This window comes from Colobus angolensis, unplaced genomic scaffold (assembly GCF_000951035.1).
Source record: "Colobus angolensis palliatus isolate OR3802 unplaced genomic scaffold, Cang.pa_1.0 Scaffold410, whole genome shotgun sequence".
NCBI classification, from domain to species: domain Eukaryota; kingdom Metazoa; phylum Chordata; class Mammalia; order Primates; family Cercopithecidae; genus Colobus; species Colobus angolensis.
Genome location: NW_012117489.1, coordinates 2,606,965 through 2,679,053, shown reverse-complemented (window position 1 = coordinate 2,679,053; position 72,089 = coordinate 2,606,965).

The following is a 72,089-nucleotide window of genomic DNA, read 5'->3' as shown; positions in this document are numbered from 1 at the left end:
CTCACATCTTGCTGTTTATTTCTTGGTTGATGGATTGATTGTTCCTTTATAAAAGTCTGGTCATACAATCATGGAACAAAAATCCTGATCCTTTCCCCCTTTTTAAGATTTCTAACCCCTAAGGTTCCTTCCTTTCTGGTGGGACATGTCATGTGCACATTAAGATGTTTGACAGAATTCCTATTCTCCACCCAACAGGTGCCTATAGCAAACTGGAGGCTTCTTTGTAATTATCTCTCATCCTCCCTGAATGTTGGTGGTAAATATTCTTAACTTCAGTGAAAGGTGGTCACATCAGAAGTACCAGAAGCAGAATTCAATTGTCTGGTGGACACCCATGCTGATTACCTGTTCCCTGCATCACACTAGCTTCACTTAAGAGTCATCCAGAAAGGCAAGAATCAGGCTGGGCACAGATTTTCATGATTGTCTCCAGAACAGAATTAAGGAGAAGGCTAGAAGAAAAATTGCCTGGGGTGTCAGGCCACAAAAGCCACTAAAATATCACTGGAAACAGCTTAGAGGAAAAAAATGACTAGAATTTCTCTCAGGGAAGGTACTGTTTGTGGTCAGAAGAAATACTTCCATGAGCTGCCTGTCAAGAGAAAGAACCCTCTGATAGGAGCTTGCCAGAGCAGCTGCCCTCTAGATCATGTGAGCAAGTAAAGTGTAGAGCATGTGTTTGGATGAATGAGGCCTGCACTGTGAGCTAGAAATAAATCATTCAGTGGTATTGCCACTGGCTGCCTTTCTTCTCAGCCCTGAAGGCAGCCTGCTGGTGCCAGCATTGAGCTTTCTTCTTACACATAGTGGAACAAATGGATTGATTGGAGTCCCATGTTACCAGCTGGGTCAAAGTAATCCTCACCCTTCCTCTCAGCCCATAGGACTTCTGCAGGGATGCATCATATGTGTTTGTTTTTCTTTTTGTATTCTGGTGATGCAATAAAGCTTAGGCTTCAGGACCCCTCACCAGTATGGGACCCCTTTAAAACACTGAAAGGGGCCAAGTAATTTATACACATGTTTATTAATTAGTCTTTTCTTACTGCTGTAACAAATTCCTACAAACACAGTGTGTTAAAACATCAATTTATTCCCTTATAGATCTAGAGGTCAAAAGTCTAAAACCAAGGTGTTAGAAGCCTGTGTTTCTTCTAAAGGCTTCTGGTGGGATTGGGGAGGGGTTTTGCTTCCTTGCTTTTTCTAGCTTCTAGAGGCTGACTGCCTGCATTCCCTGGGTTGTGACTCTTTCACATCATCTCAACCTTTTACTTCTATCCTCAGATCCTCTTTTGTCCCTCTGATCCCCTGCCTCCTTTTATAAAGACTCTTACCCTTTCATTATGTCCATCTCCTGATAACCCAGGATAATCTTCCCATTTCAAAGTGCTTAATTTAATCACATCTGCAGTCTTCTGTTGTAGATAGTGACTTGTACATTTTGAGGATTAGAAAGTAAACATCTTGGGGAGCCATTATTCTGCCCACTACAACACAATCATATATTTAAGTACAATTTGTGGAAAATATTGCATGCACACTCAGTTAAAATGGCCATCTCTAATAACTTCTGATGTCACACTTTACCTAAGGTTTGGTGGCGTTGGATAGTTTCCAGCATTTAGGGTTCTAAGGGGAATTTGGTTTGAGAACACATTTGGTTTGTTTTCGTGGGACATACTGATCACAGTTATAGCGTATATTTTTAAGGTGTTGCTGGCTAGCTGGTGTGGGAATGACTTCCCAGGAGTAGTCCTACTGCCTGTTATGCTAACTCATTCAACATTGTGCCCTGAAGGTCCTGGACCAAGGATCAAACTGCAATAAAATCATGTCCTGTGGTGCCTGGAACTCTTAAGTATATAGGCAGTGGAGGGGAATCAGTGCTCAAAATACCTGGGAGCCTGAAAACAAGTCTGTAGAAAATGATGGGAACCATTAGCAGGTTAAAAATGTAAGTGAAGAATTTGTTTTTCATTGATGGCTGGCAAAAATTATCCTTAATTAAAAACCAGTTTTAATCAAACATGCTAGAAGACAGACTGGACTTTCTTTAAAAAAATTGTCTTTATATAAAATGATATTACCAAATATTTGTCATCTGGGGTAACAATTAATGAGTATGCAGCCAAAAATTATAGAGAAAAAATTATTTTTAAGCTATGTCAGGCAGTTCATAATAAAAACATTACATTCTTTTGCTTGTTTGTTTTGTTTTGATTTTTTGAGATGGAGTTTCACGCTTGTTGCCCAGGGTGGAGTGCAATGGCATGATCCCAGCTCACTGCAACCTCCGCCTCCTGGGTTCAAACAATTCTCCTGCCTCAGCCTCCTGAGTGTTCTTATTCTGGTTTATGTGATGTTTGTGGTATTTGTCAATTTCTAAATACATATATATATATATATATATATGTATTTCTTATGGTTATTTTATCATCCTAAATATTTAATACCTAGATATCTAAATATTTTTTCTATATCAAACTGTATAAGCTTCACATCTCACAAAATTGAGATCCAACACTGGTTACCCTTGTATCAGTCAGGGTTCAATCAGAGAAGCTGATAAGCTACCAATCAATCTATCTATCTTCCAACCTACCAACCTATAAATAAACAAGTATTATAAGGACTTGGCTTGTATAATTGTGTGCAGCTGCTGATTAAGCAAGTCTGAAATGAACAGGGCAGGTAGTTATGAAGAGAAGATCCAGGAAAGGGGAGGCAATTGTAGACCAAGTTGTTGATTGGAATCTCTATCACCAGCAGGAGCCCAGGCCTTCGTAGGGCTTACTTGGTTGAGTTAGGCCCATCCAGGATAATATCCTTCATTTAGTGGCAGATACACAGAGACTTTCATTATGTATGTACAAATTTCTTGGCAGCATCTCAATTTGTGTCTGATTGAGTAACTGGCAGAAGGTGTATGCATGCTACCAAATGGTTGCTGTCTTCCCTTTCATAAGCCTAGCCTAGTCCAGCTGACACAGCAAACACCCATGGCAACACTCCTAGTGTTATTGGCCAAAGTTGTCTCTTCCTGGAACACTGAGAGTTGGAAGACTTTCATTCTCTTGGGATTCATTCTCATTACCTTATTAGCTGCATGTGTATTTTAGCTGGTAAAATTTTATAAAGGGAAGTAGGTCAATACCAGTAGTTAGCCACAGGGGCTGTGAAGTCAGACAACTTGAATTCAGAGTCAGGCTTCATCATATTCTATCTGTGTGACTTTAGGCACATGTCCAAACTATGATATCTTTTTTTTTTTTTTTTTTGAGACAGAGTCTCACTCTGTCACCCAGGTTAGAGTGCAATGGCACAATCTCGGCTCACTGCAAGCTCCGCCTCCTGGGTTCATGCCATTCTCCTGCCCCAGTCTCCCAAGTAGCTGGGACTACAGGTGCCCGCCACCACACCCAAACTATGCTATCTTTTTTTAGAGAGTGTTTATGTTAAAATATTTTTTAAAAGTTTAAACAAGATAATCCATGAAAAATGCTTAAACCAGTATGGATGACAGTGCACTCAAATGTTAGTAGTTAAGAGTTAAATAGCAACTATTTTCAACCAGAGAGCATACTAGATGCTTTTATTTATGCTAGTTCATTTGGTCTTTATAATTAATGTTGGGAAGTTTTTAAGACAGAATTGGATAAATAAGAAAAATACTGTGAGCTTTTTCCTCTTAAAGTTGTAGCAATATATTCCCATTTTGTTGCTTTCTAAAATAAGGGTACATATGTCTAGAATATTTTATATACTACTGAAGCCTGATATCATTTTTAGTATATTCTTAAGATGTTTTATTATATGAATGTTTTATGAAATAGAAACAATGTCTCTTATAACCAAACATCTGCATTAAGTTATTACCTATTTATGAATATTTTTATTCACTGATTTTTCTGTAAGGAGAGTAAATGTGATCACAGTGTTTAATGTATTACTAAAAAGAAACACATGATGTTTAAAAAGTTACCCTGACATTTTCCAAAATGCTCTCTTATGCAAGGCATTGGCTGCATTCTATATTGGGAATATAGAGCAAACTACTGGAAGAGCAAGAGATAACATTATAAACGGGAGATGCTATAGTACTGGCGTGTAATAGGGCTACCTGGAATGTTTTAAAATTTTTAATTTGCCCTTTATAAATCTACATAGTGAATGAGACTCTGTTAAGCACTATATGAATAGATTAATTCAAAAGTTATCAGAATGTATCATTGAGAAAAGAGCCAATGTTTTGTTAGCCTAGTCTAGGAAATTTGGACTGTGAGGGACCAGACACTAGAGACACTTAGAAGACTACAGATGGGTCTCCATGAGCCTGTTTAGAAACAGTCTTCAAGGCTAGAACTGAGATGAGTTTGTGCCCCAGGGGAAGGGGCCAGTGCCTCTGAAATATCAGTACTATGCTCAGGAATGGTGACTTGGAATCATTGAGCATGGCTTGTGATTGGACAACAAAAAGCATGAGCAGGTACTCTTTTATGTCAATAAAATCAGTTGTGACCCCCATACCCTGTAAGTAAGAGACAAAAGAGGGTGATTCTCCAGGACTGACTTACTTATTCGTAATGTGACTGTGCTTTATGAAAGAAGAAAACTTGTAAGGCCTGCCTGCCATAATTACTGTGGCCAAGATGACAAGAGAAATCTGTTACGCACCTTTACCTAGAGAGCTTCAGTTAAATGGAGTTTGATGGGGCACAAAGTGTTAAAGGGCAAGGCCCTTCCCACAGAAGGAAAACTCATGTACCATTAAAGTCTAAATGTCTCAAATGAGACTATGCATGTCAAATTAAAATTACACCATTACAGAACTAATATGAGCTTATTAAGGATAATTAGGGAATTTTTAACCAGAAAAAAGAAATATCATGCATAATTTAGTCATCCAAATACAATCACTATTTGATTCATTCCTTTAAATTTTTTTAATGTAGAATCTGTTTATTTCAATTTTGGAATTATATCACATATAAATTTTTGTACTTTTAAAAGTATGATATACAATAAGCATTTTGAATGTTATTCTATGATATTTTATGAACATTATCTTAATGACTGCACGATGTTCCATTTTGTGATTGTGTTATGTTTGGAACTGTATATACCATGGTCTATATTTACACTTTTGGAAATAGTCTGCTATATATCTTTTCAGTAGAATTTTTCCCCAGTATTTAGCACTATACTTAAAAGCCTAGATGCTAGAATTGAGTAAACTCAATTTTAAGACACTTAATATTTGAATGACTCTGAAAGATTATTTCTTTTTAAAATGTTTCAGTATCATCATCTGAAAATTAAGATAATAATACCTGCTGGCAGAATTAGAGTGGGGTTAAATGAGATATGCATGAAAACAAGATGCCTGCTACAAATTTAGTGCTTGATAAGTGGTACCTTATTATTAAGTTTATTTCCCTAGGGAAAGGCAAAATTATTGTGTCTAGGGGGTGTAAAGGTTTTATTTAATATGTTTCTTGTTACCTACTGCCAAAGTGTGTTTTCAAACATCCAGACAATTAACAGCAAACAAATCAGTAGACAAGCTTTTTAGACTCTGTTCTGTGTTATGAAGTAAAGTGGCAAGGCACTTTAAAAGGTAACCTTACTTGCAGGAGTAGATGGCAGATAGAAATTCCAAATACTATGGTCCCAAATATCAAGATTCTTATTTTTTATTTTTGAGAGAATAGCAAATGCAAAAAGCACTGGCTTGAGAATAAGCTTAGCAAGTCTGAGAAACAGAAAATTGATTCAGGTGAAGAAGCACATTCAGAGTGAGCTGCAGTGTGACAGCAGGGGTCTAGGCTAGACCTTGAGGTGCCCCCAGGTCATGATAACAGCTTCAGGTCTGGCTCCCAGAATGATGTAATAACACTGGAGGGTTTATGCAAGATGAGGTGAATGTTAGAATCAGGCTGCTGTCTGCTGATACCATCTCAGTTACTTTTTAGCTGTGTGAGCTGAGAGCAAGTTAAGTTCTCTGAGGCATGGTTTCTTCGTCTGTAAATTGATGGTAATAATAGGATCTATGTCTTTGGTTTGTTGTGAAGACAAAAATGAGATGCAGCATGTCACAATTCAAACCACTGTGCCTGGCCTACAGTAAGAATTTAGTAAGATTTAACCTCAGGCTCAGTGGCAACTTTTATAAGGTCAGTAGACCATTGACTTTTTTTCTTGAACTCAAGGAGCTCGCTGCCCCTTAATGGGCATTCAAGTCTTCATTTGTAGGGAAAGAGAAAAACTGTGTACTATCTTATAATGGTATTTCTCCATTCCTAGTTATCAAGATTTCAAAATATAGTCATCCCCCAGTATCCACAGAGGAGTGGGGGATTGGTTCCAGGACCCCTGTGAATACCAAAATTCGTAGATGCTCAAGTCTCTCATATAAAATGGTGTAATATTTGCATATAACCTATGCACATCCTCTTGTATAATTTAAATCATCCCTAAATTACTTATCATACTAATACTATGTACATATTTGTTATACTGTGTTGTTTAGGGAGTACTGACAAGAAAAACTATGTATATGTTCAATATAGACACAGCTGTCCTTTTTCTGAATGTTTTTGATCTGAGGTTGCTTCAACCCATACATGTGGAACCCATTCAATTCAAGGGTTGTCTGTATTGTATTGTGAAGACCAACTCAATCAGGAAATTTCAGTACCTAAATAATGCTTTGACAAAAATATTAATTTGAAAATGTATGTGTCTGACTTAAATGTGTTTTTATTTATTTTTATTTTTAAAAAATTTCACTCAAGTATAGAAAATGTGTTTTTAATTAATTAAGAAAGTCTTTACAGGGTCATTTCACGTGATTGAGAGGTAACGGCACTCACTCAAAGGCATAGTTATAAAAAGAATATAAATGAAACTGTGATATCAGAAAGCAGTAATGCCCACAGAACAAACAATCCCAGGAATAATCAGTAAATGGCCAATTCCATCACTAACTTCTAGCCTGTTTTCTGACTCATTCAATTACAACGTTCTCATTCTCAAATTTAGTTCAATTTTGCTATTATTCCAATTTAAAATGCCAATTTTAACAAAAGGAAATATGCTTCTCTATGAGCAGAAGTATTTGAAATTTTTTTAAGTAGAGATTGTTCAAGTATGTAGTAGATATTGTGCACACACACGTGTACACACACACCCGCGCCACCCGCCCCCCCCCACATTTAATTTATCTTCCAAAAACGTAACATGGCATCCTACTAAGAAATACTTACTTTTCCTACCCTAATTGTGAGATCCTTACTGTTACTTCTATAAGTTTTCTTACAAATCCTTCTTGTTCTGGCCAATTTTTCAGAGTGGTGACCTATCTCAAGCTGAGTCAAAGACCATAATCCTTGCTGCAGGAGATGAAAATGGGAAAGAGAAGCTAATAGAGGCTAGGCTGATAGAGGTCATTCTTCAGAGTTATCACCTTGAAAGAAAGGGTCTGACTTTTAGCTCTTTTCTGTAGGTACAGATGTGAGGCTTTAGAGAAATGGTTTCCATGATCTTACCTTTGGAATAATTCAATCTGCAATAGGGAGAATGAGATCACTTGGCAAAGGAGAAAAGCCCACACAAATGATACAAGGAGAACACATGTCTTTCACAGTCCCAATTCCAGTTTGCTCTGAGGCCTTGGTAACATTTCTTTCTCATAGTTAGAATGATTTGACTCACTGCCACTTTAAACTTTAGGAGTCAAGACTATTTGAAATTACTATGCCTTATTTTCCTTTTGTGGTTTCTACTTGCCATAAGATTGCATAACTATTCAACAAATGCCTTTTAAATTAAAGAATGAACTCTGAACTACATTTCAACTATTCTTTGAATAACTCTTAAACATTTGGATATCTGATATAGTATGGACTTGCACTATCTCATCCAATCTGAGCTTTACTTGAAATTTGGGGCTCCTGCCTCAGAGGGACCAGATCATGTACTCTCTTTTGGAGTATATGAATAAGTTATATAAAAATAACAGTATGAATAAATATTCTATACAAAATAAATAAGCGCCTCCAAATAAAGGGTGAAATTCAGGAGAGTGACATGAGACTACATAAATATAACCAGGAAGGCAACACAGAATAATATGTTGTTTAAGAAGAATTATAAAGGTTATTTTTGCCCTTATTTCACCTCTATTTAGATAATTAAAGAAACACAATGAAGAAATAAGGCTACTGCTTGGGAATTGCAAATGTGAGCTCTTTTTATTTTATCTTCTCTGGAACTATATATCATAAAGAGGAAACAGAGCTCAGAAATGCACCTGGGCAATAAGCTATTAGGTTTCTGAAATAAGTTCAAGCCAGGGTATCAAAGAGCTTATTCAATTAGGACATAGTTACTAGCCCTCAATCAGAGATTATGGAGAATCTAGTTTGAAATAAAGACTATTGACCCCTTATTAACAACTGATAAAATAATAAATTTCAGAAATATTTCTAGTAATTTCTGTCAAAACATGTCATGGAAATTTTTAAAAGATTAGTTATCACTACCTGAAATAAATTATTGAGCACTAGAAGTCAGCATAAGCAACCCAAGAACCCATTCAATTGAGTTTCTAATTAATTGGTAGGAATTGTTTCTTATATTCTCCACAATAGCCTTTTATTAATACAGATTGGAAAATAAATTTTCACCTTGTATTTAATTTAGAAAGTGAGTCATGTCCTACCATGGGGAAGAGTTTTCAAGTGCATTGAGTGAACAAAAATATGCTCACTCTGATAGATTTTCAGCAGAAAGAAATTATTCTATTTTTATTCTACTTAAAGTTTTTATTAGAAAAGGCTGCTTATTTTTATCTAATAGGTTTTCTGAATATATTGACATAATTATCTGATCATCCTATTTATTTTGCTAGATTTCCTATATCAGATAATTCTTGAAATTTTGCATTTGATATGTTGATATATTCTTATTTTTTAAGAACTTTCTCTATATTCATAAGTAAAATTCATCTATTATTTTGTTTTATACCACCTTCAATTTTGTGGTATTGGTGTCACTAGATTTATAATCAAATGTGATATTTGTAGCATCAGAATTACTTTTTCTTAGAAATTATGTAGAACTCATCTGTGAAATAATCTGTGTAGATCTTCAAATACTTTTGATCTGTGTTTAATTTCGGGTCATTTAATTGTAATTAGAAAATCCTCTTTTTATTCTAAATTTTTAACTTTGTTAATAGGGGTTCAGGTAATATTCAAAATGATATCAATCTCAGAAGTTCCTCTGATTTTGAGATGATCACATAATACAAGACAGGCATTTAGCATCAGCCCAGAGCTTGTCATAGTATTAAAAGAATTTTTCAATTTGTAGGACTGCCAAAGCCCACCACAAGGGAAGTATCAATTTATAGAGCGTGGGGTGGGAGGAATATTGAGGAAAGTAAAGATGAGAAATGAGGAAGGTAGAGTACTAATGATATTTGTTAAGTGTCTGGATACAGCCATTCCTGAAGCAAAAACTGCCTCCTAGAGTGTTCATTTCTGTGAGCCAATAAATTCTAATTGTTTTATGCCAACTTGAGTTGAATTTCTTGTAAAGTCAAAGGAGTTTGATTAAAATATTCTTCCATCTCTTTCTAGGAGAAAATAAATACATATTCCAGGCAAATGAAAAAATCAATAATATAGTTTGGCTGTGCCTCCACCCAAATCTCATCTTGAATTGTAACTCCCACAATTCCCATGTTTCATGAGAGGAACCCAGTGGGAGGTGATTGAATTAAGGCGCAGGTCTTTCCTGTGCTGTTCTTGTGATAGTGAATGAGTCTCATGAGATCTGATGCTCTTAAAAAGAAGAGTTTCCTTGCACAAGCTCACTCTTTGCCTGCCTTCATCCACGTAATATGTGAATTGTTCCTCCTTGCCTTCCACCATAATTGTGAGGCCTCCCATGCCATGTGGAACTATAAGTCCATTAAACCTCTTTTTCTTCCCAGTCTCTTGTTTGTCTTTATCAGCAGCACAAAAATGGACTAATACAGTAAAATTGATGCCAGTAGAGTGGGGTGCTGCTGAAAAGATACCTGAACGTATGGAAGTGACTTTGGAACTGTGTAACAGGCAGAGGTTGGAACAGTTTGGAGGGCACAGAAGAAGACAGGAAAATGTGGACAAGTTTGGAACTTCCCAGAGACTTGTTGAATGGCTTTGACATTCAACAATCAAAATGATGATAGTGATATGAACAATAACTTCCAGGCTGAGGTGATCTCAGATGGAGATGAGGAACTTTTTGGGAACTGAAGCAAAGGTGACTCTTCTTACATTTTTGCAAAGAGACTGGCAGCATTTTGTCATTGCCCTAGATATTTGTGAACTTTGAACTTGAGAAAGATAATTTAGGGTATCTGGCAGAAAAAATTTCTAAGCAGCAAAGCATTCAATAGGTGACTTGGGTACTGTTAAAGGCGTTCAGTTTTATAAAGGAAGCAGAGCCTAAAAGTTTAGAAAATTTGCAGCCTGACAATGCAATAGAGAAGAAAATACCATTTTCTAAGGACAAATTCAAGCTAACTCCAGAAATTTGCATAAGTAATGAGGAGCCAAATGTTAATCCCCAAGATAATGAGGAAAATGTCTCCAGGGCATGTCAGATATCTTTATAGCAGCCCCTCCCATCACAGACCCAGAGGCCTAGGAGGAAAAAATGGTTTTGTAGGCCAGGCCCTGGGTCCCTGTACTGTGTGCCATCTAGGGACTTGGTGCCCTTCATGCCAGCTACTCCAGCCATGACTTAAAGGGGCCAAGGTACAGCTCAGGCTGTGGCTTCATAGGGTGCAGGCCTCAAGCCTTGGCAGCTTCCATGTGGTGTTGAGCCTGCAGGTACACAGAAGCCAAGAATTGAGCTTCGGGAACCTCTACCTAGATTTCAGAGGATGTGTGGAAATGCCTGGATGACCAGACAGAAGTTTGCTGCAGGGGTGGAGCTCTCATAGAGAACCTCTGCTAGGGCAGTGCGGAAAGGAAATGTGGAATCAGAGCCCTCACACAGAGTCCCTACTGGGGCACTGTCTAGTGGAATGTGAGAAGAAGGACACAATCCTCCAGAGCCCAGGATGGTAGATAACACTGACGGTTTGCACCGTGTGCCTGGAAAAGCCACAGATACTCAACACCAGTCTGTGAAAGCAGCCAGGAGGGAGGCTGTACCCTTAAGAGCCACAGGGGCAAAGCTGTCCAAGACCATGGGAATCCACCTCTTGGATCAGCATGACCTGATGTCAAAGGAGATCATTTTGAAGCTTTAAGATTTGACTGCCCTGCGAGACTTAAGATTTGCGTGGGATCTGTAGCCCTTTTGTTTTGGCCAATTTCTTCCATTTGGAACACCTGTATTTACCCAGTGCCTGTATCCCCATTGTATCTAGGAAGAAACTAACTTGCTTTTGATTTTACAGGCTCCTAGGTGGAGGGGGCTTACCTTGTCTCTGATGAGATGTTGCATTGTGGACTTTCGAGTTAATGCTGAAATGAGTTAAGACTTTGGGAAACTGTTGCGAAGGCCTGATTGATTTTGAAATGTGAAGACATGGGATTTGGGAGGGGCCGGGGTGGAATTATATGGTTTGGCTGTGTCCCCACCCAAATCTCATCTTGAATTGTAACTTCCACAATCCTCCTGTGTCATAGGAGGAACCCAGTGGGAGGCAATTGAATTATGCAGGCAGATCTTTCCTGTGCTGTTCTCATGAGAGTGAATGAGTCTCATGAGATCTGATGTTTTAAAAAAGGGTAGTTTCCCTACACAAGCTCTCTCTTTGCCTACCTCCATCCACGTAAGACATGACTGGCTCCTCCTTGCCTTCTGCCATGATTCTCAGTCCTCCCCAGCCATGTGGAAGTATAAGTCCATTAAACCTCTTTTTCTTCTCAGTCTCAGGTATGTCTTTATCAGCAGCATGAAAACGGACTAATACAGTCAGTTATAAAGAACCTCTCTTATGTACAAAAGAAAAATATTGTCAAGTAATACAACCAGTTAGATCCAAATAACTTCTGATAATATGACTGTGACACTTACAGAAATTCTTATTCAAAGATTAAGAGAAATTTTCATATAAAATAAAATATTGTAGCTAGTAGAGTGATGTTACACCAGAACTATTGTTAAAAAATAGTAAAGGCTTAATTAAGGATACATGCAAACTGAAAGGGTGGATAAAATTCAGTATTAGTGGGTGGACATACAGGAGATAGGAGGATGCTGAGAAGGTCCCTGGAAATAGGAGAGATTGACAATTAAAGCACTGCTGTGGGAATAAGCCTCAGGGCAATGGGGAGAAGAACACAGGGGTGACCCACATAGCAAGCATATGGTGTCATATGCCAATGGGAATGGCCCTGTCTAATGGCTTCAATATTAGGTGACATAACCTGCAGAGTCGGAGCATATATGTGGAGACTGAAGTTGAGGGAGAATGGAGGATATCTGAAATGGTGATGATGAAAAGCTATCTACACAGCCAATGTGGAATGTTCCCTTGATGTTGCTTTCCCTGTCATCATGGTCAGTAATCAATCCTATTGTGTAATGTTCTTCAATAAACTTAACTGCTACAAGGAAGGTACAGGGAAAGCAGGTTCTTGCGATCATCTAAAGCTGGAGTTCAGAAGTGAAGGGGAAGAGTAAGAGCATAGAGGTAAGGAATTCTAGATTTTTGGCAGAAGGGTGATTGGCTGAATAATGGGTCATGGTATGTTAGTAAATGAGGAAAGTGAAGAAAGAAGGTTGACTTTTTTCAAATGTGGACGTTTCTGATAGCTATAAGATATAAAATCACTTACAAAAATTACACATTTTTTAACAACCTTAATTGCAATCTTAATTAGAGCAACCTGTGTTTTGATTAGGTATTGTTTAGAGAAAGATAATTTAATGAGATGGTTTATTCTTGAGTAAGATTTCTGAAATAATTGAAAGAAACAGGAAGATAAACTTTGTGGTGCCTGGTGCTGTAACACTTTATGTTCTGCTCAAGTTCAAAAGATAACTTTTTAAAAGTACTGAATTTGAAAATATGATTTCAAGATACTTAAAAAAATTCTGCCTTTACAATTACGTTTAAAATGTTGCTTCTTCCTAACTTTATATTTTTGAATAAAAAATACTGTATTAGCTTCTCCAAGGTTCTCTCTTTCTTAAGCTAATCAGTGGGATTCAAGTGAAATTAGGTGAATAAACAATTAAAACCACTTAACTATGTCAATATAAATATAAATACCTAAAGTGCTATTCACCTTAAAAATATTTCCAGAAAAACCACAGGGGTTTTTATCATATGATCTCTAATTGAATTATCGTACTCACTCTTATTCAGGTTAACCAGTTGAAAGTTTTCTTAGCACCTCTTTGTATTAAAATATTTCTGTAATATATAAATAAGGTTAATAAGAGCAATACTCTAAAGGCATTACTGTAAAATATTCTATGGCTATTGAGAGTTAAGACATAATTTTATCAATTAACATTAAATGTTTATGAACTTACTAATGGGATAGTGAGCTCGATTTGGAATTTCTTCATGTCTAAACATTTCACATTATTAAGGTGAATCTCAGTGTGAAGACTAACTTTTTCAGACTTGCTCAGTACTTTACAATGTATTATTGCATCACTGATTTGAGCACTGAGGGAAATCAAGTTTAATCAGTACATTCTGTGCTAGGAAAAACAAATCCTAAGCTTTATCTCCCTTTAGCCTAGCATGTGCTTACTAGAAATGCTCAATTAACAATTTTGAAAATTGTTGGTCATGCTTCTAATTTGATGCAGCCTCTAAAGATCAGTATGCAAGAGTCTTTGAAATTAATATATTGCTGAGAAAATAAAATTCTTCTTCATTTGGGCTAGGAAAATGTGTTGGATTTGTTTTCCTACCATTCTTTTACCAGGGGGAGGGTTTTCCTTTCCCTGCAATATTACCTAAATATTTTGCAATCAGATAAATAAAATGATAAAATGAGGTGTTAGGACAATATATATAAAAAAAACATGCAATATTGCAATTTGTCTAACACGATGTTTTTTCAGTTTGTTACCTCTCTTCCATATTTTCTTTCTAACTAAAATTTTTCAATTGCCTCCAAAAGTATGTACAGTATTATTTTCTTCTCTGAAAGGGAGTAAAATGACAACTTAAGAAGAAGGAATTAGGGAGTCTGAGAAATGTCATTGATCTTTCTATACTCCCTTCTTCTTTCTTCCACCATTTACTCCTTAAAATATTTTAAACTTTCAAAAATTTTCACTGGATTCAGACCATGATATTATAAGATATAGCAAGGCCCACTTTATTTATTCAGGAGGTTAAAGGAGATGGAGTATGGGGCCAATTGTTTATTATGGCAATTCTGACATAGTAGTTGTAGTTCTTGTCACTCTTCTTCCATGCTTTTATACCTCTAATTTTTAAAATCCATGACTCTTTCAGCTTTGAATGGCTCAAAATGTACCTGCCACTTTTACTTTTAAGTATATCAAATTCCCAGTGATTTATCAAAATATATGTATCTATTTAGCAAAAAATAAATTTCATAGAGGCCACAAAATATAGAGTCACCATTTGTGAATGAGAGATAAGATAAAATGAAGTTCTTGCAGTAGTTCTAGAACATGGCTATTAGATATTCTAACTGCAGCTGAAGCATTAAATATTACCTGGTCATATTTTTTTCTACCCAGGGACAGCCTCTAGGCTAAATGTTTTATATTTTGACATTCCCTTTGCAGTTCTATGTTTAGCAGGTAAAAAGTAAAACATAAGATAGTTTGGAAGTGTCACAAATTAATAAGCAGAATACCATTAGATAAAGACCTGATTTGAATACAGAGTCCTTCACTCTTAGCCATATAGCCCTTTGGTAAATTTTTCAGTATCTGGGAGCTTGACTTATTTACCCAACACATGTTAAACACTTACTCTCTCCAAAATTCTCTTATGGGTGATATAGATACTTCAGTGAATAAAACTGATAAATATCTGCCTTTACGAGGCTCACATTCCAGTTGGGGCAGACAGGCATTAAAAAGGGTGAAAAATATATGAAATTTAGATAATAAGTGTAAGTCAAGAAACAAAAACAACATAGGGGACAAGAACTAATATAAGAGGACTAATATTTTAGATAGTGTGTGCAAGAGAAGTCCTTCTCAGAGGTGACTTTTGTGTAAACATGACTTGCAGATATCCAGGGGAAAAGCTTTCCAGATAAAGGAGATAGATGTCCAACAACTCTGAGATGAGATCAATACTGGCATATCCAGGGATCAGCAAGAGGCCTGTGTGGCCATTACACTGTGAAGAGTATTAGGAGATAAAAAGATGAAAATAGAGAGTCATCAGAGAACTAGCTTATGGAGCGCCTTGGCTGTTATGAGACACCATGAAGGCTTTGAGCATTGGCGTGACAGGATAACTTACATTTTTTATTTTTTTTTTTAGAATCACACAACCTACTAGAATGAAAATAGTGTGAAGGTAGGATAGTCTTAAAGTAAGGAGTCTGATTAAAAGACATTGCAATAATCAAGGATAAAGATGGTGGCTTGGACCAGGGCAGTGGTGGTGGTGACACGTAATCAAAGATTGGGTCTATTTTGAAGAAACCTCATTCAAATCCTGTTGAAGTTAATTAGATTTGCAAGAAGACTATTATGTTTTTGAGAGAATGAGAAAAATCATGTAGCTTCAGTCTCTTCACCTGAAACAAAATAGTATATCATTTGCTCATTTGCTTTGTGGATTGTTGTAGAAAACATATTATAAAAATTAAATAAATGGTAGTTACTATTGGGCTATTTGCACTAGTTATGTTTAGACTATGCCAAACACTGAACATGCCACTTTATAACATACCTTTTAGGAAGTAATACTTCCTTTCTGAGTGTAGGAGAACCTCTAATTAGCTCTTTATGTTCAAGAAACATTTATTCTTCTGTATTTATATGATTTTGATTAGTAAAGGTTATGATCCCTAAAGATCCAAGTGACTCTTCATAACTGAGCCTTTTATCCATGGAAGTCGTCTCATCCAGTCACTTTCCATTTGGTTGCATGTCTTGAGGAAGGGTCCCTTTCACTAGTGAACACAGTGAACTATTCATTTCTGCCTCAGCATACTCAATCTAGAAATCCCAAAGAACAGGAGGTGACATCTCCCATGACGAGCTGCCTTATTCCTATAAATTTTAAGTGCATTTTGTAGCAAGTAAAAGCAGGGCATTTTGATGCTTTTTTGTCATAATAATGAATTTCCTACACATTCCTACATTTTTAGGGAAAAAAGTCTAAATCCTAAATATGTGCTAAAATCCATCTACAGAAATCTATCAACAGATAATGAATAGATAATTTTCTCCACACTGAAATGTGAAAAATTTGATGCATTCTGAATATTTTTGCTTGATATATACAATTTGATGAGGAGAATATACAGTTACAAAACTAGGCTTTCAGAGATAAAGAAGAGTTAACCGAGGGATGTTGGAACAACAGAGATGAATTGGGCTTTGCTATCCTGTATCTAATAGACCCAAGTTGCTCCGTATGAGTGAGAAAAAAAAAAAAAAAATCAGCCTTCTTCAGGGACACTAGTCAGCTCAGGGCTAGAAATTTGAAACGTATTCAGTGCCAGGAATATAGAAAATAATAATTAGAATTGAAGGGAGAACTGAGTCTAATTAGATATTAGGCAGGGCAGGAACTGAACAGGGTCAGGTGTTCTTCAGAAATACCTCTGGACCCCTCCAATTAGATATACTACCCCGCACCCCCAACTGGGTGTTCTCATAACTTGATGTACTTGTCCTTTTTAGAGTAAGAGATTTATATTGATTTTGTTATCTGATCAATATTGCTTACTTTCAATCCATTCTAGGTCTATAAGTTCCCCTAAGGCTGGTTTACATCCCCATTATGAACTAAGAATAAGCACAATACATGGTATATATAACTCAATCACTCATGGAAGAAAGTGAGGAAGAGATAAAAAGAAAAACAAGTCATCAAAATTTAAGCAGATTAAATGAAGACCATTCTGAGATATAGCTGGGGATTCACATAATCTCTAACATAGACATCTTTGGAAACTGGACTTTTCTTATACCCCTTCACTATTTTAAAATCTAACTACTCTCATTCTTTACCCTTTCCCATGTCTATTGACCAAATTGTTCATCTTGTTGTATTTGGGTGTTATAGATCATGTTGTCAATGACCTCTGAAAAGCAAATGACCTTATTTTCAACTTTCTATACTTTAGTTTCTTCTCTGAAACTATTCCTTTCTTCAAATCCAAGGGAACATCTTCACTTCCTTTCAATTTCATGAATTTACCTAAATTATTTCCAGGTTTCCTGGAAAAAATTCACCCATTCTAGTAGTTATTTTTGATAGGATATGAAGTAAATGTCAGTTTATTTTTCTGCTTATAAATTTTGCAACTGAAGTTATATCAATAGTTTAAGAATTATACAACACTTATCTACCAAAATATTACCCAACTTTGTGTGAAGAACATTGATAAAAGCTTCCTATAGATTATTGATAAATACCAACTAATAATATTAAGCTGATGAAAGGGAACAAATGCCAAATGACAGCTGAACAGTCATCCTAAATTATATTAAAGTTTGAATATAAATAGATGTTCAAATGCAAAATAGATAATTTTTATCCACATATATTTCCTAGTTAGGCTTTTTAGAAATCAAAATTATAAAGTAGGCAAACTTGGTTATAAGCATTTCTTATCTGATATATTAGTGTTTTTTATTATTACTTTTTCCCACAAGCACCTATTATAGTAATGTTCTCTATTTTCCATTCAAATTTGAATTTTGGATTCAAATTCAAAGCAAAATTCAAAATTCAAGCAAAACAAAATTCAAAGCAAAACAAAATACCTTTAATACAAATTACACTAAGGAGTAGAAAATTATATTACACAGTTTGTTGCATGACTCACATATAGTAAAAATAATAAAACTAATAACTCTTTTTCTTTTGAAATGCCATCTATCACCAGGTTGCAGATGAAGTAGAGGTGGACTTATTCCTGATTTCAAAATCTTACCATTATTCTCCTTCTTATTAAACTAACTTTTATGACTGATCTAAGTAGCTAAACACAAAATAAATCACCAACTCATATGTAACTCTCATTTGCATGGTACCCAGGGAATACCCAGTGTGGGATGTTACACAATACACAATACACTACATGTGTAGTGATCTAAATAAGTGTAAAATGGTAATTCTTCTGGGAGGCAAAGGAAATGAATGACCTAAAGATTATTTTTGTTTTTCTACTATATTACTTGTAGTTGAAAATTCTTTTAATGTTTGATATATAGATAATTACATATTATAGGCACTTTGAAGATTGATATTTACTATTAACAGAAAAAGTATTTTAATAATAATCTGTGTTTTGTTCATGTGATATTATTTTGAGAAAAGGATTTCCAAGGGCATTTTATTTTTGGAAATTCCCTTTGAAATTTTGTAAATGCCTTTTGTAAGTGCCCCTTGAAATAAAGATCCCCTTCACAGCAAAGAAGACTTTAAAGAGGAAACTATGATTGACTGCCACAAAATTTGAAATTCTGCTAATTAACCTAGAAACTGAAAATGTGGTTTACTGTTATGCAATCTATCTTTACACACACACACACACACACACAGTATAATATTACAAGGATTTTTGGAATGACTATGTGCAATTATTTGAACTTTCTAAAACATCATGAGCTCTACAAGAAATAATGCATGTTTATAATCATATCTGTTAATAATTTCTGTTCCTTGACTGCCTTTATTTTCTCCAAATGCAGTCTCTTGGTTCTAGGTTTCTAATCGTTTGGGGGAATGTCTATAATGTTAGTGGCTCAGCAGGAACATAAATAAATGACTAAGGCAAGAATAAATGGCATTGATTATTACTGTACATTCCTAATAATCTTATAATATATATTCAGAAACACATGTATTTGAGGATGTACCTAACTGTATATGTCTGAGTAATACTCATACTCAAGCAATATTCCAAGTGTACCAAAACTATTACACTTTGGAAAGAACTGAAACCAATATAAAAACCAAATTTCCTATAACTTAAGTATAATAATAAAAGCGAAACATTTTGAGACAGTTAAACTTTGAAGATATTTTTGTTTTCAGAAATTAAAAGCTATAACCTATGGATTAAGTTTATACCTGAAAAATAGCTTATTTCTTCTATTTGTCTTTGTGTTGCATCCTAAAGGATTGGAAGATATGACCAAATGGCTCCAAATGCACTTCAGATATGAGTAGGACCCATTTAATGATGCCTGAGGCCTGGAGTCAATATAACACTGTGATTTTAGCCACATTATTGTTTCTTCATTGGGTTCATTTACAAAGCCTCATCAGGGCAGTCGAAGAAATGGTAGAAGCCAGCGATAGATGGAATAGGACAAAGATATCTAGACAGGATGTAGGTCTGGCAAGTCTTGCTGAGCGGTCAAGCTGTCTAAATCACTGTGATCAAAATCTGGGTGGACACACAAAGAAGCTTGATCTATAGGCAGAGCACAGCAAATGGATTTTCTCAACTGTAGCAATGCCCTGAGTTATGTGAGGAGTACGGTTCCAGGAGATTTGCACAGCCAGTGAGAACCTGTTGCCAGTCTCAGGGAGTGGGAGTGGGAAGCAGAATCTTAGAATCCTTAGAATCTTAGAATCAGCAAGCTGATTGAATTTCAAGAGAAAGCTCAAATCCCAGGAGGACCAACCATAGTGAAGTCAAGATATTGAAAGAGAGGTTAAATGATACAGTATAAACCGTGCTATAGGTTTAAGCAGAAGTCTACAGATCATAGCTCTCATCCCAGGCACATTCGATACCAGGTTATACCAGGTTTTTCAGGTATTGGCTGCTAATAATATTTCCCACTGTGGCAAGTGTTTACAGTAGTAAGCATGGAAAATTGGTTTCAATGACACCAGCAAATCAGCTTATTCCATTAGTATTAGAACTCCAGATTAATACTTCCACATCTGACTTAGATTTTTGTATCAACAAGGTCAGGTACACAGGATACGTTGCAGAAACTGATTTCTTAATGTCTACAAATGTCTTCAAATGTTTAGATAACAATAGTTATATACACACACATATATTTAACTACCTACATAGATATAAACCATCTTCTTTAAAACAAATGAGTTCTCTAAAATAATTACTATTTATATGATTTCTATTTTTCACATTTTTATTCTATTCAGACTGGATTTTTACTTCTTCAATAAAATGTTATTTATTATTGATTTCTACTAAGTAAAAATACTATGGTGAAAAACTGCAGCATGACAATTTCTATAAATAATCATTTATACAATGATATTACTGAAAGAAAAAGACAAATATGGACTTTGAAAAATTGCCCTGAAGCTCTTTTTATTTCAAGGGGACAGACTGTTTCTGTACACAATTTCATTTTCCTTGAACTTTCTTTAGGTTAATCTTTCCAAATCAAGTAACCCTGTTCAGCATTCATTCTGTAAGTTTAGAATATGCTCGTCAAAATCAAAGCTCTTTTGAAAAATCGAAGCTGCCTTTGTTGGTGAACATTCATAAATTGACATGTTTTCTATGTTTGAGAATTTCTACTTTCTTTCCTTTCATCTGCACACTTCAAGATTTATTATAGATTGTCAAAAGAAATGATTGCCTTCCTAGTTTTATAGAACTCCAAATAAGAAATCTAATTTGTTGTTTCTCTCGGATCCCTGGTTAAAGTTTCTGAATGGTTTGGGGCAGAACTCTTTTTCCTCCATAAGTAAGCCTGTTTCAGTAGTTGAAAAATGCTCTTGGAGTTGATGAATTGAAGTACAATTATTTTTTGGCTTTTAATTGCTCCCCAAGTCTGCTATGTTTACTCTGCAAGAGTGAGTATTAATCCATGGAACCATGGTTAATTGTGAGGTTGGTAAATTCAATGATGTTTGGTTATTTCACTTGGATGCATGAACACTCTATATGCCACTCAAATGACCTCATTCCAGATGCCTTACAAGTGTATCTATGACACTTTGCAGGATATTTTTGTCTATGTGCGAAGGAGGCACACAGCTGTTAATTGACAAGGTAAGTAATTGTCTTCTGATTACAGTAGTTAAAGGCTGTTCTCTAATGGATTTTACTTGTCACTTTTAATTCTTTTTAATCTTTGTCTTCATTTCATTAGAATGACTTTATCATTTGGATTGCCCTCCTGTTGATTGGTTATTCTGATAAGATTTAATGGGCTATCTTCCAGCTATGGCAATCCCTCAAAAATAGAGTGATACTTAGATTCTTCCGGAATTTTTAAAACATGATTGCTTTTCCAACCCATTTTTTCTTTTTTACACTTCACATTTTTGCAAACCAAGTACTTTGCATTTTCTACATGCCCTGAGCAAGTTTCTGCTTTAATCTTCCATGACTTAATCTATTGACTAAATATGAGATAGTTGGTGAGGTAGTTAGGAAAGAGTCTGTTATCATTTTCTATTCTGCTTACCTGCTGTGACTTTATTCATTTATTTATTTAATTTATAAGCAATAGGCTTTCACTGCAGTTTTCTAAGAGATGATTCAGGTACTGACAAAAATATTTGTAAACCTTTTAGGATCTAGGGATAACAGAAGAGTAAATTTGTAAAAATGGTTTATTATGCATTTCTGAGGCAGAAATATATGTTAAGTCATCATTTATTCTATAATAAAGCATTCTTAGGTCTTGCATATGTTCCCCTACATATGAAAATGACAATTTACATACAAATGCATATCTCTGATCATATCTCACTCCTCTATCGCTAGTGCATTTACCAAACAGCTCTTTATAAGGTATACTGTAATAACTGAATTATGCAGTCAAAGTGTCCGGTTAGTGGAAATAATTTATTGATGTAATATCAACTATTGAAAATAAAAAAACGCAAACATTTGTGGGAAAGAGATAAGATAGAATATCTGGTCTTTTTAATGTTTAATAAATTGGGATAAATTGTCCTACCTTGGTTTCAAATACAGTTGAGTCATTTAGCAATCATATCTGGCAAAGGTTATATGATGCTGAACCGTGCAGCAGATGGTAGAATTACAGGATGCAAAATTTTATGGAATGCTTTTTTGAAGTTTGCTAAAGCAAGATCTAGTACATGGTTTTTATAACAAGCTAATTCTTCCTAGAAGCTTGTATGTAAGTAATTTGACAAAACAGTTATAATAAAAATTCGTCATTGTATACAATTGAATCCATGCCTAATTCTTCTTTTTAGTATTCACAGCATAGACTTTAAAAAAAAATGAAAGGAAGCACAATTTTCAAAGGACTCAGTGCAGTCATTCATTTTTAAGATGTACCGGTGAAGTGGCAAGTCAAAATTGGTGTATGTGTGGAAGCTTAAATGGATTTCATTTTTGGTAATGTAACTAAGAGTTTTAAAGCATAAGTATGAAAATAAGTAAGACAAACAGTGATCATTTTCAATTCTTGATTTGCCCTTGTTTAAATTGTAGCTGACCAAAATGGTTGTGTGACTCTAACCTCAATTATCCTATATTTTCTGATTATAAAAAAAGGGCCCAAATGTTAAGTACTAAATGTGCTTATGAGATATTATAATGCTTCAGAGTCCCAGAAGTGACCTCAAATCATTTAAGTAATTATGTAGAAGAGGAATACATAAATATTAACATGAATAACACATAAACAAATACAACATCAATATACACTAAGTACATATTACAGTTATTCAAATATGCAAGTGCTTTGCAAATTTAACTAGTTTTGATATCTATTTAAATTATTTTCATTCATAGATTCATCAGAAAATCATATATTTGATTCTATATGTTAGTGTCTGTTGAACTTTATATATTAAACTAAAATTTTGTTAAAATGTGGAACCATTGGTAGAAGACATTGACTCTCAAGTATTTCATTTATGTTTGTCTTCTATGTGACACATAAAACTGGTAATTCTACTTTCTACTTTCTTTCTTTTCCCAAATCTTTCATTGCTTTCTTCTACTTTCCTACCATAAGAAATATATGTACTATGTACTGGGCAGAGTCCTCTATTCTTGGCCAAAGCTAAATTACAAGAGGTTATGGAGGAAATATCCATGTTCAATTAGAAAATCTCTGGAAATAAAGATCTTTCAACAAAATCATAGTAGTGATTATATATATATATATAAGCTTACACATATATGTATATAAATATATATTAATTTATTTCATTTCCACCATAACCCTTCAAGAGATCATATTTGATTTTACAGACAAGAAAATTAATTTGCCCAGGATCACACAGTTTCTAAGAGGAAGTACCACAAATCCAATCCAGTCTGGCTGACTCAAGAATTGTTTCTCTCAGTGTTCTGTTCTGATTCTCTATTAAGTTTATAGTTTCTATTGCGAATAGTGCCGCAATAAACATACGTGTGCATGTGTCTTTATAGCAGCATGATTTATAATCCTTTGGGTATATACCCAGTAATGGCATGGCTGGGTCATATGGTATTTCTAGTTCTAGATCCTTGAGGAATCGCCATACTGTTTTCCATAATGGTTGAACTAGTTTACAATCCCACCAACAGTGTAAAAGTGTTCCTATTTCTCCACATCCTCTCCAGCACTTGTTGTTTCCTGACTTTTTAATGATTGCTATTCTAACTGGTGTGAGATGGTATCTCATTGTGGTTCTGATTTGCATTTCTCTGATGGCCGGTGGTGATGAGCATTTTTTCATGTGTCTGTTGGCTGTAAGAATGTCTTCTTTTGAGAAATGTCTGTTCATATCCTTTGCCCACTATACCTGATGTAAATGACGAGTTGATGGGTGCTGACGAGTTGATGGGTGAAGCACACCAACATGGCACAAGTATACATATGTAACCTGCACGTTATGCACATGTACCCTAGAACTTAAAGTATAATAAAAAGAAAAAAAAAGTTTATAGTTTCATGATTATTACTGTTAAACCATGAGAAATAAGGCCCAACTGAAAGGTAGAAATATCTAGAAGCAAGAACAGACCCTCAGATAAACACCAAAAGGGAAATGACATGTAAATAAATTCCCATTTATGAAAACCTAGACAACAAAGGCAAGGTGGATATAGAAGCTGAGAATGAGATCTGGAGCCCTTAAAAAGTCTGGAATATGGTAGCCACGTGAAATCTATCACAAGCTATTGCTTATTTATGACATGCTTTTGCTCACTTTTGAAAATTATTTATAATTAATTTTCAAAAAGAGCAAAGCAACGTATTGTGAGTCATATCTATGAGTAAAGGCCTCATGTAATAAGGACTGGATTCAGTTTATTCATCACCCTAGGTCCTTGCACTTGCCTTGCCTTGCTCTCTAGCCAGAATATCCCTGGTACTAACTTGTATTGCTCCTGCATCCTACATAAGAGTTACAGCAGGCCTGGCGCGGTGACTCAAGCCTGTGATCCCAGCACTTTGGGAGGGCGAGACGGGCGGATGACGAGGTCAGGAGATCGAGACCATCCTGGCTAATACGGTGAAACCCCGTCTCTACTAAAAAATACAAAAAACTAGCCGGGCGAGGTGGCGGGCGCCTGTAGTTCCAGCTACTCGGGAGGCTGAGGCAGGAGAATGGCGTAAACCCGGGGGGCGGAGCTTGCAGTGAGCTGAGATCTGGCCACTGCACTCCAGCCTGGGCGACAGAGCGAGACTCCGTCTAAAAAAAAAAAAAAAAGAGTTACAGCTGCTGCCTCTAATGTTGCTCTTGTTTGGGAGCAAACCCCCTGTCATGCTCCATGTCCCCTACCTCTGGACCTCCTCGTTGCCTCAGACCACCTCTGCACAATATGGACATGCTGGGAGTTAACACCTTGTGGAGGCAAACATTGAACAATGTGAAATGTGAGGCGGTTGATGTTTTCTTCCTTTTTGTTCCCCTAGACTTTTCAAAAGTGTAGTAGCTACATAAAGCCTCTCTAAAGATGTCTGGTGAGACTGAACAGTCATCTTGCTACAGAGCCACGGCCAGCCCAGCAAGGCTCTCCTTCTTTATATTTGCTATTCCACCTCCCTTGCCACATTCCCCTTTGCTCTCATTTCTCTCCATGTGCTCCTGGGTAAAGTGTTATCATATAAGCCTTTTTTCCCTTTTTTTTTTTTTGTTTTTTTCTAGAGAGTCTAAGGAAAGCTAAAGTATAGAATACTAGCTTGAATGTAGTTTAATTTCTATGAAGATTACATGCGGTTGCCTTCAAAAGTTTTCCTTAATAACTACTTTTTATTGATTTTTATATGGTTAACTCTATTTCTCAGCTCATTGCTAATTCTTGAACAAGGAATTCCTCAGTGTTAAAATTACCAGTCTCTTGATGTAACAAGACATAATATTTCATTATGTTGTATTTGTTACCTAAAAATGTGCTGTGCTCAGATACAGATAGCTATGTTTTGGGAAAAAAGTTTTTCCCATTTCTCTGAATAGGTATTATAGAATCACATGTGTAAGTATATAATGTTTATATATATATATATATATATATATAAACCTTTGGCAGCAAATAATGTCTTAACAATTTCTTAATAGCCTCCTCTGTAAAGCAGAAATGAGTGGTAATTTAACTCAGCCACTTTAAAATGCTTCATAAGAGGCAGGGAAAACCTTTTTAATTTTTTGCACCCATACATACTAATACAAATGCACACACATACTCAAACACACTTACCAATCACAAAACCAGAAACAACATCAAAAAAACCATCTAAATATATTAAAATAGAAATATTCAAATATAATTAAAATGAAATTCAATTTATTTTTAAGTCAAAGTTATTTTAATTTGATACTACCTGAAAATGTGCAGGTGGCAAGTACATAAAAATACAGGTGTTGTATTTTCTGCTAACTTTACTTTCGGAAGACTTTCAACATATCGTTTCTTATGGAAAAACTATACTCAATAATTCTCAGCTACACAGCATTGACTTAGAATGGATTGTAGGCGTGCTAACTGAAATATAAGGTGAAGAACCCAAATATCTATGTGTTTGGATTGTTTAAAGAGAAACAAATAGCCTACGATTTTTTTCTCAAATTTTAAAAGTAGTTGTTACATTTAGAGACAGTAAAATAAATAGATCTGGTCATTACAACTGTGAAACACAATAGGAAAATAAGCACAAAGGATATTCTTAGTTTCCAACATCTAATTGCAATTGGGCTTTCTCTTCCCATCAGCATTAATTAATAATAGATAACATTTATGTTGTATGTACTGAATATTTCTCATCACATCCTCAATATTTAAATCCAAAGGGAATAAAAACTTCACTGGGATATCATTTTTGTCTGTTTTGTTTATTGCTACATCTTTACCTCATAGAAGGTTCCCGGAATGCAGTGATGTTCTGTGATTTTTTTTGTGGCCTAAGTAATGAAAATATTTTTAAATGCTAGAAAAAAAATATAAGAATAAATGAAATGTATCAGGGGAGAATAAGAGAGACTTGGGATGTATTTTCAGGACATGATTAGTTAGTTCCTCTTTAGCTCCTAAATAAATAGTATAATGTTTGACACAAAGGAGAACAATCAACATGTATTTGATAAAATATATGTAACCCAAAATATTGTGTATAGGTATAGTTTTAGTTCGTTGACTACTTCTAGGTATTCAGTAGCCTCATGATGATTATTAGATTATAAAGATGAAAAAGTGGGAAATTCAGCATTAGTAATTGTCTACTTTATTGAAAAAACAATTCCCTTCAAAAAATACAAAAATACTATTCTGGTCTTTAAAGATTTTTAATTTGTTTTGGTAGACTGCCTATAGGCACATGTATGCAAGTAAAAATATACACATACAGAGAGTATAAAGGAAATGAAAATATTTAAAAAGCTATTAAGAAAGACTGATACAGACTATACCAAATGCAAAAATGCTGAGAATTGTACATGTAATTAAAAATAAAGAGGTGATCAGAATCAGGCAACAAATAACACATTTTGAGGAAAGTTTGGACTAAGTATTGAGTATGTGGACGAGCTGTCCTTACATATTGCTTCATCTAAATTTATCTTTCCTATTTTCTTCTTCATTTTTATTATCAAATTTAATGTTAGATTTTATCATTGAATAATATGAAAGATTGACTTTAGCAAACCACAGCATATCTAAAAATTCACGAGTTTAGAGATGCTAATTATCTCAGGATAATAAAGCCAGTTAGGAAAAAAAAGTGAAGTCTTTCAAATTAAGTCACTTAGATGTAAATTAGATGTAAATCACACATCATTTTAAGGAGAGAAAAGCAATTTCCTTTCAAACATGGTGAGACCTAGCCAAGTCAGCAACAGAAACAAATATGTTACTACAGGTGGCAAAAAGTTTATTATTTTACAATATTTTTCTATCAGATTTGCCTCAATTTCTTGGGTTGAGTATTTTCAGAGCTTTGAATGAATACTGGAATTTAAACAAGTTTTCTCAGTAAAAGTAGAAAGTAGATAACTAGCCTCAGTAAAGCTAAAAGTATGTGCAAAAAGGGAATGAAAGCATGATATGGTGGGCTTGGTCATAATCAAAAGCAAATAAACAAGCATTTGATTCCTGAGGATTTTAAATTTTTCAAGGATAGACAATACATCCCACAAAGAGCACAAATAAAACATACTTTTATCTTTCCACTTTCCCTTGTGGCTCATTCTCCCTCTCACTGTAACCACCTACAAGGATTCAATGCCTTTCTATGGCGCTTCCTACTGAGGGCTCCCCTCCTGGGGTTTCGGTGAATGAGTGATACCATGAGTTTCAGACATTTTCTTCTCTCCTTGTCTCCATCAACATGTGCCTATTCAGAGTCTTGTTTTACCTCCTTGAGAAGGCAATAGCTAAATAAGTTAAGGGGAATTAGGCACAGGAGTTTTCTCTATTCTTTAAATTTATTTATTCAATCATTTATTTACATCTGTTAATAAATATATCTCATATGTCTTAGTTTGTTTAGGTTGTTATAACAAAATACCATAGATTGATTGCCATATAAACAACAGACATTTATTTCCCATTGTTCTGGAGGCTGAGAAATGCAAAATCAAGGGGCCAAAACATTTGGTGTCTGATGAGGGCCCTCTTCCTGGTTATTAGGTGGTGCCTTTTAGCTGTGTCCTCACATGGTGAAATAAACAAAGGATTTCTCTGGGGTCTTTCTACGGGCAGTAATCCCATATGAGGGCTCTAGTTTATTACTAATCACCTCCCAAAGTCACTCCCTTCTAATACCATCACTTTAGGCTTAACATTTCAACATATGAATTTTGGAACACACATTCAGACAATAGCATCATGGACACTTATGTTATACTTTGGATTTTACTCTAACATTGATTTCTCTTCTCTTCTCTTCTCTTTTCTGACTGAGTCTCACTCTGTTGCCCAGGCTGGAGTGCAGTGGCGCGATCTCGGCTCACTGCAACCTCCGTCTCCCGAGTTCAAGTAGTGATTCTCGTACCTCAGCCTCCTGAGCAACATGGACTACAGGCACGTGGCACCATGCCCAGCTAATTTTTGTATTTTTAGTAGAGACAGGGTTTCACCATATTGGCCAGGATGGTCTCGAAATCCTGACCTTGTGATCCACCCGCCTCAGCCTCCCAAAGTTCATTGATTTATTTTTTTGCTCAAACTGTACCAACTGTGGCTATTGGAAGCTTTTGCAATTGTCTCCTCAGCTCCTTTGACATAATCCCATTATTGTGATTTTTGATTATTTTTGAACAGTTCTTTACTTGCTCACAGCACAAGATGGTACAGCTCATCTTATATATTTCTAAAGAGTCCTGGTTCCTTTTATTGGAGGGTGGTATTAGAAACCAAAATCTGGGTGCTAGTTGTACTCACTGTTACTGAGGTATCATTGCTTCTAGGCCCTTTTTTCTGAAAGAGCAAGGGAATATTATATGTATATACTAAATCATACATATACATATATTCATAAATCTTTATATATGTAACTGTTTGTATTTATATGAAACTAAAAATGAGTTCATGTTGTTATTTCCATTTCTAATCCATTACTACATGCATTGTTCCAGCTACCTCCTTTCACTTATTTATATCCTGCCACTCTAACTCTGAGAAAACTGACTCTAACCGTCTTCTACTTACTTATCTTAAAGACTAACATTGGTAAACTTGACTCTGTCTTCGGCCAAGAAAATGTTCCTTCTTGGGAATAGGAGAGGGAATTCAATCTGCAAACTTTTATGCACTGAAGTCCATGTGTCTGAAGGAACTGCCAAATTGTTTTGCAGGTGTCCTGGAGAGGACCCCCTTCAGCAGGTGTAGAAAGGTCCAATTATCCAAGGTCGGTTATTTACTAGTTCAGATATTGAAACATATTTTAGCTCAGGCATTCAACCAAATGACCTCATTTTGCTTGGAAGTGAGTTAAAACTTTGTGAAACCACTCAAATTGTTGTGGGATAGCTTCCTTCACTACTGGTTGGCAGCTTACTCTGAGCTCACAGGCCTCAGAAGCCCACCAGGATAGATGACCTACTGTTAGCTAGTTAAACATCTTTAGGCAATAATTCCGTATACAAATAGACAGATTTTAGTCAAAGACCTTACAAACACTTTGTAGTATTGTCAAACATTTGGGAGGACAGAAATATGAAGATAGGGCTAATATGTATTGCAAGCTATTGAATTGCAGATATCATTCTAGGCCATTTAGGTCACATGTTCATTCTAAAAGTTCTAAAAATCTCAAGTAACAAAGATTTTACTTTGTTGAACCAATGTCAGGATGCCTGTGTAAATCATTATCTCCCATACTCCCTTCTTCTGAATCAGTACTGTGACTTTTTTTTCAAATGTTTATTTAACCTCTGTGTGTGTATGTGTGTGAGTGTGTGTGTGTGTGTGTACACACACACATATACATTTATTTTCTTTAAAATGTGCCATATCAGGAACTGTCTCCAGTTGCCTTTTTGAAGTTTCCTAAATGCTGAGAAAGTCCACCTTTCTTATGCCTACTAAACATTGAATTCTCTGCTTTTTCCTCTTCGAGTCATATGAAATTGCCTCCACTGCTGTCCACAAGACAAATCTTGGAGAAGATATGGGTACATTCACTTATTTAAAAAAAAATCCTGGAATTTTAGTACATTCGTCACTGAGATGCAGTAGTTATCCTACCCTGATTGATGGAAACTCTTCTCGTTTGCTATAATGTATTTGTGATGAAAACCAAAGAGTAGCTCACACATGGTTTTTTTTCTTTAGTTTGCAGACTTTTTCAAAACAAAAACGATGATTAATTTTCAGTTAAATTATTTATTTTGTTTATGCAAGTATTGATAAACCTATTCACATTAAAAAGTCATTACATATGGAAATAGACCTAAAAAGAATAGTTGCCTTACCATGTCAGTAATTGATTCAATTAAAACTGATTGAGAAACTTTGAAGGGGAACAGCAGAAAATAATATTTGTTTTAAAGTTGAGTCCCTAGCAATATCTATCATGGCCTTCATTTATTCTCAATAAGTACAAAAGTTAAAATATAAGTATTACCCCCAATAATATGAGCATGAAAACTCTTATAATGTGCTGTTCTCATGATACAGTGTTTTTGCTATGGTTTGAATGTTTTTGTTGCCTCCAAAATTCATGTTGAAACTTCATCCCCGATGAAATAGTACTAGGAAGTGTGGCTTTTGGGAAGTGGTAGAATCATGAACCCTCCACCCTCATTAATGAGATTAAATGCCCTTATAAAGGAGTTTGATGGAGACACTTGCCCTTTCTGCCCATTCCACCATGTGAGGACACAGCATTTCTCCCCTCTGGAGGATGCAGTCACAAAATGCCATCTTGGAAGCAGAGAACAGCCCTTGCCAGACACACAACCTGCCAGTGATTTGACCTTAGACTTCCTAGCCTCTAGAACTATGAGAAATAAAAATTTATTTTTTATGAATTACCCAGTCTGTGGTAATCAGTTGTAGCACACGAACTAAGACAACGTTCTATTTTGTGTAACTGTGCAAGAGACAATTATAACAAAATGAGAGCATGCGTTGAAAAGATATATCTGAACCTTGTCTGGCATTTAGATTAGTGATTATATAGTCATGCATAAGTCTAAAATATAACACAGGTCAATGTAAATCATCAGTATTTTTAATAATAAGTTTGTGAAGGTGTACATATATGCAATGGGAACAGTGGAAAAACTCTGTTACTAGTTTAACATAAAACTAAGTTATCAGATAATTGCAAAAATTAACAAATCAGAATCCCAACAAGTCAAAATTTGATATAAAACATTTGTATTTACATTTGTTTCCTGTTAAGTTTTTAAACTCTTTAAAGATAGATACAAAAATATTTTTAGGCCGGGCGCGGTGGCTCAAGCCTGTAATCCCAGCACTTTGGGAGGCTGAGGCGGGCGGATCACGAGGTCAGGAGATCGAAACCATCCTGGCTAACACGGTGAAACCCCGTCTCTACTAAAAAATACAAAAAACTAGCCGGGCGAGGTGGCGGGCGCCTGTAGTCACAGCTACTCGGAGGCTGAGGCAGGAGAATGGCATAAACCCGGGAGGCGGAGCTTGCAGTGAGCTGAGATCAGGCCACTGCACTCCAGCCCGGGCGACAGAGCGAGACTCCGTCTCAAAAAAAAAAAAAAATATTTTTAGTCAAACCTTTGCCACTCCCCTAGAACTTCTCTATTGAACTCATCAACGGTGCATCTCTACAGAACTGAGTTTGAAAATCAACTCACGCCTGTAATCCCAGTCCTTTGGGAGGCCAAGGCCAGCGGATCACGAGGTCAGGAGATTGAGACCATTCTGGCTAACATGGTGAAACCTGTCTCTACTAAAAATTTTTTAATAACGTAAAAAAAGAAAACAAAAAAAAACTGGGCATGATAGCGGGCGCCTGTTAGTCCCAGCTGCTCAGGAGACTGAGGCAGGAGAATGGTGTGAACCTGGGAGGCGGAGCTTGCAGTGAGCCAAGATTGCACCACTGCACTCCAACCTGGGTGACAGAGTGAGATTCCGCCTCAAAAAAAAAAAAAAAAAAAAAGTAAAAGAAAGAAAAGAAAAGTCAGTACCTCCGCAGATTAGAGATGGATCAATCTATGGTTTGACCAGGCAAGTAACTTTCAAAACTGAACACTACGATGATGCATGGCAGTTCTGACAATACAAGTAGGATCAGAATGTAAGTGTGGAAATTCAGTGTCACTAGGGAAGAATGAGCTGAGAGAAAGTTTAATAGGTAGAGAATAATTCATGAAGGAAACAGTTGCCCAAGGACTGGAGGGGAACCAGGTGGAAGAGCTGATCCAAGACACATGTGATCGATGATTCTTATCAAATGCTCCTCTTTGCTGGCCTTGCTTAGACCCTTCTTTAGTTGTTTTTAGTGGTTGCTTTCGACTCAAAAGTGATCTGTTTATTGTAGTGTGAGAGACCATATATTTGCCGTCATTGCTGTCCATGTTATTAGTTGGATGGATGTTTCTCCCAGTTCCTGATTTTACGATAATCCAGTCCAGTTCAAAGTATTATGCATGGAATTTCAAAAACAGGTGTCATTAACTTTTCTTTGTTTTTGAAATCATTAGATTGTCTAGCTCATTGATATTTTTGAACATAGGCTTTCTATTGCGCTCCTCATCAAAGTAATTTTCATTATGTGTTGTTTTTTCTAAGTTTATTTATTTTTATTGTAAGTGGCAAAATGATAGGCCCTTTCTAGGGAACTACGTCTATACAAAATAAAATAAGGTTAAAATTATGCAATGAAACTGGCACTTCAGTGAGCTATAGACCTTCCCTGTAGACATTATCCTTAGATCATCCTCACACCTGTAATGTTGAATTATTTCCTCCCTAGGTTTCATTCCTATTATTTCTGATCTTTAATCTCTGCTTATCCAGAAAGTCATTTTCAGTTCCAGGGCTAACTTCCTGAAATCCTCAGATTGATTTGGGCTAAATCCTGTATTCAGGTTCATGTTGAATCCCCAACTAAAATTAATAGGATACGTGTAGCTGCATCTCTGGACAGACCACACTTCCTCTCGCTTTCTGCAATCCCTGTCCCTCACTTAACTTTTAAGTGCTTTGAGAACTGTTGTGACTACTTCAGAATGAACTATGTTTCTGGGACTCTTTCTTGCTGGCTCATTTCACCGGAAGCCTGAATTTACTCGTACGTGGCTCACAGATCAATTTCTGCAGTGTGCATGTTTGTAATATACATAAATGTGTTGGATAAAGGCATTGAAATAAAATTTTTGAGTCTGTGAATTAAGCTGGAATTGAAATCAGAGAAAATAATGAAAGGTAATGAAAACCAATTCAAGGAGAAGTTTTGAGTAAGAGTGCCAACAGGCACCAAATCATTTTAAATGAAGGCAAATATTAAATAATTTAAGAGTGAAGAACCAAGCTGGAGACTATCTGTTAAATAGAATAATGAATCAGCAGTTCGATCATTATATGGTTTGAAAGTTATTATGGAAAAATCACAAAAGCTATCAACTCAAAACCTAACAAGAAATTAACAGAAATATAATAATAGTCTGTATTTCAAAAATGATAGGATACCTATCAAAACATTAAAAAATTATAATACAGGACTCTGATTATGTTACTGTAGAAATATTCTCATTTGCTTAAATTTGTGACAGTGTCTCTTCAGTTGGAAAGCCCACAAAGATGCAAACTCTGATTTATTTTATAATGAATCTTCTTTCCAGAAATTCATTTGATTTTACTACAAATGCATCACCTACTTTTTTTCTGTAAGCTGCTTGTCTTAGTACAATTATCTACTTTGATAAGGTTGTGCTTACTGTATCATATCACTTAGCCGTCATTTACTTAGCAAGTAAAATACATATTCAGAAGCTATATAATAATGTAATAATTTTAGCAAATTTTTATAGTGCACTACCTTGGATACAGATAAGCACTTTACATATAATTTATAAAATTTATTTAAGGTAGGAACAATTAAAATTTTATTTTATAGGTGGAGAGACTAGGCAGTTAAGTAAGTTGAATAAGGCTCTACACATTAAGAAAAAGAGCCTGGATTCAAACCCTGTCAGTTTCTGCTTCAGAAACCATGTTCTTAATGTTATTATCCTTACATGTTATCCTTACAAATTCAGTGCAAGGCAAAAAGCATCATAAGAATTTTTTTTTTTTTTTTTTTTGAGACAGAATCTTGCTCTGTTGCCCAGGCTGGAGTGCAGTGGTATGATCTTAGCTCACTGCAACCTCTACCTCCTGGGTTCAAGCAATTCTCCTGCCTCAGTCTCCTGAGTATCTGGGATTGCAGGTGCGTGCCACCACACCCAGTTAATTTTTGTATTTTTAGTAGAGACAGGGTTTCACCATGTTGGTCAGGCTGTTCTCGAACTCCTGACCTTGTGATCCTCCCGCCTTAGCCTCCCAAAGTGCTGGGACTACAGGCGTGAGCCATTGCGCCTGGCCCATAACAACTTTTATTAATGAAGAAACTGAGATGAGGACTTGCTAAAAACAAAGAAACAAACAAAAAACAATGCTAAGGTTATAAACTTCTTAAATAACTTTGGATTCAAATTTTATTCTAGCTTTAAACTCCATGCTCCTCCTACATGACATTTGCCTCATGTTATCTAAAACTTGTCATTCCATATTGCTTTTTAAATGGGGATGAAGGAGATGAATTAATGACTCTGAACTGTAAACTGCCAAAATAAATAATTTTATATGCATTTATTTGTTTATAAGCTCACGTACCTGCCTAAACTTCACTAACTTTTGTATTTTTATACCTGGTCGTAAGATGAAAATTTCTTACTGAAATGAAAAGTAAATTGTGTTGTTTTAACAAGCAAACTAAAACGAAATCTTGAATGAAAAGTATAATTCAACAGTGCAGTACAATTATATACATTTGAATATTTATATATGTACCTATTTGAATATATATTATATATATAATATACACACACACATGCACATACACACACGCACACTTTAAAGGTGGCATGGAAATGGTATGTTTAAGAAAAATTTAGGCAAATTTTGACTGTGACGATTTCATCCTTGAGGACACCTCCAGAAGGTGAGATTACAAGAGCTAAAACCCATGGAACTTCCAACTCACTACTATATCATAACTTGAAACCTACAGCTCTTTCTTTGAAAGGATGATCTAAGGACAGCTATATACAAATATATAATAAAAAGGGTAGAAAAATAATGTAAAGCAAAAATTATTTTCCCAAAAATGTTAAAATAGAAATCCACGTGTTTCACAGTTTGGGTACATGGCTTAAAATCCACCTGCTCACTGGGAAGCAGCAGCCACTAAGAAATAGATGCACCTCTAGGGACTGGGAAAAGGCCCAGTTCAGGGAAAGGTATATGATATTCTGATGTGACAAACAAGAGGAGTTCGCCATTCAGGTAGATGGTGGGCTTCATGGATATCAAACCATGAAGACCTAAACAGACATTTTTTTCAAAAGAAGACACACAAATGGCAACCACATTCACAATATAAATGTGGTTCATATTGTCACCCATAAAGAGACATGAATGTGTTCTATTTTAATCATTTTTCTTCAAACTTAAACTCATTAATCGAATATTCCATTGCATGTCTGTATCAAAATATCTCACATGCTTCATAAATACATATACCTACTATGTACTCAAAAATATTAAAAATTTTAAAGGAAACCATATTATAAAGGAAGTTTCAAGGTATGTGTGTGTGTGTGTCTGTGTGTATGTATACGTACACAGGTATGTATACATTTAACCTCTGTTCCATTGGAAAACCAAATGTGATTCATATCAAACCAACCACAAAAAAGAAATAATATATTCTATTTTCATCATTTTTCTTCAAACTGAAATTCATTAACGTAATACAAAAAGCAATGCAATTTCGAAAGAAATCACTTAATGTAGCAATTTTAGTGCACACAGTCTGATTCAAGAGCATTTCATTTACTCATGGGCACTATGGCAAAACTCCATCATCGGTATTCATTATATAAAACAGTTCCTCTAGCAGGCATGTTTAGGTTTGAGCTATTTTCACGGTGTGCATATCACCAATTTGGCAAGGTTGGCATTCAAACAGAAGTGTCAGAAATGAATATTTTGTATACTTATCAGATATGTTCATTTATGACAATATTGCTATTTTTATAAATCTCTCAAAGTGATATTCTCTGATATACAGAGTAGTTTTAATGATGAACATAAACAGCTACCCCTGTTTAAAGTATAAAATTGGATCTACTTATGATAATAAAATATCTTAATTATTTTTCACTTTTAAGACTATAAAGTCTAACTCACATGTATAAAAAGTGTGAAAAATTCAATTTCTCACAATCTAAAAAGCACACAAAATTTTACTAATTTTGTTATGTAAAATCAGAAATATTGATTATAAGTAACTGATGTAAAGGTAATGTAAAAACTACCTTTCTTTTCACACTTAATTTATATATGATATTACAAATTTATGTATTTATTCATTTATTTGTTTTAGATTCAGGGATACAAGTGCTTGTTTATACATGGATATTACATGCTTAATGGTAGGGATTGGGCTTTTAGTGTACACATTATTTAAGTGTTGGATATGATACCCAATAGGTTATTTTTTAATCATCATCCCCCTTCCTTTTTCCCTCCTTTTAGAGTTTCCAGAGTCTATTCCTTCCTTCTTTATCTCCATGTGTGCCCTTTGTTTAGCTCCCACTTATACGTGAGAACATGCGATATTTTATTTTCTGCTTCTGTGTTAGTTCACTTAGGATAATGGCCTCCAGCTCCATTAATGTTACTGCAAAAGATATGATCTCATTCTTTTTTATAGCTGCATAGTATTCCATGGTATATATACATCACATTTTTTAAATCCAGTCAACCATTGGGGACACAGGTTGATTCCATGACTTTGCTATTGTAAATGGTGCTGTGATAAACATATGAATGTAGATGTCAGTTTTACATGGTTTCCTTTCCTTTGGGTAGATACTCAGTAGAAGGATGGCTGGATAGAATAATAGTTCTATTGTCAGTTCTTTGAGATATTTCCAAACTGTTTTTTCCATAGAGGTTGAATTAAATTGCATTCCCACTAACAGTGTGTGAGCATTCCCTTTTCTTCACATCTGTGCCAATGTTTGTTTTTCTGTTTTGTTTTGTGTTTTCTTTTTTTTCTATGTTTTAATAAAATCCATTATGGGTGGTATAAGATGATATCTCAATATAGTTGTTGCATTTCTCTGATTAGTAATGTTGACTGTTTTTTCATGTGTTTGTTGGTCACTTGTATTTCTTCTTTTGAGAAATGTCTGTTTATGTCCTTTGCTCAGTTTTGAGTGGGGTTATTTGTTTGCATCTTTAGTTGTTTTGGGTTCCTTATAGATTGTGCATATTAGTCATTTGTCAGAGGCATAATTTGTAAACAGCTTCTCCCATTCTGTAGGTTGTCTGTTTATTCTGCTGGTTATTTCATTTGCTGTGCAGAAGCTTTTCAGTTTAATTAGGTTTTATTTGTCTATTTTTGGTTTAGTTGGATTTGCTTTTGGAGTCATTATCATAAATTATTTGCTTAGGCCAATGTCTAGACAATATTTTCCTAGGTTTTCTTTTAATATTTTTTATAGTTTCAGTTCCTACATTTAGGTATTTAATCCATCTTGAATGAATTTTTGTATATGGTGGGTGAGAGATAGGTGTCCAGCTTCATTCTTCTGCATATGGCTAGCCAGTTTTCACAGAACCATTTATTGAATAGGATGTCCTTTCCCAATTGTTTATTTTTGCTGACATTGTCAAAGATCAGTTGGTTATAGATAGTGGCTTTATTTCTGGGTTCTCTATTATCTTCCATTGTCTATGTGTCTATTTTGTACCAATACTGTGGTGTTTGGTTATTATAACCTTGTAGTATAATTTGAAATCAGGCAATGCAGTGTGTCCAGATTTATTCTTTTAACTTAGAAATACTTTGGTTATTCAGGCTTTTTTTTTTCCTGGTTCTTTTTTTTTTTTTTTCCTGCAATGAGCTTGAAAATTGTTTTTTCAAATTCTGAGAAAAAATGCTGTTGGTAATGTGTCAGAAATTATATTGAATCTAGAGGTTGCTTTGGGTAATGCGATTCTTCCAATCAATGAACATTGGGTATTTTTCCATTTATTTGTGTCATTCATAATTTATTTCATCTGTGATTTGTAGTTATTCTTGTAGAGACATTCCATTTCTTTGGTTAAATGTATTTCTAGGTATTTGTGTGTGTGTGTGTGTGTGTCTATTGTAAAGGGGATCAAGTTCTTGATTTGGTTTTCACCTTGAATGCTATTGGTGTACAGAAGTGCTACTGGTTTTTGTATGCTGATTTTGTGTCTTGAGACTTTTTGTATCTTGAGGTCTGTGAGTCTTCTAAAGAAGTCTTTAGGGTTTTCTAGGTATATGATTATATTATTAGTGAGTAGAGAACTTTGACTTCCTCTTTTCAATTTGGATTCCTTTTATTTCTTTCTCCTGCTTGATTGCTCTAGCTAGGACTTCTATTATTATGTTAAACAGGAGTAGTGAGAGTGAACATAATTGTCTTGTTCTAATTCTTAGAGGAAATGCTTTCAGCTACTCCTCATTCAGTATGACGTTCGTTATGGGTTTGAAATATATAGCTGTTATTATTTTGAGCTATGTTTTATGTACACCTAGTTTGTTGAAAGTTTTTAATCATGAAGGGAAGTTTAATTTTATTGAATGCTTTTTCTGCATCTAATTGAGATAATCATATGGTTTTTGTTCTCAGTGTTGTTTATATAGTGGACCATGTTTATTGATTCGCATATGCTGAACCGTCCTTGAATCCCTGGAATAAAGACCTCTTTATCATGGTGAATTATCTTTTTTGATATACTGTTGGACTCAGTTTGCTAGTATTTTGTGGAAGATTTTTACATCTATGTTCATCAGGGTTATTGGCCTGTAGTTGCCTTTCGTTGTTGTTGTTGTGTCCTTGCCTGATTTTACTGTTAGGGTTATACTGGATTCACAGAATGAGTCAGGAAGGGATTTCTCTCCTCTTCAATTTCTCAGAAATACTTTGAGTAAGATTAGCACCAGCTCTCCTTCATACACCTGGTAAAATTCAGCTGTGAATCTATCTGGTCCTGGACGTTTTTTGTTGGGAGATATTTTTTACTACTGATTCAATGTTCTTCTTCATTATTGGTTTGTTCAAGGTTTCTATTAATATTTCCACCTGGTTCAATCTTGGGAGTTTGTATGTTTCCAGGAATGTATCCATTTCCCCTAGGTTTTCTAGTTTGTGTGAATAGAGGTGTTCATGGTAGTCTCTGATGATGTTTCATATTTCTTTGGTGTCAGTTGTCATGTCACCTTATTTTTCTGCTGGGACAAGTCCCATGACTCTCTCCTTTTTTTCCCTCTTAGTTTCACCTCTATCAATGTTTTCTTTATTTAACTTATTTTGAAATAACCTTTACATTTTTTCCACCTTCCTGGGATGAGTCCTTTGACTCTCCCCTCTACCCTTCACTCTTTTCTTGTTAATTAGCCTTAATATTTGTAAGATCTGTGAGGGAAATCTGAGGCCGCAAATTTGACAGTGCTTCTGGAACTGTTATTTGATTCGGTGGGAATCAAATACCCATCTGTGATTGTTCAGTAGTGAGCTGTGTGTCCTGCATCGAACGCAAACATGTTCTTCTACTCTGCAGCGTTAAGAACCAAAGACACTGCTGCCAAATTAGTTACTCACAATCCATTTTACTAAAGGTTTCTCAGGAAGCTGATTATGTCAATCTAAAGAATGGAACACTTCCCTTAAACTATACCTTCTGATTTCAGTGGTTACTTGATTTTGCCCTTCCCCTACATTTACTACCTTCTTGGTAGCCACAGGTCTCAGAGGTAGTTTCTGTTGTCTCTGTATAATTCTGCCCTTGGGGGGTTTTCTCTGAGGCTAGCTTGGAAAGACTCATATCTGAGCATGGTCCAGTCTCAAGGCTTGACCCAGCACTCTCTTTTAATTTCATTGTAACTATTATAGATAACAATAACCAAGGAATTAAACATTTCACTTTTTCATTAGTTTGCATTTCCTTATGCATCCAGTGAATGGATTCCTTGGGAGTCAGATTTATCTCTAAATTCCTTGGGTAGCTTTTACCTTTAGTAACTGAACTAAAAGCACAGTTGCCGTTTCATACCATGGATGACCATGTGGCGACCCAGGAATTTGAGGTTTTTTATTCCCTACCTTTATATGCATTCTTTTCCCAGCCCATATGTTTCTTTAAGCCTGGGTCAGTCCAGCAAATCCAACTTCTCTGACACCAACTGGGTAGGGGAAAACTATCTCAATCCATGTTTTCCTCCACTCTCACACAACTACAACCATCATCAACACAGAAGACTTACGTAACCAAAGGTACCAGGCTTTTGTCTCACACAGCAAGCAGCAGACACGTTTTTGGTGTTCCCCAATTCAGTTTTGTCACTATTTAACTCGGAAATAGTTTCTGATCTCACAGTTCCCTAAGGATACCTCCAACATTCCCAGATACCAGTAGCAAGCCCAGCCAGGCCTCTGAAACTTCTAACCAACCAGCATCATGTTGGGGTTCCCATGACCCCTTCATTAGGTTCAATTAATTTGATGTAGCAGTTCACAGAACTCAGAGAAACACTTGTATTTGTTATTTCATTATAAAGGATATTACAAAAGATACAGATGAAGAGATGCATAGGGTGTGGTCTGCGAGAAGAGTCATGGAGCTTTGATGCTTCCCCGAGTACAACCCTCTAGGGACACCCATGTGTTCAGCTCTCTGGAAGATCCATACATTTATTTAAAAGCATTTACAAATAAAATGTAAGTTCCAAATGGCAGAAATGGCGTCAGTACTATTCCCTGTTTTACACCTAGTGTGTAGTGTGGAGCCCAGCCTCTATGGATACTCAAGAAAAAATTGTAAGATGTATGAATTCAAAGAAAATTTCAAATATTTATGATATATCACTTACTGTTATATGTTTTTGTTTTCCCAGTCAACAGGTGCTAAAGGCATAGCCATTATCCTGAGCTTGTCTGTGAAACTTTATATATTTAAAGGAGTTTTTTTATACTTTAAAAGATTGGGCACCAGTGTTTATACTACGGAATTAGCAATGACTTTTAGTATTATGTGCTAGATCCTCTGTGTTTTAAACTGGATGATACAGTGATGAATGCTTTTGGAAACTAGCCCAAAATTGATGGCTTGTGTAGAGAGAAATTGGAGAGTGAGATGAGAAAAATGGATCCGTATTGATCTGTTACACTTCTGAATGAAGATTTGATAATGCAATTAAAATCTAATGAAGAGAAATACAATTAGAAAAAGCCATTCTTTAAGAAAGCCCCTTAATTCCACCAAAAGGAACTAGAAGATAGGAAGATAACGTGGAAAAATCCTATAGCAATGTAGGACTAAGGTTTAAAACAGACTGGGCTGGGAGGATGGTTAGAGAAATCTGTGAGTAAAGAGATGGGTAAGTGATGTGTTTTAGAGTATGAAAACAAGACCAAACTAATATGGAGGAAGAACTGGATTGGGAGAATAGAGAATATCCCATGTTTTCAAGAAGGAGATAGATTATATCATTGAATAAACTGAGGACAGCAGGTTGTTGTAGGTAGTAAGATGATGAATTTGGTTTTGGAGCTGTAAGGATTTGACAGCTATGTGACTCACAGAAATATTTAACAGGAGTTGTAAATACAGTACTGGAACTTAGATAAAGAACATATATGGAGATGTAATTACAGTTGTTAAAGGTACAGTTATTAAAGGGAAAATGAAGTGAAGAAAATGAATGAATTCTTCAAGAACATTCCAATTGGAAATTACTCTGGTAGTTTTACATATTAGTTAATAAGTAAACCACTTTTTATTTATAATTTATTCATAAAGTTTTGGATTATAATAGTGGAGTGGTTTATAATTCTTTTAATATTTAGAATAACTTTTTGATATCATGAATGATGATAGTTATTTTAGTGTGTGTGATTTGAGAATATATTGATGATTATGAATCTAGTGATCCTTTTACATGAATTTATGTAGTCACTGCTGCTAGATACATTAGTAATAGTTTCCATATGTTTGAGATACCTGTGATGGAGTGGACTGTAAAATATAAATTGATGAGTATTTTCCAGCTTTTCTATTTCAGCCACCACCCCTCCTTTCTTAGCAAATCTATAGAGGTACTCTTAGTGCCTTAGGAATTATCCATAGCTGAGAATAATCACTTCACATCTTTTTAGTATTCTAAGTTTAAAAGACAGAAATTATAAACTCATTAGGGGATACATGTGAACAGGAAAAATCAGCATTTCTCTTCCTGTCAAATAAGAAATTTGACCCTTGAACTGGAGAGAAGCAGTTTAAGTATGTGCATTCTATTCCTTTACCTGATGAATCTGGGTGGCTTGAAAAGAATTATAATTTCCTTGAAAGTGTTTATAGAACAGTGGAGTTGTATCCTATGTCCAGACATAATCCGTACAAAAAGGACAAGCTTAGAGAGCCAGAGACAATTGCCAAAACTTCTCCACTATTACTAAGTGGCATGGGAGGTAATCTCTGAATTTCTTTTGGGCTCTATGCGGGCTGGAGAATTGAGATGAGAGAAATAGTGGGTCCTACCCAGAAGGTCACCAGACTGCAATGAAGAGATGAGCATTAAAAAGTTGTACTGTGGGCCACAAGCCTGAAGCTAGAGAAGGAAATGTCTCAATCTCCTAAGACTGTCACAGCCAGGAAGTCAAAGAGGGGCTGAACCTCAGAGGGAAGAGAAGGCAGTCATGAAACACCTGAACCGCTTGGTAATAGAGTGCAGTTTTACTGTACGGAAAACAGGAAATGTAGGCAGAAACAACTTAAGATTAGAACTGATGATTTCCCTCCTTTTACCTATTTGTGGACATTAGTTATGAAGTTATATAATTAGCTGTTTTTTGTTTGTTTGTTTCCTTTTCTTCCACCTGCTAGAGAGTGATGATAGGTGGCTTTTATCTCAGGCAGAAAGTACACAGAGGGAAGAACACAGGCTTAGAGGTGGCTGCTTCTGGGTATTCTCAGCTACAGAGAGAGGAAGAAGCTGTGGAGTCTGTGACTTCTAATGAAAGACAGATCATGACTGGCCATCTACATACATGAGGAGGGAAGGAAAAGTTTCTTACTTTTAATATTATAGAATAGTTTTCAGATCTTAGTTCAAAAGGGCCTCACTTTTAGAAAAGTTTGATTATTCTAGAATGATTTCACTCTCTTTAAGCAATCTTACAGGTCATCTCTGGAAAGGTGATCTTATTTGGAAATATAGTAGCAATGCAACAGACACTTTTAATGTCTCTCTGACATGACAAAAGGCAAAGGAAATTGATCCTATTGGATGTGGCAAGATCTAGGTCAATGGTGACCTTTTAGAGAGACATTTCTGTAGAAGGCCTGGCAGAAGACAAATTGCAAGGGAATAAAGAAGAAATAAGTGAGAAAAGTGGAGAAGAAATGACTGAAGATCAAGAAGAGTGCCCACAAAAATGTGGTAAGCAAAAGGGCAAGAGTTAGAAAGGTTAACCTATATAAAATTCAGGCTAAAAAGGAGAAATACATTGCTTGAAAACACCAGAGGAAGAAAAGAAAATTAGTTTCTGAATTTCTGTTACATTTAAACTGCAGATGTGTTTAAGAAGTGCAGGCTTTCATGCAGAGCTGTGTCATTAGCATTGGAGGGGAAAAAGTCCAACTAATAGTTATAATCTATTAATAGGCATGAAGTAAATCATGTTTGGGTATAATTAGTAAGAGAATATCAATAAAGAAGAAAAATTTTAAAAATCTAATAGACCTAGAATAAATCACACATTAGGTGTAATTACCAGGAAAATACTTGTCCATGGCAAATGATTTGACAACATGGTTATGTTTAATTTACCAGCCTATTTTAAATGGAAACATAACGCTTGCAATATATTTTACTGTGTATTTGTTATACCAGCATATTGAGATAATAATGAAAATACCATGAGATAGTAAGAACTACTTGTTCTCTTGAAGAGTTATGAGACCAGCCAAAATGTTCAAACTTTACATTAAATTTTGTATCATGATATTAATTTACTTTGAATTTACTCTGTCATTCCAATGAGAATGGCTTTCTCTGCAAAGGTTTCTGCAAACTGTCAATTGTCCCAGTGCTGGCTGTTGATCTTCTAGGCAGATTTGGGCCATAACACAGCCCTTTGCACCCAGTTACCAGGAATAATTGAAATTTTGATTTCATTTTCATGGTAAAATCTCTTTCACAGACTCTCATTGCCATATTTTTGCTTTACTGCTGAAGTCTGGAAATTAGTCTTCATCACATTGTTCTTTCATTCTGTCTTTAATCAAATGCCTAATTAATCTTCTTTAAGCATAGCTTAAATCATTCTGCTCTCTTTTTTAAAAATCAGTAGCACCTCTGAGCTTCTATTTTGTTAGCCTTTAGTTGAATTTTTGTTTTGCTCTTTTCTGACAGATGAAATATTTTGTCCCTCTACTCCTACAGTGAATTTATGTGTCTTACCGGTGCATAATTAATCTCACCTGATACACCTTTAACTTATTTATATGTTGAAATTAGTGCGTTATATAACTATTTGGACCAAACTCTATTCTCGATCCCAGTAATATGAGATGGATATGCAGTTGAGGGGGAAAGAAAAACACAAAAGTACACAGCATTTGCCTTTGAAGGGGCCACCAGTTTGGTGTGGCAGCAGATGAGAAAACCAGTGATTCCAAAATAGAATTTAGAGAAAATGAGAGTGCAGACAGTAGAGGATAATGTTTCAGAAAATTTTCAATGGTAGGTGGGGTGCCAGGTAAAGGTGAGTCACCAGGGGGTGTACCAAGCAAATAAAATAGCACAAAACTGCCATACAATATAGTATATTCAGAAGATTAATTACAGGAGTTCAATAATGCGAATTCATGAAAAACCAGCTAGGTTAGCTAGTGAGCTGATGGGAGGTCCTCACAGAGTACCATGGTAAAATTTGCAATTTAAAAACATCATTTTGGAAGCAATGTGGTATATGGGTTTGAGTTGAATGAACCAAAGGCAAGTTGACTAGGTAGATGGCTATCACAGCAATGTAGGAAAGGGATAATGTGGTTCTGGACAAAGAGAGTGTCAGCATGAACAGAGTTAAGGAGACAGATATAAGTGACAACTCAAAGACTTTAAAAATAAATATACTTTATATTTCGTAGTAATTTTACGTTTACAGAAAAATTGAACAGAAAGTATAGAGGGTTCTATATGCTTTCTTAAATGCTGGCCGAGTTTCTCCTATTATTAACATAATGGATTAATGTGGTACCTTTGTTACAATTAATGAACCAAAACTGATACATTATTAACTACAGTCAATAGTTTACATTAGGTTTCACTCTCTGTATTATTCAATTTTATGGGATGTAGAGTAACAAAAATGCACAGTATAATATGTGCACCATTACAGTCACAGTATCGTGCAGAATAGTTTTCCTGCCCTAAATATCTACTACGATTTTTTCATTCATCTCTCCTCTCCTCCCATCACCACCACCCCAAATCTCAGGCAACCACTGATCTTTTTACTGTTGCTATAGATTTTCCTTTTCAAGGTTGTCATATAGTGGGAATCAATATAATACACAGCCTTTACAGATGGCCTTCTTTCATTTAGTAATATGATTCTAAGTTTCCTCCAAGTCTTTTTGTGGCTTGGTAGCTCATTTCTTGTCATTTTTAAATAATATTCTATTGGCTGGATACACCACAGTTTATCTCCGACCATTGAAGGATATCTTGGGTGCTTCCAAGTTTTGGCAATTATGAATAAAGCTGCTATAAACATTTGCGTCAAGGTTTTTGTATGGACGTAGAAGTATTTTTAAATTCACCTGGATAAACACCAAAGAATGAATGCTGAATCATTTGCTAAGGGTTTTATTTCACTTTGTCAGAAACTGTCAAACTATCTTCCAAAGTGACTGGTACCAATTTGCATTCCCACCAGCAACGACTGAGAGTTCTTGTAGCTCCACAACCTCTCCAGCATTTGGTGTCAATGTTCTGGGTCCTAGTCCTTCTAGTAGGTGTGTAGTATTGCCTTGTTGTTTTAATTTGTAACTCTGTAATGACAGATACATTGAATATCTTTTCATATGCTTATTTGCCACATGAATGTCTTCTTTAGTGAGTTGTCTATTGAGAGTTTTTCATACTTTTTAGTTGTATTTTTATTGTTGCATTTTAAGAGTTGTTTGTATAGCTTAGATAAAAGTCTTATCACATATGTGTTTTGCAAATATTTTCTCTCAGTCTGTAGCTTATCTTTCCATAATTTTAAGTTTCTTTCTCAGAGTAGAAGTTTTTCATTTTAATAAAAACCAACCTACTAATTTTTTCTTTCATGGATTGTGCTTTTAGTGTTGCATCTAAAAACTGATTGCCAACACAAAAATGTGAATATATTTAATGCTACCAAATTGTATTCTTAAAATAGTTAAGATAGGGCTAGGTGCACTTTGGGAGGTCAAGGTGGGCAGATCACTTGAAGTCAGGAGTTTGACACCAGTCTGGCCAACATGGTGAAACTCCATGTCTACCAAAAAATAGAGAAATTAGGCAGGGTGGTGTGGGGTGTGCCCGTAGTCCCAGCTATTCAGGAGGCTGAGGCAGGAGAATCACTTGAACCTGGGAGACCCAGGTTGCAGTGAGCTGAGATCACACCACTGTGCTCTAGCCTAGGTGACAGAGTGAGACTCTATCTCAAAAAAAAAAAAAAAAAAAGGTTAAAATGGCAACTTTTATGTCACGTACATTTTACAATGCACAGACTACACAAAAACTCATTGCCAAACTGAAGATCACATAGATTTTCTCCTAAGCTATCTTATAAAATTTTCATAGTCTTAGATATTACATTTAGGTCTATGATTTATTTTGAGATAATTTTTCTGAAAGGCATAAAGGTCAGTGGCTAGGTTCATTTTCTTGCATGTGGATGTCCAATTATTCCTGTACCATTTGTTGAAAAGGTTGTCTTTTCTCCGTTGAATAGCCTTTGCTCCTTTGTCAAAAATAAGTTGACCCTATTTATTTGGGTCTATTTCTGGGCTCTCTGTTTTGTTCAATTGATCTGTTTGTCTGTTCTTTTGCCATTACCACATTGTCTTGATTACTGTACCTTTATAGTAAGTCTTGAAACTAGGTTTTGTCAGTCTTCCAACTTTCCTCTTTTTATGTAATTTTGTGTTTGCTATTTTGGGATTTTCGCCTTTTCATACAAGCTCTAGAATCAGTTTGTCGATAAACACAGAGTAACTTGCTGGGATTTTGATTGTAATTGTGTTAAATCTATAGATGAAGTTGGAAAGAACTGACATCTTAATAATATTGAGGCTGCATAGTGCTTATTTTAAGTGAAGAGTGAAGAGAGAGGAATTAGGGATTACTTCTACATCTCAAATTAGGACAACTAGGTGGGTCTTGACCCTCAGTTGGGTATAAAGGGAGGTACAGATTTTGAAGTGATGATGATAAATTAGATATTAGATATTTAGAATTTGAATTGCCACAGGGCAACCAGATAGATACAATCACCGTGCAATTGAATAATCAGATATGGAATACAGGGGCCTGGCCTGGATATAAAGATTTAAAAATCTTCAACATACATATAATTGATTGCCTATGGAGAAAATAGATGTGGGGGAGAATATGTGAGGATTTGTTGGGAAATATAAATTTTAACATTTTTATATAGAAAAAGTTGCCCTGGAAGGAACTATAGTGAAAATGTCAGAGGTGAAATGAAATAAAACAATCCACAGCAGGTGAGGTTGTTTTGGAAGCTACATGAGAAAATGATTCCAAAAGGAACTTGTCAGTATGCCAAATTAAAATAGCATGAAGATAGTTGGCTCACTGTATCTGGGTGATGGGATCATCGTACAATGAGCCTCAATGACATGCAATTTATCCATGTAATAAACCTGCACATGTACCCCTGAACCTAAAATCAAAGTCATAAAAGAAGAAAAAAAATAGCATAAAGAGTGAAAGTGTAAGGGCAAACCAAATTTCATGGACATGAAATAATGGAGACACGAGTATGAATAACTCTTATAAAACAAATGCTTAACTTGAGAGAGGGAGCAATATAATTAAAGGAGGATGATAAAAGGACTAGGGAGGGTCTTTTATAATCATCTCACCCTCATTTTCATCATTACCATCATTGCCATCAGTCTCATTATTTAGCTGGGACAAATTGGAGTTTATTTATATATTGAGGGCAAATAACTAGTTCACAATTGAAAGGTAAAAAACAAGCCAGGCGCTGTGGCTCACACCTGTAATTCCAGCACTTTGGGAGGCCAAGGCGGGCGGATCACGAGGTCAGGAGATTGAGACCATCCTGGCCAACATAGTGAAACCTCATCTCTACTAAAAATACAAAAATTAGCCGGACATGGTGGCGTGTCTGTAATCCCATCTACTTAGGAGGCTGAGGCACGAGAATCACTTGAACCAAGGAGGCGGAGGTTGCAGTCAGCCGAGATCATGCCACTGCACTCCAGCCAAAACCAAAAACAAACAAACATAAAAAACAGGAAACACATTTTCCCAAAGTAATGGAAAAGAATTTCCTTTCAGGGATAGGGGCAAGAATTAAGCTTAAACTGGACAAGACACTTTTCTCTTAAGCAATTAATAATAAGTAAACAGAAGTGGTTGAAGAATGAGAACAAGCGAACAAGCTTGATGTTTAAACCATAGCCAAAAAAAAAAAAAAGAATATAAATTATTAGTAACTAATAATCATTTGGATACTAATCATTTGATTATTGGGCACTAGTAAAAGTTAATTAAAAGTAGATTAACTAATACATTTTAATCAAAATATCTCTCCTCTCAACCTTGAATAAATGTTCAAGAAAATATTTAACTTACTTCCAATGTTATCCTGATTATCTGAGTGACCTTAAATGGAATCACATGTATATTTATAAGAGGGAGGAAGAGGCAGCTTTCACTACACAGATTTCAAAATTTCACTACACAAATTTCAAAATTTAGCTTTGACATATTGGATATAAAGTGCGGAAATTTTCAACTCCTTCTCCCTAAAATCATGCAAAATATGCAAATGAAATTGAGCCATGGTTCAATGACACAATTCACCGGCTCTTTGTCATTACTGAGAATAATGACAATGCAGAGATGTCAGACATTGCAACACATTTGAATCTCCCAATATACTTTGTACAAATCTCACATAGATGCATGAATAAGACATTAAGTTTAGATATGGGTTTACTCCTTGAATGGTACCTGGTGCCACTAGTTTCAATCTTTCTTCTTGATGCTCTTTTTGCGTTGCTCTTTGTCAGTCAGGATTCACTTAGAGAGTATTTAATGCAGGTAATTGATTACACAGATGTGAAAAGGCCTGGAAAAAAACCAGAATAGAGGAAAAAGAAACATTCAAGATTTTAACTGCATAGTCATTCTTAAGGCTGAGGGAAGAATAGTAGGCTATGGGGTCACCAATGCTTAGAATCATGGAAGGTTGAGCCAGTGCTGAAACCAGGAAAGGTAAATTCATGAAGGTGTTGGAACTTCAAGAGGGTCTGAGCACTGGTGGTTAGGCTAAGATAAGTGTTCTGTGTTGTAGCTGCTGGAACTGCAAAAAACAAAAAAAAAACTATTAGACATTTAGCTTTACATGTTTACAGAGACCATAACCAAGTATTTTTTTTTCCTCTATCTTCCTGCTTTCCTTTTTCCTGTGACTGCCTCTAATGGAAGAAACTTAACTACAAGTCAGCTGGCCAAGGAATGTGGAAAACATAGTTAACAGGGCCCTAACTCCCTTAAAATGCATAATAGAGCATAGAGGGATAGAAGAGGGAACCAAGGACAAGCAATTTTATGATTGGCAAAATGAACTCTCCGCTAGGAGCATTCTTTGCCAAGATTCCTGAATGAAAGAGGGTTTTAAATGAAAATAACCATTACCTCTGTCATCCACTCAACAGTATATTTGAATTCAAGACATTCTAAACATGGGCCAGAAGACCTAATTTTTAATGACAGCTTTACCCTTAACAGGAAAATAAGGAAAACATCTACAACAAGCATATACTCAGGAGGATTCACAGAGACTGTATTTTGAACTGGATCATTGTTTGGTGTCCTGAAGGTTTTCCCACCCCAGAGAGATGCATCCTATTAAGATAACACATAGATGAGATTAGACCAGTATTGTATACAGTAGGAGACAGGGTCGTACAGCAGAGAAGAGTAAGACATATTGAGCCCAGCTGTGTTTTTAGGCACATACATTTAGGAAAGATAATGGATGGAAATTGAGGATCTAAACATTGATTTCTATAAAAACATCACAATCCTGTACCTCTTGGAAAGTCTTATGAACTTCTACATGTATACTTCACCTTGAAAACTGCTCTTATAGATGATTAAGAAATTGTGTATATTTAAATAATAATAAAGCTCTAAAAGGTTGTGCAATGAACTTTAGTATGAAATGATAGTTCTGTGTAGTGTTTAGCCTATTGTAAACATGTTCAATTTCTGAAGGGAGAATCAAGATTTTGCCTCATTAAAGTCAAGTCAATATTATTAGTGAGCATTAATTAATCATGTATTTAAAGGTCAACGGGGATTTTTTTTTTTTTTTTTTTTTTTGGACAAGAGTCTCACTCCAGTTGCCCACACTGGAGCAGTGGCATGATCTTGGCTTACTGCAGCTTTGACCTCCCGGGCTCAGGTGATTCTCTCACCTCAGCCTCCTGAGTAACTGGGACTACAGGTGTGTGCCACCACACCCGGGTAATTTTTTTTTTTTTTTTTTTTTTTGTAAAAACAGTGTTTCACCATGTTCCCCAAGCTGGTCTTGAACTCCTGGACTCAGACAATCTGCCCAACTAGGCCTCCCTGAGTCCTGGGATTACAGGCATGAGCCACCGTGCCAAGACACGGTTTTTGTTTTTTTTTAATTGAGACAGAAAGTAAAGACGGTGATTCTTGAATAAAGCATTTGTGATGTCTGTGGTTCAAATTGTTTATGATTTATGACAGCTATGGCTATTAAAACACATATTACTCCTTAAAAACAGAAAATACAAGGTTGTTCAATTATAATAGTATTCTGCATTTCCTGCTCCAAATAAAAAGACTTTGAAAGAGTGGGTCTCCATTTCTATATTTGTCCCTTAGAACCTCAGACGGGATGTTTTGAGTCTTCCTGAACCCTGTGAGAAAGTAAATAACCTACAACTACTTCTTGCATAGCCTTGAAATATAATGAAATCAATTGAACCTAAAATCCATTTTAAAGGTTCAAATATTAAGCCGTAGTTATAAAATTATAAAGCCTTTCTCACCAATTAGTCTGGTTTATAGTGTAGATACTCCATTGTCATAAAGGTTAATGATATACATAAAGGTTAATGATATTTCTATTTTATTTACCAGCATATTTCCTTATCTGTCCTTCTTCTAGCAACTACATTTCGGCATAATTATTGGGAGATACTTTTTTACAAGAATTTTAAATTACCTAGATTCCACTAGAGTGCTATATAGTAAGTTGAATAATGGCACCAGAGATATAAAATCTATTGTCCAGAACATGTAAATATTACCTTATATGGCAAAGATATTGCAGATATGATTAAGAATTTTGAGACAGAGTTGTTATCCTGATTATCTGAGTGACCTTAAATGGAATCACATGTATATTTATAAGAGGGAGGAAGAGGCAGCTTTCACTACACAGAGAAGGCAACAGGAAAAGATGGGACTGAGAGAGGTTTGAAGATACTAACCTTGAAAATTGGTTGATGTGCCAGATGATAAACCGAGGAATTCTAGCAGCCATCACAAGCTAGAAGAGGCAAGGGACAAATTCTCCACTAGCGCTTCCAAAAGGAGTGTTGTCCTGCTGATAATTCGATTTTGTCCAAGTGATACTGTTTTAGTTTTCTGGCCTCCAGACATATGACAGAATAAATTTTTGTTGTTTCAACTCACCAAGTTTTGGTAAAATGTTACAGCAGTCATAGGAATCTAATATAGGTACGATGCATCATTTATAGAGAAAACTATAGTAGCAACTGGGTTAAGTTAGGCCAATATAATTCTCATACTGCTCTTCCAAATTCAGTATTACCCAATAAGAAAATTTTCCTTCTAAGTTTCTATTATTCTTTTAAAAGCCTGCATTCTGTGCTATTATGCTTACTTACTGTAATTGATTAACTCTCTGGTTGTTCTTTTGAAAAACTATATCCAATCACTAATCAAAAGACAGCCATTACCCAGTATGATACCCAGTTGGATGATTTCAAGCAATTTCCTCAATGGGGAGACATCTGAATCAGTTTAAATTGTGATGGCTTTTTAGCCATAATGTTGATGCTATATTGACTAAATTGTGATTGTATTATACTTATGCTATTTTTGGCAGTGAGAAAATTTTTATTCAAATTATCATACTCATTACCTATATAACTATTGAAAAATAAGTTTTGAAGGCTTGTAATTGTGTTGTTTTATTTCATAGTTGGCAAATAAATGTAAAATCACACTTTGAAACTTTAAAACTATTCCAGAAGAGTTGCTACAGTTTGAGTTTGGTAACATTTTCTTAAGACTGATCATGAATACTTTGTCTTTTTTTCAACTACTGTTAAAAAATGATGGAAAATGTATCATTTGTCAGCAGACTTTTGAAAATCCTGTAGACCTGACATACAATAGCATGAATTATTTTTTGGTCTGTAAGAAGGTTTCTACATTTGAAAGCAGCAAAGTACAATCAAGGAACAACTAATCTTAGACCAGAAACTGGATGAACCTTCTTTCGCATGCAAACTGAAAACTAACTCTGACTTTTTTTGAAGATCAAACTTTTTGAATACCAACTCACGCTAAACTCATAATCTTACAATTGTTTTATGACATAATTATTCATATTCCCATTTTAAACCTAAAATAACTAAGTCTCAGAGTAGTTAAATATCTCCTCCTTGGAGTCCTAAGTCAGAATTAGGTGCCAGGTCTGCCTGTGTCTTGTCTGTCTCCGTGCAGCACTATCTTAAGTAATATAGCCACTTTATCAATTAGTGAGATAATCTCCATAGTTCCTAGACCCTTTATTTACACATAAGAAATTAAATTTTGAATACCTACACCTCTTTCAAAATCCATCTTCTTTCAGAAACTACAGGGAAAATGTCATTCAACAGACAGTAAAATGGTGCCCAGTGTAGATTAAATAGATTAAATAAAAACAAAATGTTCTGTTCTGAGTTTTACCATGTGGTACAATGAGTTTTTCACAAGAAAAAAAAAATGGCCGTAATGTGAAGTGCCCCCGGCTCTCATACTTTTAATGTTATTAAATTAAGTTCCTTTGGCCTTACCTTGGAAATTTCATTCCAGAGCACACTAACAAGCTATTTGTTACTTTGTAATTATTTTAGTTATTATCTGAAATGTGAGCAAGGTTAAATTTTTTCTTGGGAGAGTTGTAAAACTTTGAATTCTCATTAAGAACTGCAAAATTTGTCCCTTCAGTCTTCTGACCAACATTCTCCATTCATTACTTTAGAGTTTCCTCCTGGAAGAGGACTACAGAGATAAGATGAGGTCAGTGATAATGGCGATGATGATGGTGATGGTGATGAGAAATCTGATGTTGAAGAAAGTTCAACTGTAGAGAATTCTATTGTGCATTTCCAGTCACCTCTAGGTCAAAGTCAGATTTTTTTCATATATACTTTTTTGATCTTATGAGACAATTGTATCAGTTAATTCATCATCATCAGACTGAGTTTAATGAAAGACTAAAGGGGTATAACATTTTGAGTGCTTATTATGTTTTAAGCACTGGGCTAGCCCCTTGACCTACCTGATCTCAAATGGCCACTGTCATCTTTAGTATCATTAATGGTGGTTTTCTGCCCTTGCTGCATGGCAGGCTTACCTAGGGACATTGAAAGTTATTGATGCCTGGCTTAGGTTTTATGACAGAAAAGTTTCAACAGAACGTTTCAAAAGGTCAGTTACAGCCGTCATTATTTTTAAAAAATTAAATTAAAATTTGAAACCAAGGGAAGGGAAGTATCATCAGCTTCGAGATAAAAATGTTATTCCCTCTTATCTCTATTTGGTCAGTTTAGAAAATTCAAGAAGACTTTCTTCACTAAGCTACCTTTCCGGCAAAAAATAACCCTATGAAGTGTGAGATATTGAAATATTAATTTGCTTTGCTTTGCTCTGTTCTTCCTCATAGTCAAAATAAATCAATAATTATGAAATTACTCCCCCAAAGGACTCTCACTTCTGACTCTGATATGCTTTTGTATGTCTTTTCTGTACTAAATTCACTGTTTCCTTCTATAAGTCAAAAGCATGTGTCTGGTCTGGGGAATTCAAGTGAAGAGAATTCAAAATTAGAATGAGGAACATAAAACGTAGCACCTGGCTGTGCCCAGTTACTTCAGTCAAGCAAGCTAATAACTCAGGCAGAACCAACTAGCCTTCTTTGATAATCCTGACATGGAAAGTTACTAAGACATAAAAATCAATTAAAAATACATAATTTTAAACATACGTGTTTTAAATGAGTTTCTATAGTGTTTGTTTATCTAGCATGCTCATATGGCTAGCAAGGTTTATTTCCAAGTGGGTTGAGTTCCTTTGACTTGTGTAGCACCTTTTTTTATCTAAACTTTTTTTAATGGAGTAGATATAAAGTTACTAGAAACATTCAGTTAATGCTCTTCACAAAGCACAGAACAGATCTCACAAACAGATAATCAGCCATTGTAATATGATACTGTCAGGTGCACCTTTATCTATCTATTTTAAAATGAAGTTTACACACTCACCTGTAATCCCAGCTACTCAGAAGGCCGAGGGAGGAGAATTGCTTGCTTGAACGTAGGAGGCAGAGATTGCAGTGAGCTGAGATCGCGCCACTGCACTACAGCCTGGGCAGCAGAGCATGAACTCCGTCTAAAAAACAAACCAAACCAAAACAAACAAACAAAACAAAACAGAAAACACACTTACCCAAGATTTTTAAAATATTAAAAATCCAAAAATCTACTGTTAGTCATCAGCACCTTACGTCCAATGAATTGGTTTTTAGCTTTATTGTTTTTAATTTCCATTTTGTTTGTGTGGCAGAATATACTCCTTTTTAATTACACTTCAAATAGTTTGCAAAAGAAAATAATAGTAACAGTAATGATTATTATTTAAAAGTGGGCTTTTCAGTAGAGGTAGATGTTCAAATATGTTAATGACCAACATGCTGAGACAGATAGTTGAGAAGCTACATTGCTTTATCCAACAAAAATATAGCCACCTTTTCTGTGACACCTACTGTCCAAGACATTTTGCATATATTAAATGACTTAGTCATCATAAAATGTGCTCCTTATTTCCATTTTGTAAGGATGATAAACGAAATCCAGAGAGGTGAAGGAACTGCCTGAGAGGTAGACCAAGTGATTCCCTGCCTGTATCACATCCCACACCAGCAGGCTTTCTGCTCCTCAAGGCTTTATGGCACATTGGTAGAGAGCTCATTGCTGGCTGCCTAGATCAACTATTTGCTTCTTTGTTTAGGAGTCATGAAACCCTCTTTGACTTTCTATTGGGTTGGAACTATGTATAAGACTAACGTACTTCCTACAATTTTACCTGGGAATAAACATATTCTGTAAAGACTGTGAGTTATTAAGATGTCTCTAACATGGTGAAATACCTAGCATATTTGAAAGCTCACTTTTAACATTTTTTCTCTATAATACAAAATTATTTTCATTAATAGCCGTGGAACAAAATAAATGATAATGGCCATAAAAGTAATACAAACAGTTAAAAAATTATTGAACTTTTATGTATAATCTGCCAGAAAAATACCTAAAATACATGATATCATATAAAAAAAGAAAGTAACATGTTAATACTTTTAAATTCCATTAATGTATTGGATTTACAATAGATTTTTTTCAAAAACTAAGTATTATAGTAATGGATTAAAACATTGAAATTTCTGTTTCTAGTTTTAGTTTCTGAAAATTTCTATACTTTTAATTAATAAAGAATCTAAAGGTTTACACAGAGGTATAGAATTAAAGTAAATCAAGCCCTTCCTTTATTTTGATAATTGTTGTGTTATTAGTGTTTATTTCTAATTTATCATTTAAATGCAGAACAAAGTGGTACCAGAGAGACACAAAATGCACAGCAAAAACTATGATGATTACAAAATATTATGAGCTTACTCTAAAGACAATTTTTATGTAGCTGGGTCTGTGAGTGTTGGATAGCAGCTGTATAAGTAATAGTTATTTGAATTAACTTCCATGTACTATACAGTGTTTATTAGAAGATTAATAAAAATGTGCTAATTTAAAATGTATGAGCCTATGTACTTATAATGTATATGTAAACATGAATTATGTTATATGTTAAAGTATGTGTAAAGTAATATATATATTAAACTATTTATTTATATAGTTAAAATACAATAGTAACCACAGCAGTTTTTTAGGACTGTCCTGTCTGATATGACAGCCATTGGCCACATGTAGCTACTTACATTAAACTTAAATTTGTCAATACTTAAAGAAAATCGAGAATATTAAAACTTACTTAAAGAAAATAAAATTTGAATTTTTCAGTCACATTAGCCATGTTTCACATGCTACATAGCTCATGTGGCTAGTAACTACTGTATAGGACCTCATAGATACAGAACATTCCCATTACTGCAGAAAGTTTGTTGGGATGCATTGATTTAGAATTTATATCATCAAAGATTTTCTTGATTAGAAATACTTTATTACTGACATTGTTGAGAATTACCAGTGGAAGAAGATAAAAATCAAACTGACTTTTAGTAGGTATTATTATTATATAACATTTCTCTACAGACAATGCAACCTTTATTCCTTTCATTGGGAGCCATCCATTCCCACCACCTTGTCCTGAGGTTGCCACTGCTCCAGTGACCCATGCCTCTATGGCTTTCACATTCTTGTAGACAACTGGTGCCTTGCCACCTAATCAGACCTTATGCAGAATGTTACTGGTGTAGATCTGATGCCAAGTTGTTCTACCTCCTCAGAGGACACACCCCATCAGTGATTCTCCATCTTTTCTCTCTTTACTGCCAATTCACCATGAATTGAAGCAAGCTGTGTCTTACCTTCGTACAAATTCACATTATTTTGCCATGGCTTTGTTTTCTCTCTCTAGTCAACTTTGAACCATTTTCATATCCTAGTTCTCTGAAATTGAATTTTATGGTTCTGTTTGCCTCCCAGTCATTCCTAGTTCTGTTATAATTTGTCTTCCACCAAATCTGTCCTGGCTATTGCCATCCCAGTCTCTACAGTAACTCATCCCTGACCGAACCCTGTGGACTGAACCCTGACACCATGATCCCATGGTGTCTGTAAAACTTGTCACAGTATACTTGAAAGGTGGATTTTATCGTCTCTTATGGGCAGGAAAATGTAAACTCCTAGAATACGTAAGTAATTCTGAGCCCCAGGACCAAGTTCAGCTTTTTTTTTTTTTTTTTTTTTTTTAATGTAGAGATCACTAAGCAAGTATTTGTAGAGGGAATTTTGATATTATTTTGAATAACCTAGTTGTGAGCTCAAGTAGGGGGCAAGAGGACAAGCAATTAAAATAAAGGGCATGCATGTCTGCTGTCCTCAAGACTATGGAGTCCTCAGGAAGATATACTGTGATGGCAAGCAAATTATTCTGCATGTGTGAAGATTCACTTCCTCCAATGCTCAGATGTATTACAGATGCATCAATGATGCACTGTAAATCAATACCTTGAAATTGTCCATGGCTCTTATTCATTTAATGTAAAAAGCACAATAAAGAGTTTGCTTTATGCAAAGCATTGTGCTAGACACTGAGGATAGCAAGATGACTAAGACATTTCACCTGCCCTTAAGAGGAACATTTATTTGTTAGGAACAAGACACAAATATTTAAAATAATTATGATGATAATGATAGTTATTGTTCATTTAGCACTCATAATTTTCCAGCACTAAATGCTTCTCATATATTTTAAGATATAATTTACTTAACAGTGTATGAGATAAGTATTGATGTTATTACCATTTTATAGGTGAGGAAACTGAGGCAGAGAGGATGAGTAAGTTGCCAAAGATGATATAGATAGTAATTGGTTGAGTTGGAATTGTATCTAGGTAGCCTGGAAATTTGGAATATTTGTAAGGATTTATAAGACTCCATGGAATATATTTATATAAGACTTTCATTTTAACCCATATATACGATGTGGCAAGAGAAGGAGTGTACAGGCAAGCACAGGAAGTCTGAAACACAACCAAGTGCAAACTCCTCCCAGGTCCTTAGTCACACATGGATAGATTTTGCCTCCAGAAGGAATTACTGTGAACTGCGCCGTAACTCTTGGCTCCAGGTGAGTTCAGAATAGAAGTTACCAGGAGGATATGTCATTTCCCTCTGGCTTCTGGTCAAGCTGGACTGTGTAACAGGTTATGCTGGGTGCAAAGCATCGGTAAACAAACTTGTACCACAGATAGCTAGGGAGTTCTGGACTTTAAACAACACGTCATAAATCCCACTGTTCTTATCTTGAAAAAGATTCAAAGCCAGTCATCTAGGCTGCTCGAGAAATAAGAAATAATAATTCCCAGCCTAGCTTTGTGTTTACACTATCCTACATGGAAGAGTTAATAATGGTGATGGGGATACAAGGCAGACAAGTTTAGGAAAAAGCATACTGATGATCCATGAGTGAAAGCATATGCAAAACTGCAAAAACAAAGGCTGTTTTCCTAGTGCTTTGCTGGGGCAAGGGGTGGATTTGAAATAACATTAATTACTCTAAGACAGTAAATATCTTGAGCACTTCAGGTATGTAATATTTATCCACATAACAACCCTGTGAAGTCAGTTTCCCTTCATTTATAACTGAGAACATTGAGGCTTAGTGAGAAGCAGCAATTTGTCAAAACTTAGATGAAGAGAAAATAGAGAAGCACTATCACCCTGTCTCAAAAATAGGTGATTATGGTTTTTACAATGTTGTTTGCAGGTAAATTTGGAAAGAATTGAAGGATTGTAGGTGAAGGCCAAAAGAGACTTGTGGTTTTATTTATGACCAAATGCAGTAAAGGATCTTGTTGGTGACTAACAGAACTTTTTTTCAGTTCTTGATAACTTTAAAGACCTTGATGAAAACATTGGGAGTAGTCTCAGCTCAGAAAGACTTGTTGTCATTCAAGAGTCCATTCTCTTTTTGTCCATCAGGAAATGTCAGGACTGGCTGGATAGTGTTATGTTTTTTATTGCTCCCATACCATTGTTTAGCATTGTGATTGACTGACACTCTCCTGAAGAAAAGGACTTTGGGGACTTTTTTGTTTGTTTGTTTGTTTGTTTTATCCAGCTGTATTTAATTTTGGTGTGTCAATATGACAGATGACAAGGAAACTTCTTGGCTTTTTTTCTTAATCTCTTAGGCTTAAGGGGGTGTCTGACAGCCTGATTTTGGTGATGAGATGCCTGTCACAGCTGTAAGTAGCACCAAGGAGAATAGATAAAAAGGTTTTTGAAACTTAAGGATATATTAGTAGAATTATTGTGAACAGAAGTAGTCCATTTTCTGAAATGGTTTCATGAATATACTCTATCATGTAGATATTGATATGAATATATGTATATTATGTATCTATATGTGTTTGATATATGTAAAACAATCAAAATAATTTATGCCTGAACTAACTTTCAGACTTCTTTTTATTATTTTTCTTAACCTTATATCTCAAAGAAACCAATTTCTACCAATTTTTGCTTTCATTAAAAAAATTCTAACAGTCTTACCCATAATTGATTACTATTGTCCATTCATAAGCATTCCATTAAAAAAGGAAGAAACCAGGCCATGGGTTTTAGTTTAAATTTTCTTGGCTTAAAAAATAAAATTTAAAATTCGAGTGAATTGTTCTTCGAATGCTTAAAAAGTAAGATTTTATTATTTCCAGTGTAATGGGTGCTATTTTTTCCTTCAGTATCGTAGTGTGTTTGGTACAGAACAGAATGAGTAAACAACGACAGTGGCCTGTCTGTGGTTCCTTTGTTCAAGTGACTGCAACTAACTGCAAATTTTAGAGGGCCATGTTGAAACTCCAATAATCTAAAATAATTAAAAATGAATAATACCTAGTATTTACGATTACATAAAATGCATTTTATGCTGGATATATATTTCAATACATGTCAGCTACATGCTCAAAACTGTGGAGCACTCACGAAGTTATACTATGATGGCAAGCACATTACTCTGCATGTGCCAAGATTCCCTCTAATGATCAGATATATTACAGATGCATCAATGATATATTATAAATCAATATCTTCAGATTGTCCATGGCAATTCAATTGGTTTGAGTTTCTGGCAAAAAATGACTTGACTAACATATTAGTATTCTGGTTTCATGAAATGTTAATAGATTTTGTTTTTAAGAAAATGAATTTCTTGGAGGGAATTGAGTAATTTGACATTTCAGGTTTTTTAACATATTCGTCTATAATACAACAATTTTCCTTGTGAATATCAAAGAGAACAGCGCCATATACTGGCTTTTCCCAATATATTTTTTGAAGAAAGGTATTTTTCAAATCTCTCTTTAGGGGGAACTTCTTGATGGCTGAGTAAACCATCGCCATGGGACATACTTTGAGAAATACTGAATTACACAGTCTTGAGACTAGTGGGAAGTGCAGCTAACAATATTTTGGGTTAAAATCAGTCTCCAGTCAATAGACAAAGTAATCCCTACAGAGATTGTTGGGTTTCTGTTTTATTAATAATCTCTACTGTCTTACAGATAATATACTTTGGAACTTCTTCATGTCAAAAACTTAGAATATCCATCAAGAGAATATCATTAATTATTGAAAAAGAAGTACCAGAATTTTACATCTCATTATTAGAAAATTTTCTTCTGCTTTCTGCAGATTTTTGCATTACGGTATTTTTGTATGTGTGTGGCCCCCGGAACACATAAGACTCCACTAATTCACATCCTTCTGCAGATTCAGAGTACAGAGATTCTTTGTTTATCAACCTTTTCTGAAACTAAGCTATTTTTCTTCTTTAAATTATACACTGTGTGATCCACATGAAGATTTGTAGGCCATAAAAGCATCACTAGTGTACTCGGATAGTAACATGATAAATAGATCTCACACAGATAGATTTACCTTTTGCAACTCAGATTTCTCACAGGGAAATGATACCTGCTCTGCCTACCTCACAGGGATGTCAGAAAACAAAAATGAAAATAATGCAGTATATGTGAAAATCTTTTGTAAATTGCAAAGCAGCCTACAAAGACAAAGAACTTTAATAATGATAATGATCATGACTCCCAACTGTACCTGATCATTTCTGGAAAACAGAACAGCTTATAAATTAGCCAAAGACAAAACATCCGCTGGCTCAAATAGAGATTGTGTCAAAGAATATGTTTACTTTAAAACATAATTCATTTTGGGAAAACACTAGAGGAGAAAAATAAATATTGATACTGATGTTCAAGGTATTTCTAAAAATTCAGAAATCAACTCTTTAAGAATCTATGAATACAAAAAGAATTGAGATGAGTACTTTTTATTTGTTTTTGGTCTGTTTTTCAACTATTTTTCTTCTTATAACATTGGAAGAGCACAAATCCCAAAACAGTTTTTTTTTTAACGTTATTGTGTTGTTCAAGGTAGAGTTATCTTAAGTGAAAAATCTCTGAAGCAGTAAAGAAAAGATACTGAAAGTGCCTCAATGATCAGAATGTTTTCTTCTTGCAAAAGTTATATAGTACTTTCAAAAGTACAGGTCAGAGTATGTCTGTGCACTCAATTTTGATTTTTATATAAATTTCTAGATGTTTCTACCACAGCTGGATCTCTAAGGAAGTAGTTAAGAAAAGAAAAATGTAAGCGCAGAGATAACATATAGTTCTTTTTAGTCCCATAGGAAGGCCATAGTGTCATGTTATTGAATAAAATATTTTGAGGTTCACACAATTCACATATAAATCTGTCTTAAATATAATTCATATATTTTATATTTTTCAAAATAAACATGATGGTATTAGGTTTGCCATTAAGTAATGGCAAAACAGCAATTACTTTTGCACCAACCTAATACTTTCTGATGATAAATTCAGACAATATAAAAGGCAAAAGATTATTTAAAATCCATTTTTATCTGCAAGTATATATAATTATTATTTTGATTTAAAAACCTCAGGATTTTTTTCTACCATTTTTTATCAGTTTTACTTTAGAAAAATCAAATAATACTATGCATAATCTTTTATAACTTGTTTGGCACTGAAGTACTTTTGTAGGTATTTTTGTGAACATCATAATTATGCAGCATAGAATTTATTATGTATATCCGAGTCTATTCCAATTAATAGTGTAATTTTTAATAAATTCCTATTGTTGGGCATTTGAATGTTTTGATTTGTTTTAGTATAAAACCTAATTGGTGAACATTGTTAAATTAACATCTTTGTACTTTAGACAATTATTTATTTGGGTTAAAGTCCTAGACATGTAGTTGTTAAGCAATATTAAAATTGGACACATATAAAATTATATACATATTGCTAGATCTTCATTAAGAAATCGTAGCAATTTCTCTCCAATGAAAGCTAGATTTAACCATTTCACAATGTATACTTTAAAACATAATATTGTACACAGTAAGTTATATACAATTTTATGTGTCAATTTAAAATAAATACATGAAGTTGAAAAGTATACGAGAATGGCCTTTAGCCCATCCTTTTTCACTATGAAAGTATTAATAAGCATGTTTTTTCCTTTCCCAGTCAGATGCATAAAATGTGAAACCTTATTAGCTCAGTCTGCATTTATTTTATTAATAATGAGGTTGAACATCTTTTTATGTTTATCAGCCGTTCTTTTGCTGTGCGTGAAATATGTTAATTTCTATTTGTTCTCTTTTTCATATTAATTTGCTCATATTTTTCTAATGGATATTAACACATAACTAGTTTAATATATATTCTCATTTCTCTGTTTTTTCTACTTCTCTGTGTAACTAAATCACTACTTTTGCATTTGATTAAAAATTAAATACTCTTTTTATTCTGAAAATGACAGGAATCCCTAAGCGAGTAAGAACCAGTTCTGTAAAAGAGACCCTGATACACGTAAAATGAGACCCTAGTTGTATCCTGTCTGTGGCTAAGTGCCTCATGCCAGGGTGAAAGCAGTCACGCTCACATTTGGTTGAGTGTTTCTGAGAGTGTGGTCTTAGCCCTCCTTGCAGCAGAATTCATTTTGGTGACTGCTCCACAATAGATTCCTGTTCCCTCTGTATCCCTGTTATTTCCAGGGATAGGCCTAGAACCTGCATTTAATAATTAGGTATTTCTTATACCTGCTAAAGTTTGATAACCCCTAAGTTGAATAATTCTTGAGTATTAATCTTGAGATTAATTCAGGATATCATTTGAGGACTTTTTTTTTTTACCTTCAGTGCTCCCTCCTCTATGCATGGATCATTATGGAAAGAGATCCACCTTATATATTCGATACATTAAAACATTTAAGTAATTCAATAAAGTGGTATTATTGTTTTGTTAGATGAGAATAATATATCATCATATTTCCCTTGTCAGCATGGCTTCCATTAAGTCCACAATTAAAATTAATGCTCAGTTTTAGGAAATCTCATTGATTTACATTTCTTTAAACCACAAAGTACAACAAAACATTTGGGAAGCCAGCAAGAAATGAAAATAAATGTGCACTTCCCAAGCAACCTAACATAATAGGATATTAAAAATATCTCCTCTCTTTCTAGTTAGACTAAGGCTTCCAAGATTGAGAACAATACAGTAGTTGTCAGAGTCTTATATGAGTAATAGCTAACATTTTCAGTGCTCATTACATGCAAGACACTCTGCTAAGACCTCTAAATGTATTAACCCCTCAAATGATTTGATGAAGTAGAATACTATTATTTACTATTATTTCCATTCACAGATTAGAATATTAGGCAGAGAGTTTCAATAACTTCCTCATGGTTATTAAGCAGTTTGCTGGGAAAGCTGTGATTTAAACACAGGTCACTGGGCTCCAGAGCATGTGCTCTTAGCTACCAATCCATGCTTTATATCCTGAGAGATTGTTAAATTAGTGCTGGTGGCATTAGCCCATGAAGACAAAAATATATATTTGGGTGGGTAAGAAGATTCTTAAGACTAATAGTGAGGAATTCATTATTCAGAGAAGAATTATATTCCCTTTAATTTTTCATGGTAAAATTCTGTGTAGACTTCTTCATCTTAAATAAGGAAGAAGTTTAAAGTGAACCTCTTGGAAACTGAATACATATTCCCAACAGTTAGGGGGTTATACAGAGATTAGTGTCAGTTTTCACCAAGAGAAATTGAAACACAAAAGACTACTGGAGTGGTTTTCCTGGCCATAGAGTGAAGAGGGAGGATCTGCATCCCAATTGAAAGGTGGCTGCGGGTCGCTTTATCCTGGAGGCTGTGAGAGAGTTATGTTTGAAAGCTGACTGTGGCCCACTTGCCCTCCTAAAAGGGACTTGCTCCTGGAGAATGGCTGAAACAGAGGTTACCCAGGAAAGGAGTAGGAAGCCAACATGGAAGAAAGCAGCTTTCTGAAGGGAACATTGACCATAGTAAGGGAATGGTAATAAGAAAGATGACCTAGAGGAAGTGTTCCTTAGAAACCCCAGATGAACCCCCAAAAGGAACAAGAGATGGGGCATCTGTCACATCTGCCTATGAGGCAACTGGCAACCAAGCCAGCTCCATGAAACTTTGCTCATCTTCGTGAATCTTCTATTTCTCCTTGTTCTGACCTCTGAGGGTTAGAAATAGCATCATGAAGAATAAAGGGGGTGAAATGAATATGAGAGAAGACACATCTTCAAATACAGCATTACGAGACTGGGACTGGCCCATGCTGAGGAGATGGGAAGCTTTAAAGAATATATTGAACATTTTTAATAAGAATGTATTTGATTCCTCTTTTCATTTTAACTAGAAAGCAAAATGACAATATACTTTTTTGGAATGACAGGAATAACTAAGAAACATGAGGTGATTTTTATACCAAGATAGAGAAGATCATCCCTACAAAGCATCTAGGGGATGTCTTGTTACTAAAGAAACAATCATCTAAGCAGTCTTATCCCAATCTTCCTGTATTTTAGGAACTGAACAACCAAAGTTGATGAAATTCTTTTATTAGCTTTTGTGTAAAACTGGGATATAGCTTATACTTTTGAAGAAGTGTTACATCATCTACTTTTAATCTGACTCATTTCTATTTTCTGTATAGAAGCAGGGGAGCACGTTTCCTAAGTTCCCCTTCTTCAGAATCTTGTCTGCCCTCCTTATAAAGGGAAGTTCATGTATCTGAGATCTTTGATTTGTGGGAACATAAAAATCAAATTGACTTTATGCAACATTTTTATAGAGAATTAGGTTTTTTGAAAACCCAATATCAAAGTCTGCTTTGTTCTAATTTAAAAGATAATCAAAATATCTTCAACACTGTGGGAAGTCTCCCAGTAAACATGGATTTATATTTAGCACAATTTATTTTAAAACCAGAAAGTCTGCCAAAGTGATATAAACATTAACTTATTTTGATTTTAGAAGACAGATATTAGTGAGAAGTAATAAAATATTGCCAGCCTTCATAGGCAACTCACCAGCACTGTTAAAACTAAATAAGAAAAGACCCGGTTATGCCTAACATGGGCCAATGTTGGTTGAAAGGTAGATAGACCCCATAACTGGCTAGCCACATTTGAAGGTTAAATAGAAGATAGGTGAAGGAAATGCACAATACCAAAAGTTGCAACGTGGACTCATTTGATGAAGGGGAAAATATGGGACATTTTAAGGAAAATGTCAGAGGAAATTGCTTGATAGTAAGAACTACTTATGCGTGACTCTTAAGAAAATTGTCTCCTTAGGAAATTGTGTTCTCAAAATGTCTTTAATAAAAAGAGACATAACTAAATATTCTATATTATGGTCAGACATTAGAAAAATTGTTTTTACCTGTCATAGCTCCTCATTCTCCTGAGGAAGACTTAGGATTTGTCTGAGTTTGAGGGTTCTGGCGACGTACTCAACCTGTTTCCCATTCAAGCCTGATAACGTGAATCTGAGGCTAAGAACCCATTAAAACCTAATTGGATAATTTTGTACATGAATAATTAAATGCAAATTTAAATGAAATAGCATATATAAACTGCATAAAGCCAAGGTGATATTACATATATGATTATTACATGCATATAACAATCTCCACTTATTCACTGAGAGTTTATTGAAATAAACCCAATACTGTTCTCTTCATGGGAGGGATAAGGAAGTCCTAGCTTTCAATGTGCTGAAAGGCCCCTAGGGAAAAGAAAATAACAGGAATGAGAACACACGCACACACAGTTTGATGCAATGAGTAAGTGCTACATTATGGAACACAAGTCTATAGGTGTTCAGAAAAAAATAATGAGAACTGGAATACTGCAGAGGAATTCTCTGAAAAAACCAAAAAAAAAAAAAAAAAACACCCCAAAATGACGCTATCTTGAAGTGTGCCTTGAAAAGTGAGTAAGTTATAGAAAACCAGAGATTGGAAGTGAGGAAATTTCAAGAAAGAGAAATAAAAGCCCACAGGTCCAATGCAGAAAATTACAAAGAAATTGGACTAGGGGAGGAGCATAGCATAGCACAGTGGCTACAAACAGAGTCACGAGCCAGATTTACCTGAGAGTCCTAGCTCCACTACCTACTGCTGTGACCTTAGGTATTATGTCATCATTCTGTACCACACTTCCATTGTCAGTAAAGTGGAGATAAACTATCATATCCATTTTTATGTGAGCATTTTGAGAATTAATGAGTTGATATATGTAATGAACTTACGCTAGAACCTAGAAAGCATTCCACAATATTGTCATTATTGTTGTGCAAAGGTAGAAGATGTGATTGTCATGGCTAGAATGAAGCCAAATTATGTAACAATAGCAAATATCACTTGTTACAGACTGAGCAATAGACCCTAGGCTCAATACTTTGTGTACATTTTCTTCATTATTCCCAACTGCAGTCTCGAAAGGGAAACATCATTTCTCTCACTTTAGAAAGGAAGGGGCTGAGACTTCAAGAAACAATTTTCTTAAGGATTCCACTGCTGGTAAAATACAGCCAAAGAGTTGCAGTCAGATCTGTTGGCCTATGCACCAGTGTTTTTATCTGCTGCGTTATAATACCTTAACCTAAATCTCCCAGGGCCCCGAGATTTAGGCGGGGGGTGTGTATCTCAGACCGAAATTTACTGGATGAGTTTGAAGCAGAAAAGAGTGAGGCTGTCAGAATACTCTAGGAAGGCAGGTAAATGAGCTTCTTGTCTATTGGCAGTGCTGAGACCTGCAAAGGCAGAACCAGGATACTAGATTTGTTCACCACAAATTTTTCACCCTATTTTTCACACTAATTTTCAAATAAAATTTACACTATTTTATTCTGGGCCCTGAAGATGAGACTTCGGTTAAGTATGACTCTTGTTTGTGGAGCCCACCTGACTAACGATATGGTTGCATCTGGAAGACCAACACTGCAAGAGAGACCTAGGTTCCTTTCACATAAGGCCAGGGCTAAGGGAGTCTGGTGTTAGCCTGTATACTTTTCACAATGCTGGCTGAGTGCATCTACCATTGCCTTCATGAGACTGCTAATTAGCTTTCCTGTTACCTTGTATTGCATTTCACTTGCCCGGTGGGAGCTCATGTTCACATTCTCTGAGCTGCCTTCCATACATAAGTCACTTAAGAAATAACAAAGTTGTCCTGGAAGACAATGATTGCTCCTAATACACTTGAGAATTCTATGCTTTGTAGCCTTAGACCCTTTACGAGCAAATAGTAGAAAAAAAAGTCATGGCTAATGCACTTTGGTAATATAAAAGGTTTCTACAAGGAAAATACTGCTAACAGTAAACTGTTTATATATAGAAAAGATAAATCATAATGGAGTGGTAATTTCAGTTTATATTGTATCTCATTGTGTCTCTCCTTGGGGAACTCCAAGTGCTCTAAAGACACTGTCTCATTACTATTTTGAGTACCTCTGAGAAATATGCAGGAAGCATTTTCTCCAATTTTTGTTTAAGGATCTAAGTCACAGGGAATTTATACGGCTTTTCAGTGGATGAAAGTGGATTATTCCTTTTCACAGAGAGGATTGTTTCAGTGAATGGCTGATTGGTAAGATTAGTCACTCAAGTTAAGAAAAAAAAAAAAAAAGAACAATGTCCCCAACAAAAACAAATAAGCAAATAAAAAATACCCTGTTAATCTGTTTCGATACATGTTTTGGCAACATTTTGTAGACTTGTTTGAACTTAATAAATACAGCCAGGAACAGAATGTATTTTTCTGACTTTATCTGCTAAGTAACCAACCACATTGTTAGGTGAAAGTTGTTCATAAGTAAGACAAAATTTTTAAGAAAACATTTAGGAGACTTGAGGTTTCTAGGTAAATGTGTAAAACAGTGGGAATGGAACTGCTTTTTTCTGCTTTCTACTATCTCAGTGAGGCCAACCCTAATCAATGACATGTCAACATCCCCACCAGAGCATAATCTCTTCACCCAGAAACGATGAAAGAAGAACAGTAGGTCACTTCCTTAGAGTTTCTAAAACTTGTAATGGAGTCTACTAACTCTTTTAGTCATATGACTCCCTAAAGCACTTACCTCTTCATGCATAACTGGAGGGTTTGATGATGCTGCTTCTCTGCCCACCTTTCCCACAGCATTCCTGCTTCCCCAATTTCCTTCCTTGACTTAGTTGAATAGATTCAGAAATTACTTAAGTTGCAGCATAGTGCTGGAGGATTCTAGTGCTTGTCTTCTTGGTTGATCCTTTTGGGTAAATTCTATATAGAACAACTTAACTAATCTTTATTCCCAGATGTAATAACCCATATTTTATTGCTCTCAAATTCATGTATAACCTAACATCCTGTTTTTTTCTTAACTGTCTTTCAAAGAGAAAATGTTTTTGAGCTACTATGTACTACTTTATGAATGCTGATCTCTGGCTAATAATTAGGAAAGGTAATGCCCCTGTTATTTTTAGTCAGTTTTATTACCTTGACCTTATTCTTTCAATGAATATTTCAGTGGTGGAAAAAGAGGTGTCTGAACTGTAAATTCTGCATTAGTGTTTTGTTAAATCATTCTACATAGGCACTAGTTTTCAGCTACAAAGTGATTAGAAAATATTGGTTGTATTTGGTACTTAATGAACTGTTTCAAAGTGAATCAAGACCAAGCTCAAGCATTCATCACCATTTCTTTTCCATGACTGACTTACAATAGAAACCTACAGATGTTAATCACCCAGATACTTTTCCTGATTTGTAAAACCTGAGAAAGTTGGGCATTCTCTTATGCCTGCTTTAATTTGCATATTTCTGTACAGTGTAAAGCCTAATAGAGGCCAAGAAACTGCTTAATTATTTGCTGATCTTGAATACAGCCCAAATGTTGCTTGAAGTATCTGTGCAATGGTCTTCTCTGCATGATCACCCACTTAGTCTGCTCCATGACTCCTCCTTCACATCTATTGATAGTCAGATTTTCTTCTGTTTGTATCAAGGTTTCATGTAATTTATCATATTTTTTACTTTAAAACATTATAATTGAGTAACATTTGTTTTAGCTTATGTAGGTATTTCCTATCATATTACAAAGGTCTTTGTTAGGTTGTAAATTATTTTAACTACACAAGCCATTAGATGTGTAGATACTCTTACATCTTTCTTGTTCTTTCCATAAAACATGTGTCCTATCTGATACACAAGGATGATATTAAGGTGAAAGCTTTTTATTATCTAATTTTCATTTTTCTTTCATGGTCAGACTTGATTTTCAATATATTTTTGTTATAAAAAAGTATTACATATCTCTTATCTACTTTTGGCATCATTCCACCTATTCCAATATAACAGGAAATACGAATAGGCCTCTCACTAGCTTAGATGAATGTTCTATAAGAGAGAAGACAAGATCAGTTATTTTTATATTTCTAAACACATTTGAGACTGATTAAAAGAATATAAAGCTCTCTTTTGGCTTAATATTCTTTATTGATAGATCAGATAAAGTAGAAAACTGAGAAATAGCAAAAATTTGTGTTTTTGAACGTTTTAACCTTCAAAAAATTTCAAAATTTATAAACTTTGAATTTATTTTTAGTTTGCTAACTAACATCATGTCCTGAAAAATTACAATATAGCTGTAGATAAAATGTTGATTATTAGAATTTATAAGATTTTTAGTGTAACTTCAAATATTTTAAATATTCTTCTTTGCTTCCTATTGAAAACAAGCTCAGATATTAGTATCTCTTTTAGTTGAAGATCTCTTGCCTGTTTGTGTTGTGTGCAGCCTAGTTAATTCCATTTAAAAGAATACTTACCATATTCACTATATTCAGGTAAGAATGCTATATCTTTGTGTGTGTGTGTGTGTTTTGGTGGGGGTGGTCTCAATTTATTTACTGTGATAAAATATATGTAACATTTGTTACTTTAATAATTGTTGAATGTATAATTCAATGGCGTTAAGTTCATTCATATTTTTGTGCATTCATCACTACTATCTATCTCAAGAAAGTTTTCATCTTTCTAAACTGAAACTCTGGATTCATAATACAATAATCCCCCTGCCACCTTTCCCCCAGCTTTTAATAAGCACTGTTCTACTTTTTCTGTGTAATTTGATGATTATAGGTGCTTCACATCAGTGGAATTCTACAAATCATACATTTTGTATCCGGCTTATTTCACTTAGCATAATGTTTTCAAGGGTCGTTTTTATTGTAGGATCTATCAGAGTTTTTTTCTTTTTAAGGCTGAATAATATTTGTGTGTGTGTGTGTGTGTGCGTGTGTGTGTGTGTGCGTGTGTGTGTGTGTGCGTGTGTGTGTGTGTGTGTGTGTGCGTGTGTGTGTGTGTGTGCGTGTGTGTGTGTGTGCGTGTGTGTGTGTGTGTGTGTGTGCGTGTGTGTGTGCATGCATATGTGTGATGATTTGGCTGAGTCCCCACCGATATCTCATCTTGAATTCCCACAAGTTGTAGGAGGCAATGGGTGGGAGGTAATTGAATCATTGGGGGAGGGCTTTCCTGTGCTGTTCTCTTGATAGTGAATAAGTCTCATGAGACATGATGGCTTTAGAAGGCAGAGTTTCCTTGCAAAAGCTCTCTCTCTCTCTCTCTCTCTCTTTTTTTTTTGCCTGCTACCATCCATGTAAGAAGTGACTTGCCCTTCCTTTCCTTCTACCGTGATTATGAGGCTTCCCCAGACGCATGAAACTATAAGTCCAATTAAACCTCTTTCTTTTGTAAATTACCCAGTCTCAGGTATGTCTTTATCAGCAGCATGAAAACAGACTAATACAATAAATTGGTACCAGCAGAATGGGGTGTTGTTGAAAAGATACACAAAAATATGGAAGAGACTATGGAACTGGGTAACAGATGGGGGCTGGAACAGTTTGGAGGGCTCAGAAAAAGATAGGAAAATGTGGGAAATTTTGGAACTTCCTAGAGACTTGTGAAATGGCTTTGGCAAAAATTCTAATAGTTATATG